The sequence below is a fragment of the Arachis hypogaea genome, chromosome 6, assembly GCF_003086295.3.
Source record: "Arachis hypogaea cultivar Tifrunner chromosome 6, arahy.Tifrunner.gnm2.J5K5, whole genome shotgun sequence".
Lineage (NCBI taxonomy): Eukaryota > Viridiplantae > Streptophyta > Magnoliopsida > Fabales > Fabaceae > Arachis > Arachis hypogaea.
Window position 1 is genome coordinate 3,959,494 of NC_092041.1, and position 69,736 is coordinate 4,029,229.

The window sequence follows — 69,736 nt, forward strand, 5'->3', positions numbered from 1 at the left end:
TTTACCCTCTAAAGTACAAATTTAAAATTTAGAAAATCCAAATTCTTAACAAATATGTTGAAATATAACAATATAAAAATATTTTTTGTTTATTTATTATGTTAAAAATATTTTTTAATAAAAAAATCTTATAAAAAAATAAATTATAATTTTCAAAAAAATATTTTTTTATTTTTCTAATGCTTTTTACTTTGCTACTAAAGTTTTGACAAACATACTAAAAAATAAAAAAGATTTTATAAAAAAATGTTTTTCTAACAACTTGATGATAAATATATAATCACATTAGAAATACAACTAAATGAGTCATAATAAGATCGTCAAAAATATCAAAAATGATGAAACATAGAAGCCAAATACATTATAAAGTACACAAAATAATCTCAGCACATGGATTCAACAATAGTCTAGTACTGAAGCAATCTAGCCAGAAGTACATAAAAAACTGGGGAAAAAAACATTTCATTAATCTTGCAAAAACTATATCTAGGTGTTTGTTGCTCTTGTGTAAATCTGCTGACTTGCGTGGGCAGAGACCAGTCTAATCGAACCTCTAGCCATCAACTCTCTTATAGCCCTCCTTGCAAGCGATCCATTAATCTGTAACAACGAAAGGAAATAATTACTCTTTTGGGAAGGATAAAACATTACTCATAGTCATACAGTGCTTCATGAATTGAGAATCATATATCCTATTGTGCTAAGTGCAAGCAGGAAGTGTGCTGCAAAAGCCACAATTAGAATGCCTCGGATAGAAAACGATAATGAAGTCATGATTGTAACTGTCAGAAAGAGATCATCAAGAAAGAAGGGCCTTCAATTGTACACATTATTGCGAACTTTAAGCTTAGAGGTGAGGGATATGTAACCAAAAACCAATATGGTTTTTCTGGTTTTTCAAAACAAATAAGTGCTGAGGCCTTTACAAACTAGTGGTTCGGCAAATCATATCTACATGACGGGATAACCTTATTAACAATCAACAGAGAAGAAAATAGTTGTAAAATCCACAAATGAAGGCTGAAGTTGGAGACACAAAGTGGAGTATTGACAACCACAAATAGAAGACAAAATCAACAGTGTAGATAATGGATATAATATATAAATTGCAAGCAAGATCATAACAAGTAACACAAGCCACAAAAACAATATAACAGAAAAACTATGTGAACAAAACTATAAACACAAAATAGTGCATGCAAATCCTTTTAGAATTAGCCCCAAATAATGCAGCAACAGAGCAGGACTGCAGGAACATATAGGCAAACAAGATGAAGAGTTTGAATTTGTCCTAAGCTTACAAACTTGGAATGTCAATAGAGTAAAAAACAAATTCAAAGACACTTCAAAAAGCAGTGACTCCAATCCTAATCACAGCCTAAATCTCAGATCCTACTATAAACACACATCAAGAGAAAACAGTAATGCTTGTAGAGTAAGAGAAAGAAGAGTACCCTCAAACGATCAGAGAGAATGGAAGGAGTGATGAGCTTGAATTTGGGAGCTTCAGAGAGGAGCTTGTCATAAGTACCCTGATCAAACAGCACCTGGTTGTTCACCTTTTCCTTTTGCTTTCCCTTGCTCCACTTCTGTTATTCACATTCACAATAACAAAAAAAAATCTAAACTTTAAAATCAAGCATACATTAACAGCATCAATCCCAAAATTACCTAATAGCACAACTAATAATTCATTTAGGGCCGAAAAGAAAAGAAACATTTATTTTAAAAAATCAAAAAAATAAGAGGGGACCTTCTTCTTTTGCTTGCCACCACCAGATTTGGCGGGCTTGGAAGATGGTGGAGGAGCCTTATCCTTCTTTGGAGCCTGCAATCAACAACACAATGAACCATTTAGAGTGATGTAGAGTGAATCGGAAAAGAAATCAAATTTAGGAGATGCACGAAGAGGAAATTCGCACCATGTGATGGGTTGCGAGGGAGGAAGGAGGAACGAGAAGGGAGTTTCGGTGCGGAGGCGGAAGTTCAGGTCTGTTCAAGTCAAGTGGCAAGAAAGTGAATGTGAAACCCTAGGGTTTTCTATCGAGGGGTTAACCTAAACATCTAAACGACGTCGTTGCACTTCTCTTCCGAAAGGATTGGACTAGTTCTGTTTGGGCTTTCTAGCTCCGACCCATTGTTCATATTTGTCGTCTTTTCAGTTTTCAATGTATTTGGTTTGAGATGACTTACGATGTAGTTGGCTGCCTCGATTTTTTTTAATTGCAGATAATGCAAAACTTATTTTTATGATAATAATGAAATTGTTTAACTAATAAGGATAAAATTAAATGTAATTCATGCAAAGAAAAGGAATAAATTTATCTCTCTTTGATCTAAATTTTTTTCTATATAATAGAAGACAATACCTATTTTTCTAAGATAATAATTTAGTTAAATATATTAAATTATTTAAAAAATTTTACTTATAGACTTTAAATAAGAATAACATTTTTTTAAATGTTGAATAGACAAACTTATTTAATAAAAAAGTGACAAATAAATTTGTCATTTTCAAATTTTAAAAGATTATTTTATCTCATTATTTATAAAGATTGATAAAAAATAAAAAACGAATTCTATTGTGTAAATGGAGAATTTCATTTATATGTATAGATGACACATGTATGCTTATAATGAATATAAGGTGTTTTGCATCATAATGGAAGGAGACAAAAAAATAATACAAAAAATGGATGGTTTTAAATAATAGAAAAAATGGACAATTCTAAATAATAGGAAAGATGGACAGAGAGAAAATGGATATTTTAAAATAATAGGAGGAGAGAAACGACAATTTTAACTATCTAACTAATGGGCGACTAGACGTATCACGTAATTTAAAATTGTTCATTTAAAATCAATATATTATTTTCTTAGAAACTAATCCATTTAAACTAATAATAAAAATTTTAGTGTTAATTTATTTTTTTTATGTATTTTTATTAAAACAATATACGTTAAAATTTAACTCCTAAATTAATTACAGAATATTTTTATATATTTATATATATAATAATTAAATTGTCATAATAAAAAAGTTTATAATAAATAGATAATTTAAATTACTTACAATAATATAATATTTTTTTATAAAACATTAAATATTATTGTAATAAATAAGTAATCTAAATTGCTTAAAAAATTATTATATTATTGCAAGCAATTTAGATTATTTATTTATTATAATTTTTTAAATTCTATTATGATAATTTAATTATTATATGTAAAATATTTACAAATTATTCGTAATTAATTTAAGAGTTAAATTTTAACGTATATTTTTTTAATAAAACATACTTAAAAAGGAAGTAAATTAATACTAAAATTTTTTATTATTAGTTTAAATAGGTTGGTTTCTAAGAAAATAATATATTAATTTTAAATGGGCAGTTTTAAATTACGTGATACGTCCAATTGTCCATTAATTAGTTAATTAAAATTATCTCTTTCTTCCTATTATTTTAAAATTCTCTTCGTTCATCTTTCTTATTATTTAAAATTGTCTATTTTTTTCTATTATTTAAAATTATCCATCTTCTATATCATTTAAAACGTTCAATTTTTTAAATTTAGTTCAATTTAAATCAATGCGATGTAAATTGATAAACGAAATAAATCACATATTTATAAGTACACATATCTCATTTACAATATAAACGAAATAAATCAATGCGATGTAAATTGATAAATATGCTATAAATGATATATTTTGATAATTAAATAATTAAATAATTTATTTAAAAAAGATCCCCATAAACCTACCTTTCAGCGGAGCTCATTACTGCAAAAAACTTGTCTCCCTCCATTATAATACAAAACACGTTACATTCATTATAAGCATACACGTGTCATCTATACATGTAGACAGAATTTTCCATCTACACAGTAGAATTCGCCAAAATAAAATTGTCATTGTCAAACAAAATTTTAAGGATTTTTTGTTAATTCAATGTTTCTTTTTTAAAAATTTATTCATTTATCATTACAATTATCTTTTATTAATTATAAAACCAAAAACTCTTCTACTATTATTTATTTGTCCAAAAAATATTATACAATTATGGAAGTTGTAGAAGCAGGGTTGAATTTATGACTTTTTTTACTTTAATGAAATAATCCTTTAATTACAAACTTTCAATCCGAATCTGTTTGAACTTAATAGCGGAAAATTTATGAGATAATTTCGTTTTGTCTTATGAATGTTAGAAAACATAACAGAAAAGGAAAGAGAGAAGCTAACGCCATCATGTATTATGGTTCAGTTGCCTTGTGCAATGCAACCTACATCAAGTCTCCACCACAACAGTGGTGGAATTTCTATTATAGTTAAAGTATTACATACACCAATTCCAAAGGATTGACACAATCCTTTCCCTCTCAAGTTCTAACCTAACTTGACTTGGTTATGCTAATACCTAAATCTTCAATCTAAGTGCTAACCCAACTTAGAAAGGGGTACCTCATTGGTACAAGACACAAGACATTTGAACCAACCTAAAGAAATCTGAAATTACTCTAGACTTTTCTCTTAAGTGTATCACTTAGATTTTTGTCACTCTTTGGATTTTTCTTGAATTTTGTCATTCAGCCTTTTACCACTCTAGAAATTACAGAAAGATATACATTAAATAGAAATTATAATCTGTAAAACTTGAAGAAGATTGATGGTTCAACAGCCTCTTTTGCTATGAGTTGAACCTGGTTGAGTAAACACTAATCAAGTTCTTCATTTTGGCGGAATGTTTCTTTCTTTAGATAACACTGTCCAAAACGTTAAACCTTTTCAGGAAGTTCTCAATAAAACTCTAACTCTGGTTCTTTCTCCTTGTCTTCAGAAGGAAGAAACATTTTGTTTTTGTATCTCATTCCATGTTACTGAGTTACTTTCTTCCAAGTCAACTCCTCGACCTGTGTGCTACTGACTTATCATTTCACTATTTTCAATTAATCTTTGAATTAGGAACCAGAAAAACAATGAAAAAGTTGTTCAATGATAAACTCAGATCTGAACCATTGAACTATAACTTTATCTCCAAGAAATAATTTTGGCCATTGATTCATAGTAGTGATTATCAGAAATCACTTTCTCCATTTGTCCCAAAATAGAGTGACAGAGAGTTGGAGAAGGAGTGAAAAAAGTAAATTACATGCAAATAGAAATAGATCACATTTAATTTTTGACTTAGCATGAAATGGTTTGATTTGGGTGATTAGACATTTGCCTTTTGGATTAAACTTTCTCTTTCTTTCTTCTATGGTGAAACGAGCAAGAAACGAAGCTATCTTTCTCCTTTCCCTGAGTCTGACCGAAGAAAAAAGTGAACGTTAGCTTTGGAGAGTACCATCTTGGAGGGATCAACTTGGGTAAGCAACTCGGGCTTGAGTTGGCTTCTTTCTATTCAGTCCATTTGATTTCTTTGCTTAGATTCATTGGGCTTTATTGGTTAGAGATCTACTAAAAATCTTGTTTTTGTTTTCTTCCAACTGGGCTGCTGATTCTTTAGCCTGCAACATTTAACTAAACATAATCAAAATTAATTGGGTGATTAACCCAATAATATTTGTCATTATCAAATTAAACTTAGTTAATTTCTTAACTCAACAAATTATAATGTTAATTTTCACGTATTATATAGGTCTTAGTCCAGAGGATGAAACCTCAAATGAAAATATCACATGGCATATATATAGAAAAAAGAAAAGTATACAAGCTGCTAATTAATATATTACAAAATTCAGAAGCCGTTAAGTTGGATCAACAACTAGTGATTAAGAATGTTGAGAAGGACAACTCTGATTTTGATTAAGCGCCTGCCTAAACAATGACTCAATTCCTTCTTTAAGATCTTGAATGCTTGACCCCAATCTCAGTAACTTGTTCTGCAAGTCATCGATGTTTTCTATATTGAATGCGAAGAATTGCAATGCATCATCAACTTTTACAAATTCATTATTGTCCTCTGTGTTGGATAACATCCTTTTGTTGTTCATCAGCTTCGAAACCAACTGCCACATTTTAATGTGTAGATCCAGAAATAAAGTTTAAAAGGAATTCGAATATACCAAAACTAGTAACTTGAATTTCTTTCAACAAGTTAACTGTTTGATATTCTTTGTTGATCGTAGAAGGGTTGTATTTATTTATTAATATTGCAAGTGTGAGAAATATATAAAATTAATTCTGCATCAAAGAAAATGACGGAGTTTTGTTTTTTCTCTTTTTCTACGATCAAAGTGATGGAGTTTTGTTTTTCCTCTTCATTGAGTGAAATTATAAGGTGCTGAAACATTATTGCCAAAATAAATATGTTTCTTTTGCCAAAATTTTGAGTTGTGACATTGGTGATGCATTATAGATTATGCTGTGCTATCTTTCTATGAAGTAGAAATATATTATTAAACTACTTTTCTACTTTAATCCATGACAACAATAAAGAAGTTCTGTAACCCATAAATTCATCTCAACAGAATACATAAGTTCAGTTCAATTCAATCAAATCAACAATCAATAAAATTTTTTCATATATTCTTTTCCTATTCTTTCACAATTTTATCATGGTATCAAAGCCTTGGTATCCTCCTTGAAGAGGATACATAAGCTATCATCTTTCCGGTGAAAAATCACCGTACTTCTTTTTCAACCTCCTCCCACAATAAATAATCAATCTTCTAATTTAACTCAGAATTCAACCAATCTCTATTACACCATCCTAGTAAAAATCCAACATCAGTCTTTGTTATCTCTGTTATAACAGAAAACAACTATTATTCATAGAATAGTCACTATGGCCTATCTGCGCCTTCTTCCGGCAGTTTCATCTGCGTCTCCTTCCGGCAGTTCCGTCTGCATCATGTTTCAGCAGATCAATCTGCATTTTATTTTAGCAGTTCCATCTGGACTATTATTGCGCTCTACGCGCCCTCTAAAGATTAATCTTATTGCGCTCCACACGCTTATTTTTCCTTTTTTTTAAATCACTGCTCAAGCACAGCATCTTCTTTTATATTTTTGCCGTTGGCAGCTCAAGCTTCGCACGCATTTTTTGAAGATCGCTGCTATCTCTTTTTATATTTTTGCCACCGACAGCTCAAGTTTTGCTGCACGCATTTTTTGAAGATCGCTCGCTGCATAAGCACAGCATCTCCTTTTATATTTTTTTGCCGTGGCAGCTAGCTCCGCCGCACGCATCTCCCTTTGCGTCACCACGTCAGGCGCGTCTTCCTTAACAATTTCATCAGAGCTTATCCAAGTTGTGGATTATTGACATCTTCCATCCACCAGCTTGAGGGGGCGTATTAAACTACTATTCTACCTTAGTCCATGACAACAATAAAAAAGTCTTGTGTCTCACAAATTCAGCCCAACAAAATACATAAGTTCAGTTCAATTCAATCAAATTAACAATCAATAAAATTTCTTCATCTATTTTTTTCTGTTTTTTCATAATTTTATCATATATATCTATAACTTAAGCAGAATGCATATTGATTTAATTTGTTTATTTATCATTATAATAACAAAACGACAATAATAAAATCATTCATTAGATTCAACATGTGGAATTTAAGCCCATTACTTATAATTGCTAGCAATAATAGAATTTTCATCATTGTTCAACCACCAACTTTGATCAGTTTCAATATTCTTCCAAAATATCATGTGTATTTTACTAACATTAATCAAGTTGAAAATTAAGTAAAATTTTTCTGAACACTTTAACTATGTCTATAAATATAGATTCATTTGAAACAAAACAGCTATAATTGAAGTCTCAAATCAAATAATGTATACTGATTAGCAAATTTTCATGTACAAGTGTATGAATATGATATTATTGTACAAATTTATTTTAAAAAAATAAGACAAATTTAATACGACACTAAAGAATTGCCCAATATATGAGATGATATTAACCCAAGTGTGTTTGAGCAATGAGTATATATTATATGAAATATTTTAAGTGTATCGAAAAGTATCAATGTACCAATTATTTTAACCATTTATTTTAATTAATATATATTATATATATATTTTTTATAATTTAAATCAACGGTTAAAATAATTGGTACACCGATTCTCTTGTTGCGCTTGAAATATTTCATATATTATATAGAAAGGTTATCAGGTGTATTGGGAACACCGGTGTTCCAGTTGTTTTAACCGTTGATCTTAATTATAAAAAATATATATAATATATATTAATTAAAATCAACGGTTAAAACAACTGGAACACCGATGTTTTCCGGTACACCTGATAATTTTCCTTATATTAATAGCGAATAGTATAGTACGGAGGTAGGGGACGATTTTGCAAATTGGACTTTTGCAAAGGTCCGATCAAATCACATCTTGTGCCACATAGGATTCACTATTCACACAAATAAAGTGGAAAATAATTAAAGATGCAAAACCAACAATAACAAAACCTTTTTGGGACTCCTTATTATCTTTAAGGCAGACATGACACTGAGATATGGATATTAAGATACAAAATTGTATTTGGTAGAGAAGATATAAATAGAGATAATGTGTTCAGAGATATTAAATTAATATATTTTGTATCCATTCTGACAAAAAAGATACAGAGACACTAACAAAGGATACAACTTATTTTTTATTTTTTTATTATTTTTTTTAATTTTTCATAATTAAATTTTTTATTATTATATTTTTCATCTCAAATTTTTTGAATGAAAACAAATAAAAATAAATTGGATTTTTATAATTTGTTCTAGTTTATCACCAAATAGAATACAAAAACACAAAATTTTGTGTTTCTGTCCATCAGTGTCTTGTCCTGTCCTATTCTCAGTATCTTGTCCTGTCCTGTTTTCGAAAACAAACACAGCCTAAATGGGTTAGGCCACAAAGGGTAATGAATCATATTCTTTTACAGAAAGTAGAGGAACCAATAGAATATTTGTATAATATATATAATGGAGGTTTAGAGAGTATTAGAGATATAACTATTAATGTTATGTTTTTCCAATTAAAGTTTTTGGGATTAGTGGTATCATGACATGATATTAAAACTCGAGATCCGAAAAATCAAGAGTTCGATCATTGCGGAATCCCAAAATTAGTTTATCTTTTTGGGAATGAGTGATTTCATAACTTGAGATGCTTATTATCCCTTAGTACTCAGATAATTATTTTGGATAATACATTATACACTTAAACCATTAGCTCGTAGCACTACTCATTCTTTTATTATCCTTTATGGGTCGTTGGTAATGAATCATGCCTCCGTAGTCTGTACAAATACAATGGACCATGGACAATATGGTTAACCTATAGATGTGTCCAATACCAAAAATTCAACTGGGTCCCATTTCATAGTTAAAACGGAGGAGATGAAATAAATGGCCTAAAAAGTGAAATAAAAAAACATGAACATTTCCCTGGGAGTCATAGTCACATATAGTCAATAGTCATATACATCCATCCTCGATCGTTACGTACACTATACAGTTGCAAATCAGGAGTGAGGAGTGAGGAGTGAGGAGTGAGTAATAATGGCAGAAGCAGGGAGTGAGAGCGTTTCCATTCCTCGCGTGAACCTTGGTTCCCAAGGCCTTCAAGTTAGCTTCTTTCATTCACTTAATCCATGTAATTATTTTCACCCCCAATTCCTTGAAATTCCTCTTTTTATACGTAGGTTTCAAAGTTGGGGTTTGGGTGTATGGGCCTCACTGGAGCTTACAACGATCCTCTCCCCGAACAAGAAGCCATATCAGTTATTAAGCATGCTTTCACTCAAGGCATCACATTTTTCGATACTGCTGATATCTATGGTTCTAATCATGCTAATGAACTCTTGCTCGCCAAGGTACTAACTACTCACTAATCATCGACATTACTTTTACAAATTGGTGAATTCTTGTAAGTATGGTTCTGCTGCAAATTAATGAAACACAATTTTGAATTTCCTTCTTGGCCACAAACCAGGCTTTGAAGCAATTGCCTAGGAACAAGATACAGCTAGCAACAAAATTTGGCGTTTCAAAACCAAACCCTGATGTGCAGATCAAGGGTACACCAGACTATGTGCGGTCATGTTGTGAAGCCAGCTTGAAACGCCTTGACGTTGATTACATTGATCTCTATTATCAGCATAGAGTCGACACATCAGTGCCTATAGAACAAACAGTAACTCATGCTTTTAGTTTCTTCCTCTTTTATAGACCAATGAAATCATTTTATCTATATCCGCCTTATCTCACTTGATGCATTCTGATATCTGAATAACTTTGGTGTATGCAATAGATGGGTGAACTTAAGAAACTGGTTGAGGAGGGAAAAGTGAAGTACATAGGGTTATCTGAAGCCAGCCCTGATACTATAAGGAGAGCTCATGCTGTTCATCCTATTACAGCAGTTCAATTAGAGTGGTCCCTTTGGACTCGAGACATCGAGGACGAAGTAATCCCTCTTTGCGGGTTAGTTATGGCTGTTTTTCTAGAGTTTCTACTTAAAGAACGTAGTGATTAGATGTCAGCTACTTGAAACTATGTCTCTCTATGTGACTACACTTTTATTTTACCTTTTATCTTTGTGCTTGTTTTAATACAGGGAACTTGGTATTGGAATTGTGCCTTATAGCCCTCTTGGTCGTGGCTTTTTTGGCGGCAAGGGAGTTGTGGAAACTGTGCCTTCTGTTAGCACCTTGGTACCATATTCGATCACTATGGTTGATTTAGTTACATAGCATCAAATTTGTTATTGGGATGTGGCTAATTAATAAACAGCAAGGAATAATTCTTAATCCTAGAAGGATTATTGAACTAGTTTGTGAGTTTAAATTAGACTGTCATCCATGTTCTTTCTCTAAGTTAAAGTTAGTCATCAAAGGTAAGATGATTAGACTTGGTTTTGCTACGATAAACGTGGCAAAGATGAATTCTGATCTGATTGTCTGATTGCTTGTTTATTTCCCATTTTAGAGCGGTCATCCCCGTTTCCAGGCAGAGAACATAGAGAAGAACAAGAAGATATATGAAAGAATAGAAAGCCTTGCAAAGAAGTATGAGTGTACCACTCCTCAGTTGGCATTAGCATGGGTACTCCAACAAGGCAATGATGTTGTGCCTATTCCTGGTATGAACTTTTGTTTTTTCTTAATAGAAACTTGTTCCTGGTATGATCAAATGTGTTGCTTAGCTTGGTTGTAACAATGATGTTGATGGAGCTAGAGTTTTATAGGAACTACTAAAATGAAGAACCTGGATCAAAACATAGGTGCCTTGTTGGTTAAACTTAGTGAGAACGACCTAAAGGAAATTTCGGAAGCAGTTCCGATTGATGATGTAGCAGGAGATAGGCACTACAGTGAAGGGACTGCTAAATTTACTTGGAAGTTTGCTAACACACCTCCAAATGATTCAAGTGTCTCAACTTGAAGCACCTATAATAATAGGGAACACAAAACGATGAGTAAAGGGTAATTCTACACCAACCAATGTATGATCCAGATGTATAATACCTTGTTTTACTGGAAAATGTTTGAATGTGAGTTCCTTGAAAATACAGAAAGATATTAGTCCAAGTGTATTCTAGTTGGTTGGTTGGGTAGATACTACATGATGTCTCAGTTTTATGTGTAATCCAGGTTTGTGTTGTAACAAAACTTATGTATAATAATAGGGTTTCCTTTATTATCCATCCATGTACCTGCTATTCATGAAGTTATTAGAGTAGCATTTTAATTATTCTTATTTATCGAATTATAAATCATGATAAGGCAGAAACAATAAAGCGACACAACACCACAATCCGTCATTCTTATTTACCGGGTTTTTGACTTTTGAATACTTGCTGACATTATCAGTGACGATTAAGATCCAGATCTTTTGGTCAAGATTTCAAATCAAAACACAAAGTAATATCCAATATATGTGGGTACCAAAGTATTAACTTTGATACATCTAAAGAAATCAAGCCTTGAAGTACTTCCTTAATTATTATTCTATCACATTTATGTCTATGTCTACAATTTTTTCTTTCTTTGGTTTTTCTCTCCCTCCACGTCGCTATATTTCTAAATGGCATCACTCTGTTTATTCATCAATAAGTGTTTTGTCTGATGTGAAATAATTATATCAGTGGCTGTTTCCACGGCTTGAACCCGTGACCTTGAGGTCACGTGGAGACAACTCATCCGCTGCTCCGAGGCTCCCCTTCAACTAAAGAAAAAAAATAAATATAAAATAAAAAATATAAATAAAAGAATTTACTATAATATTATTATTTTAATATAATAGAGATAATTTATATAAATAAAAAGATATGAGTTTATTTGTTACATATATAAAAGGAGAGAAAGAATATTGTTTTATATATTCGTAATGGAAAAGTATAGATAGACAATAAAAATACTAAATAATGTGAACAATAGAATATCGGATGTTCATTTCACTAGGTGTACGGATGGTTATTTTAATATTAAGATTTAGGTGGGTAATTTGGAGATGTAGTGTGTTTTTATTTGATTTGTAGTTGTTCATGTTGTTCAATAAAGTCATTGGTTATCTAGCATAACTCATTGGTAATATAGAGAGAGAAAATTATTATTGCTGTATCTATTATTTCTAACGATGCCTTCTATTTATACATGTAAGATGCCCTCATTTTCAACCCTCATTAACTTGAATTCACCTTCAAAAAGTGATTCATTCAATGTTAACCCAAGTCATAAATGGGCATCTATATTTGTTTTTATCACAATACTCCCTCTTAGATGTTCATTTAAAATTATACCTCGTTAAAATTTTACTAAAGAAAAACTTAATGGAAAAAAAAGTAGTGAAGGAAAAAGAGTACAATATTCTTTGTGGTGAGACTGTCTCATTAAAAATTTTGTCAAGAAAAATCCATTAGGGACAAAAACCTGACCAAAGAAAAAAGAGTATAACCTCCCTCTCTTATCGACAGTATTTAATATCTTGGAATCGGCGGATTCCAATCTGCTGTACCAATCTTTCAAAGGAGAATTATGGAAGTGACTTTGTAAATAAATTTGCCAGATTATCGCTTGAGTGGATCTGTTGAATATTAATTGTTCCTTGATTATCGCTTTGTTCTATCACCTTTGATGTATCCACCCTTAAGTTAAGAAATACATTATTTATTATCTTCAAATATAATAGTTGGACTATTTTATGATCAATCAGTCCACATGACGATAAAATACATTGGATTAAACTCTTGAGTCAAAAACACTCACGACTTGCTTCATGTATCGCTAGTATTTCAGCATGATTAGAGAAGGTTGCTGTTATCACCTGTTTCGTAGACCTCCATGATACAGCTGTATTACCATAGGTGAATAGGTATCCTATCTGAGATCTTCCTTTGTGTGGATCAAACAAGTATCATGCATCTGCATAGCCAACTAATTGTGACTTTGATTCATATGGATAAAACAGTCTCATATCAACAGTTCTGTGAAGATATCGAAAGATTTGTTTGATTTCATTCCAACGTCTTCTGGTTGGAGATGAACTATACCTTACTAGTAAATTCACAGCAAATGATATATCGGGTCGTGTATTATTAGCAAGATACATTTAGAGGTGGAAATAGGCAGGACAAGCCAGACTTTACTCTTAACAGGTCAGACATGTAATATAGTATATTGGCCTTAACCTGGCCTGTAGCCTGGTATAGACTTTTTAATGAGTATTGAGTCTGGCCTGTTGTTAAATCTGGCCTGGCCTAAAACCTGTCAATAGGCATTTTTTTTAATAATAATTAAATTTAAGATATAATTTAATTTTTAAAATTATAAAATATAAAATAATAGAATTGGCCAGTATCTATTGTTGGCATTGTTGGTACTGAATGATTAATTTCTTCTCCATTTAAAGAAATAGAATTAGCCAATGGATTATTTGGAGTTACAGATTCAGCCATTTCTAAAGTCTATTGTAATGCCTAAACAAAAATTAATAGACAACATTATCTCATGATTTTTTTTTTTACTTTCATCGTATCAATAGCATAAAGTAAGAACCTTTTCATGAAGAAAAAAAAAAGGATAAAATTTTATATTCGAAAAAATAGAAATAATATCACAACACAAACAAAAAAAAAATCGAACTTAAAAGAAGATCTTTGACAGAATAAAATCCTAATTGATGAAAGAATAACAATAAATATAAAAAATAATAAAATAAAAAATAATGACATGAGAAAAAAGAAGAAATACGTACAGTTAAAGGAAGAGAAGATGAAGATGATGGTAGTCTGGTAGAAGAGCGTATAAGGTGGAGAAGAGAAGAAAAAATGACCGTGTGTATGTTTATTTCTTTATTAATGTGGAGGAAAAGTTTTTAGAATTATTTTATTTGATTGACTTTTGATATTCCAACATCAAAGATTAAAGATATTAAGAAAATAAAAATACACATATATAATTAAAGAGACAAATAGTTTAGTGGATAAAGATATTTTCATATGTTAGAAGACCAAAATTCAAATTTTTCTAATAGACCCAATAGGCTATCTGATATTTTAAAGAATATAGGCTTTTTTAATAGCCTGAGCTTGGACCTATTTTTTATCAGGCCAGATTGCAGGCTGCTTGGCCTATTTCCACCCTTAGATACATTAGTGGCCCAATGACACTGAGATATAGTACTTTAGAACCAAGGATTTCTTCATTTTTTTCTTTAGGGTGGAATTTATCTTTTTCCACATCCAAATACCTTACGATAATTGAGTACTTAATGGATATGACTTATCTATATAAAATCTCTTTAAGATCTTTTTTGTGTATGTTGTTTGATAAATAAAGATCCCATTTTTTGTATGCTTGATCTGTAGGCTGAGACAAAATTTAGTCTTTTCAAGATCTTTCATCTCAAACTCTTTTTTTAGATCTTTTATAATTGTTAGAATCTTTTTAGGAATTCCAATGATATTTAAATCATCAACGTACACACAAAATAATGAGGCCTGCTACACATACAAGTCTTTTTGGCTTACAAGTCTTACAAGTTCAATAAAACACACGCATTACACTTAATTAACGCATTACACACTTCCATATTCAAGAGTAAATAAAACGCACGTTATTCAATAACTTTCTGTTTCCAAAGTGCGCTACTCACCATGCATTATGAATGACTCTTCTTCTTCTTCCTCCATGAAAACAATTTTCTTGCCAAATTTGAAGATAATGGAACTTCAGAAATACATCCAAATGATTACAGAAATACACCCCAACGATTACAGAAATACACCCAAAGGATTACAGAAATACACCCAAACGGTTACAGAAATTCACCCAAACGATTATAGAAATACACCCAAAGGATTACAGAAATACACTCAAAGGATTACAAAAATACACCCAAAAGATTTAAGAAATACACCCAAAATTCGTTGAAGTACACCTTATGCATATTTCAGAACTCTTTCTCTTTCTCCTCCTCATCTTCTGCTGCTTCTTCTTCTTCAAAAATGATTTCAGAGGTTGATGTAAAAAAAATGGAAATCGATAATAACGAAGAAAGAAAACAGAGAGAAAAGCACGTAAATGAAGAAGAAGAACAGAAAGAGGAAGAAGAACGTGCAGCAAGAAGAAGAAGAAGGAGAAAGAGAAGGCAAGAAACAAAAGAAAAGAAGAAGAAGAGGAAGAGGAAGAAGAATGTGCAAGAAGAAGAAGAACGAGAAAGAGAAAGCAAGAAACGAAAGAAAAGAGAAGAAGAAGAGGAAGAGGAAGAAGAACGTGCAGCAAGAAGAAGAAGAAGAAGAAAGAGAAGGCAAGAAACGAAAGAAAAGAAGAAGAAGAAGAGGAAGAGGAAGAAGAAGAAGAACGTAGACCTTGCATCGCATTTTTGGGGTTTATTCGTTAATTAACTTGTAAAGCGTACAAACCCTAATGACTTGTATGCAGAGCTTTTCTCCAAAATAATATCCAATATATGTGGGTACCAAAGTATTAACTTTGATACATCTAAAAAAATTAGGCCTCCAAGTACTTCCTTAATTATTACTCTATCACATCTATGTCTATGTCTACTACAATTTTTTCTTTCTTTCGGTTTTTTTCTTCCCTCCACGTCGTTATATTTTTACGGCCATTGCTACGGTACTGAAAGGGTTTTTTCTTTGCTGGTGCTGAAAGTATGTGGTATGGTAAAGGAGGGGATGCGTGGTTGTGTTGCCTCCAAACTCCCGACAGTTTTTACGCCAAAGTTGATCGTGCTTGGATGGTGATGTATGCTGAAAATTTGGTTAGATGATGGTAATCTTGTCTTAATGATGCTAGTTATGTTATTGGGCCTTTGTTTTATGTTGAATGGTGACTTAGGTTTCTGTTTCTTCATCCTATTTTCAGATCTTGGAGATTCCTTACTATTGTCACTCTCATACGTGGGAGGTAGAGGCTTATAAGCTTCATTCTCAACACTCTCATAAAAATCATATGAAGATGATGATTGTGTCTCTTCTAAAATCCAAAGAATTATCATCAAAAGAATCTATCTCCTCTATAAACTCTTCTTTAGAAACATATTCCACCCTCACATTGTCTCTAGGATTACTAGGCTGATCCATTAGATGCTCAAAGTACAAGAAGAATTCTTTCAGGTTGTGTTTAAGTATAAAATCACACATTTTATTTATTATTTTGTCACCAGCAAGTATTACGTGCAACCCATTCTCAAACACCAGTGCAGTTGAATCATGTTAGAATATGACTTTATACTCCAAATATCCTAACCCTCTGAATAACTCCTCCAAATCTTTTTTATTGACGAAGTTCATATCCATTGGAAAAAAAATTTATCTGCTTTTCTATCTTTATAGCATAACTCACATTTCAAAATTCTTTCGAACTTTTCCATCATAATTATTATTTGAATTACATATTAAATACCTAACAATAATACTTGTTAGGTATTCTTTTTTAAATTACAATCAATCTTTAATTATTATTTGAATCTACTATTAAATACCTAACACATAATGAATAAAAATTTTTAAAAATTATATAAAAAATATAATATTATACATCTAATTTTTTTATTAATTATTCAATTAAATTAATTAAACATAATAAAAATTAATTATAATTAATATTATTATAAATTTTATTATTTAATTTAATTAAATTTAATTCACAAAAAAAATTTGAATATGTAAGACAACATCATTATTCATATAAAAATAAAAACACTTATAATACAATTTTAAGCCATAAAATTTTTCATAGCCCGCGGGTCCACCTTCTAGTTTGTCTATATAGTTCTCCATCATTACATACACTACACACCTACAAATCAGGACCGAGGAGTGAAGCAGCATAATAATGGCAGAAGCAGGGAGTGAGAGCGTTTCCATTCCTCGCGTGAACCTTGGTTCCCAAGGCCTTCAAGTTTAGCTTCTTTCATTCACTTAATGCATGTAATTATTTTCACCCCCAATTCCTTGAAATTCCTCTTTTTATACGTAGGTTTCAAAGTTGGGGTTTGGGTGTATGGGCCTCACTGGAGCTTACAACGATCCTCTCCCAGAAGAAGAAGCCATATCAGTTATTAAGCATGCTTTCACTCAAGGCATCACTTTTTTCGATACTGCTGATGTCTATGGTTCTAATCATGCTAACGAACTCTTGCTCGCCAAGGTATTAACTGTTCACTAATCGTCATCATTACTTTTACAAATTGGTGAATTCTTGTAAGTATGGTTCTGCTGCTACTGCTGCAAATTAATAAAAGACATTTATGAATTTCCTTCTTGACCAGGCTTTGAAGCAATTGCCCAGAGACAAGATACAGCTAGCAACAAAATTTGGCATTTCAAAAACAACCTTCTCTGATAGGCAGATCAAGGGTACACCAGACTATGTGCGGTCATGTTGTGAAGCTAGCTTGAAACGTCTTGATGTTCAATACATTGATCTCTATTATCAACATAGAGTCGACACATCGGTGCCTATAGAGCAAACAGTAAGTGATGATACAGACTAATGAAAGAAATTACTTGATCTATTTATCTGCCTTATCTCGTTTGATACATTCTGATATCTGAATAAATTTGGTGTATGTAATAGATGGGTGAACTTAAGAAACTGGTTGAGGAAGGGAAAGTGAAGTATATAGGGTTATCTGAAGCCAGCCCTGATACTATAAGGAGAGCGCATGCTGTTCATCCTATTACAGCAGTTCAATTAGAGTGGTCTCTTTGGACTCGAGACATCGAGGACGAAGTAATCCCTCTTTGCAGGTTAGTTATGGCTGTTTTTCTAGAGTTTCTACTTAAAGAACATAGTGATTAGACATCAGCTACTTGAAACTATGTCTCTCTGTGACTACACTTTTTTTTACCTTTTATCTTTATGCTTGTTTTAATACAGGGAACTTGGCATTGGAATTGTGCCTTATAGCCCTCTTGGTCGTGGCTTTTTTGGCGGCAAGGGAGTCGTGGAAACTGTGCCTTCTGTTAGCACCTTGGTACTATATTTGATCACTATGCTTGATTTAGTTACATTGCATCAAATTGTTATTAGGACTAATAAACAGCAAGGAATAATTCTTAATCCTGGAAGGATTATTGAACTAATTTGTGAGTTTAAATTAGATTGTCATCCATGTTCTTTCTTTAAGTCCAAGGTAGCCATCAAGAGTAAGAAGATCATTAGACTTGATTTTGCAACAAGAAACATGACAAAGATGAATTCTGATCTGATTGCTTGTTTTTTTTCCATTTTAGAGTGGTCATCCCCGGTACCAAGCAGAGAACATAGAGAAGAACAAAAGGATATATGAGAAAATAGAAAGCCTTGCACAGAAGCATCAGTGCACTACTCCTCAGTTGGCATTAGCATGGGTACTCCAACAAGGCAATGATGTTGTGCCTATTCCTGGTATGATCAATTTTTAAATTTGGATACATACTTGTTCTGGTGATAATAGTGCTGCTTAGCTTGGTTGCAAGTTTGCAACAATTATGTTGATGGAGATAGGGTTTTACAGGAACTACTAAAATCAAGAACCTGGATCAAAACATAGGTGCCTTGTTGGTAAAACTTAGTGAGAACGACCTAAGGGAAATTTCGGAAGCAGTTCCGATTGATGATGTAGCAGGAGTTAGGCACTACGATGAAGGGCATGCTAAATTTTCTTGGAAGTCTGCTAACACACCTCCAAATGATTCAAGTGTCTCAACTTGAAGCACCTATAATAATAGGGAACACAAAATTATGAATAAATGGTAATTCTGCACCTACCAATGTATGATCCAGATGTATAATACCTTGTTTTACTGGAAAATGTTTGAATGTGAGTTCCTTGAAAATATAGAAAGATATTAGTCCAAGTCTATTCTAGTTGATTGGCTGGGTAGATACTACATGATGTCTCAGTTTTATGTGTAATATAGGTTTGTGTTGTAACAAAACTTATGTATAATAATAGGGCTTTCCTTTATTATCCATCCATGTACCTGCTAAAGTATTAATGAAATTATTAGAGTAGGATTTTAATTATTCTAATTTAAGGAATTATAAATCATGATAAGGCAGAAACAATAAAGCGACACCACACACAATCCGTCATTCTTATTTACCGGGTTTTGACTTTTGAATGCTTGGTGACATTATCAGTGACGATTAAGGTCCAGATCTATTGGTCAAGATTTCAAAACACAAAGTAGTATCCAATATATGTGGATACCAAAGTATTAACTTTGATAAATCTAAAAGAATCAGGCTTTGAAATACTTCCTTGATTATTACTCTATCACATCTGTGTCTATGTCTACTACCATTTTTTCTTTCTTTTGGTTTTTCTTTCCTCCACGGCTCTGTATTTCTTTTTTTTTTAGGTTTTTCACTGTATTTTTTAGCCCGGCAAGTCAAAGGCTAATCTGCTGCAGTACTGAATTCCATTTAAGGGTTTGTCGTTGGCCAATGAATTATTGCATGCACAAGGCGGGATTTAAATTTTCGACACTTACTTAAACGGACTAGTAAGCCAACCATTAGACCAATCTATCTTAATTACGTCACTATATTTTTGAATGGCATCATTCTGTTTCTTCGCTTTTTTCATCAGGAAGTGTTTTTCTCTCTTTTTTTTCCCTCTCTTGAAAGGGGAGTGTTAGGGTCAGGTTTTGTAATTTGTAGTTATCATTAGTGTTTTTAAATTTTAATGGTGTGAAATTATATCTAATGGTGTAAGATTACTCACTTTTCTTTGCTAGTTAAGTGCTGACCAAATTTTAATAAAAGTACTGGCCTAAACTTTCTCCTCTTGAAAATAAGAGTTTTTTCTAAGACGTCGTCTAAATAGAGTACTTTATTAAAAAATATAAATCTTATATTAATTAAATATATTGATAAAGTATTAAAAACAAAACCTTTCTATGTTTTTTTACCTAGTCCACTAAGACATTCTTTAGTTAGTTTCCTAAAAATGTTTCAAGGTGTGATATCTATTGCTATTGTATGGTGAAATATATAACGTTTATAAACTAATTAAATTGTTAAAAGTTTAAAAACACTTTAGAGACATAAGTTTTAGCTGTCAGAGCATATATATATATATTTTAAATTGGCCACACAAGTGCAAGAAGCGCATCTGGTGTAGTGGTATCATAGTACCCTCCCACGGTACTGACCGGGGTTCGATTCCCCGGATGCGCATTCTCAAATATTTTTGAACAATATAATTACACAAAGTACTCAAATTATGAAAGAATTGAAAGCAGTGGTAACACCTTAATATCTTAGGTTCACCAACCACATAACACGTGGCATGAGTTCTACTTACAACCATTCACCAACTTTTCAAAACGCAATTGTGGTAGGTAGGTAGTAGGTTCATATTTTGAATAGAGGAGGAAACTTGGAACACAAACACAAAAATGGCAGAAGTTCCTAGAGTCAAGCTTGGACCCCAAGGTCTTGAGGTATCTATGTTGTTTCATTCATTCACTTTCAGTAGTAGTACTCTGAACCTGCTTCACATTTATGCTTACTTTTGATAATGATAGGTTTCTAAGATAGGATTCGGATGTATGGGGTTAACTGGTGTGTACAATGATCCTGTTCCTGAAGAAGTTGGCATCTCAATCATCAAGTATGCATTCAGCAAAGGAATCACTTTTTTTGACACTGCTGATTTCTATGGTGCCCATGCCAATGAAGTTCTTGTCGGAAAGGTTCACATTTCAACTTTAATTCATTGTTTTTGTTAGTGGTTTTTTCATCCTGTGAATAAAACAATGAAAATGGCAGTAGTTATATGATAATTTGCCCTATCTCTTCAGGCTCTTAAGGAGTTACCTCGTGATAAGGTTCAGATTGCCACCAAATTTGGTATTGTCAAAATGGATATGGCTTCTAACACTGTTGTAGTCAATGGTACCCCTGAATATGTTAGATCTTGTTGTGAGGGTAGTCTTCAGCGCCTTGGTGTTGATTACATTGATCTCTATTATCAGCACCGTGTCGACACCACGGTCCCCATTGAGGACACTGTAATTTCCATTGAACTCTACTTTTTTTTTCTTGATTTGGGATAGTTTAGTAGCTGTTTGTATTTCTGATTTTTCTGTTCCTGAATGAGATAGATGGGGGAGCTTAAGAAGCTGGTGGAAGAGGGCAAAGTAAAGCATATAGGGTTATCTGAAGCAAGTCCTGATACTATTAGGAGGGCGCATTCTGTTCATCCTATTACAGCCGTGCAATTGGAGTGGTCGCTTTGGACTCGCGAAATTGAACAAGATATTGTTCCACTTTGCAGGTAAAAATGCTAAGGATTTTTGCATGTTAAGTGTTATGCGATTTTTGGGAGAATATGTTATTCTAATTCCTAGGCTAGTAGCTGATTCCATTTTCCTGGCTTACCTAATTATATGATATGCATAAACTAAGTTGAGTTGGTATGAAATCTAGAGTTTTGTTTTGATGATTTCTTTCTAGTGTTAAGTGCTTTTCCACATCCTACATGAATCTTCATTGAATGTATGACTATGGTGATAACATTTGCAGGGAATTAGGAATTGCGATAGTGCCATACAGCCCGCTTGGCCGTGGATTTTTCGGTGGTAAGGGTGTCACAGAAAGTATACCAGCAAACAGTTTTCTGGTATGGAAAGTAGACACATTTGTTTTTGATCATTTGATGATAATTGGCCTTGTTCCTTGCTCTCTGACTTTTTTTTTTCGATTTTCATCAGGCATACCAGCCAAGGATTCGAGGGGAAAACTTAGACAAGAACAAGATCTTGTATTCTAAGTTGGAAAAACTGGCAAAGAAACATGGATGTAAGCCTTCACAACTTGCTCTTGCATGGATCCTTAATCAAGGGGACGACATTGTACCTATCCCTGGTGAGTGATTTTCTATTTGCAAACATAATTTTGAATGTGTTAGCATCAATCTGTTATGAATAGTACTCATTCAAAAAATATTTATAGAAAGTACTTTCACTTTAAAACAGTTTTGGCCTGCAAAGAACATATTTATTGAACTTGTGATGTATTGTAGGAACAACTAAGACAACAAATCTTGACATTAACATCAGTTCGCTAGAAGTGAAGCTCAAGGAAGACGATTTGAAGGAGATTACAGATGCTGTACCAATATCCGAGGTGGCAGGCGATCGGACCACTGCAGCTTTCGTTAAATGCTCATGGAAGTTTGCTGATACTCCACCAAAACGGAGCTAGATAGATATGTACCGGTTAATGCACAATCTCAGAACTCCTATCTTCCATTTTTCTCAAATTTGATCACACCTCATGAAGACTAGTTCTTGTTACCTTGCAAAATTTTGTGTGTTTTATTAAGTGAGGAGACATAGACAGAGACATGGTTCAATTAATGTTTTCAATTATGCTGAGACATTGGACTACTCATTGGATTTAGTTCAGACTTCAGAGCTCTGATAAAATAAAATAACATCACAGCATTTTGGTTTGACTCCTCCTTGATCATCTCCTTCCAAATACTGATTATGATAAAAGAATGTAATATAAAGGAAATGATCCTTGTATATTATTGATTATTTCATCATACTAATAATGAATATAACTAAAGTATTTTTCAGGATCTTCTTTAAAGATTTTTAAATAAATGTTTCTAATAGATTAAGGGAAATATATCAAAATCTTCAATTTTTGTCTTTCTTTCACAGAGTCAAGTATTGATTGATAACCTTGTGATAGACAAATATAATTGATCATTTTCTATTATACTTATTTCCTCATGAGCATTGTAGGTTTCAATGAATTGGCAATTAAAGATTACAATTAAGCAAATCATATCACATACAAAAGGAAAGCTGCTGCACTTGTTATCAAGTTAAAGAAGGAAAGAATTCCTCTTCAATGCCAACGGCTACAACCAATAAATGGTGCAACGGCTAGCATGATGAAAAGGAAATTATTCCAACATTGAAGAAGAGATTTCAAGCTCTACAAAAGAAGATCTCATCCAAGGAAAAAGGCAACCAGTCAAGCATAATCTGATAATAAACATATTGCTTTTATTCCTTGTTATTTGAGTGAGTTCTTATTTAGTTATTCTTTTTGCCTATAATTAAGCTTACTTTGAGAGATACAGAAAGCAAAGAGAGTAGTGTATACAGAAACAAATTTCTATTTTGTTTGAGTGATTGATTTTGAAAGTGTGCTAGGTTGGAGTACACTTGGTTCCCCTTAACTAAGTTGGGTTAGTACTTAGGAATTATTAAGCTTGGGATAACTTAGGTGAGTTACAAGAGTTTGAGTCTCTTGAAATTATTAATTGTAAATTTGTAATCCTTATTAATTATAGTGAAATTCCACCATTATTGTGATTAAGACTAAATGTAGATCATATTTCACTTTGTGACTGAACCAGGATATATGGTGGTGTCACTCTTCTCCTTTCCTATCCTCTGCAACTTCTATTTGTTCTTTGTTCTGTCACTGCAGACCGAGATAAAATCTAAAATAATCTTCTAAATTCAGTGTATTACACAATCTATTTATTAACCATTAAAAATGATTTCTTGATTCAAAGCCCCTTCTCAATTCACTTTGGAACCTTCACTTCAAAGCACGCATTAGTAAAATTCGATCATAAATTAGTTAAGTTATGCCTAAAGTCCATATAGAAATAGCCAAATACCATAGTCCTCATTATTAGTAAGAAAATGATTGATTGGAAGAATTCATGGTAGTCAACACATCATAGAGACCATGATGAGTGGAGTAGCTCAGACTGAGTCAAATGATATGATAAAACTAGTTGCCTTCAATGACCGCAACCCAATAGATGCTTTAGATTAATCAATTAAATCATAATTTCATTGTTTATGATTAACATTAAAAGCTACTTTAACTATTTTATATCAATTATATAACAAGAGATACTGAAGAAGAAGCAGGATAGTTGGCATTTTGAAGAGAGACACAAAGATGGGACAAGTTCCTAGAGTGAAGCTTGGAAGCCATGGCCTTGAGGTATGTATGTATATCTATGTATCTATGTTTGATTGATATAGTGATTAGTGACTTTATTAATTTAATTTGATTGATGAATGATCGATGATGATAGGTGTCTAAATTGGGATTTGGGTGTATGGGGCTAACCGGAGTATATAATGATCCTGTTCCTGAAGAGGTTGGCATCTCAATAATCAAGTATGCATTCAACAAAGGCATCACCCTCTTTGACACTTCTAATTCTTATGGACCCCATACCAACGAACTTCTTGTCGGAAAGGTTTTCCTCTTTACCTACTTTTTTCTATATTGGTAGTGTTTTTATGATGTGTCTGCTACAAATCTAACATATTTTGGTACCAAACATGTCGTATGCACCCATCTCCAAATGTATTTGATGTGTGATCCTACGTGAAAATAAAAAGCAAAGATGTGGCGACATATTATGTTAAGTAATTTAGTCAAATAAGTTAAATTATCTAATAATTCTAAACTAACATCTTCATGTAAATGGCGAAGTGTATCTGGTTTTATCAACAAAAAAATGTCTTTAAAACTTAAAGGTAAATTCTATCGCATTGCTATAAGACCGGCTATGCTTTATTGATACGGAGTGTTGGGCTATCAAAGGGGAGTACGAACATAAGCTAAGTGTGACAGAAATGAAGATGTTGAGATGGATGAGTGATCATACGCAATTGGATAAAATAAGGAACGAAAATATAAGGGAGAGAGTTGGAGTAGCACCCATTGTGGAAAAGACGGTAGAGCGTCTCAGATGGTTTGGACATGTAAGAAGAAGACCTACAGAACACTCAGTCAGGAGGAGGGTGGATGAGATGGAAGATGGATTAGGAGTGAAAGACAGAGGAAGACCTAAGAAGACCATCAATGAGGTGGTTAAACGAGATCTACACGGTCTCTTTGTAGACATGATACATGACAAAGCTCAATGACATCGTTTGATTCATATATATAGCCGATCCCACCTAGTGGGACAAGGCTTTGTTATTGTTGTTGTATCGTCTTCATGTAAATAAAATGACACACACAAGTTTAATATAAAATTTTATTTGACTATGTATGTATATTTATCAGGCGATTAAGGAGATACCTCGTGATAAAATTCAGATAGCCACCAAATTTGGAATTGTGAAAATGGAATCTAACAATGTCATAGTAAATGGTAGACCTGAATATGTTAGATCATGCTGCGAGGGTAGCCTTCAGAGACTTGGTGTAGATTACATTGATCTCTATTATCAGCACCGTATTGACACCACAGTACCCATTGAGGACACTGTAAGTGCCACTGATTAGACTAACAAACTTTTATGCATACATTTTTCAATTTATTTATGTTTTATTTCTTGATTTGTTTTGCATGCATGAGATGGGAGAGCTGAAGAAGCTGGTGGAAGAGGGAAAAATAAGGTACATTGGTTTATCAGAAGCAAGTGCTAACACAATTAGAAGGGCACATGCTGTTCATCCCATCACTGCTCTTCAATTGGAGTGGTCCCTTTGGACTCGCGAGATTGAACAAGATATCGTTCCACTTTGCAGGTAAATGAAAGAAAAGCCAATTGAATTCAAGTATGAATTACATCAGAATCTCTATTATACAGATAAAATAGTTACAATTATAGCAGAAAACAGTTAAAATAGTAAAATATGGCGAAGACTCAGATGCAGGTGTATTCATGTGAAGTTGATAGCTGAGAATCATTAGATGATCCGACAAGTTTTGACTATATCGTCATCTAAAAATTCTCAACTATCAACTTCATGTGAAAACAACTGCATGTAAGTGTTCACAGTAAATATTTAATTGTTCTGAGACTTGTAGGGAGTTAGGAATTGGGATAGTACCATATAGTCCCCTTGGGCATGGATTCTTTGGTGGCAAGGGTGTCATAGAAAGCATACCTGCACACAGTTTTCTGGTACATATTAATGTATATTCTAAGTGTGTTATGTTTTGTTTGTGATGAAATTTGGCCTTCTTCCTCATTCACTCACCAATATAGTCTCTATTTGAATTTCTCATCAGGCAATTCAGCCAAGGCTACAAGGAGAAAACTTTGACAAGAACAAGATGGTATATTCCAAGATAGAGAATTTGGCAGAGAAACATGGATGCAAAGCTTCACAGCTTGCTCTTGCATGGATTAATCATCAGGGCGATGACGTCGTGCCAATCCCTGGTGAGTGATTTCCCATTTTCTTATTTGTTCATCACCTATAAATATGTGGTATCTTGTACTATACAGCTATCACACAACACAAAGAACATCTTAATATCCAGTTTACTCTTGAGTTATAATCATGAATTCTATCATAAATAAATAAATTACTTGAATGAACTGAACTTTTTGTCATGTGTTATTGTTGCTGTAGGAACAACAAAGACAAAGAATCTTGACATCAATTTGGGTTCCCTTGAAGTGAAGCTCAGCAGAGATGATCTGAATGAGATTGCAGAACTAGTTTCTGAGGTAACAGGGGAACGAACCACTGATGCCCTTGTTAGATGCTCATGGAAGTTTGCTGATACCCCACCAAAGCAAACCTAGCTAGATATGTTTGCATGCATCTAAATAACATTAATTGTTATTGGTCCTTTAAGGATTTATAACAACTCTTGTTACCTATAACTATTGTGAATGTCATGTCATGAATGTATTGCTATTACATAAATAAAGTCAGTTTCAACCAGAATTTGAGGGATCAAAAGTTTTGCATCGGCTTGACATGTCGTCACTTATTGAGTTCATAAATTAATGAAACTATCTGAACACCAGAAAGATTACAATATGATCAAACCTGAATCAAAAGAATAATGGAAAAATCTCCACTCTTGCAATTTATACATAAACCAAAGAATAAATGACCATTTTTTACCATAAAAGATTTGAGCACCAACAATTCTAACTATAAAAGATGTAAAAAAACATTTGATCTTTCATGGTTAAAATTGTCTGCCCTTAAATATTTTATGGTTTCTAAACCAAATCTTTATTATATTATATATCAGAAAGCAAAGTAGTTGGATCCAACTGCAATATAGCTTCATCTTTGATTAATTCAGCAAGCTCTTCATGTGGCAGCATAACTGTCACAGTTCTTGCAAGCCCTTCTTCACAAGAAGGCATCACCATGATCAAACCTTTCCCAGCCACATTCCCTACATGGCATGAAACATGAACCGGCTTCTCATTATCACTAAACTTTGCTTCATATGGCAGAGATTCCATGCAAACACAGGTTAATTCTTCCCCATACATGCAACGATTCGATGATCCTAACCGTTCTATGGCACACCGTATCTCTTCTTCTTCAATCCCTGCCAAGTGCCTATTCACTGCACTAACTACACTTCCAAAATCTTCACCTTCAAGAGAAAGCATTGTGAAATGCAGAGCATTTCCAAAGTAACCAAAAGGGATTGGTTCTTTAAGAAGCTTCTTTCTCAAATCTATGCAAATGGATAGAGAGTGAGTTTGATCATTGTTTTTCAATGGCTTCAAGTGAGAGATTCTAGTCCAAAACAATGCACAAAGAAAATCAAATTGGGTGGCATTGGGGCAAATGTGATGGACATTGGAGAGGCACTGTTGCATTGTTGAACTGGAAAACTTGAAAGTGGCTTTGGCCATGTCTTTTGCTTGCTGCGGCGGTGGCAGCTTAGCATGGCCGTTTGAAAGTGGCGGCGGCGACGGAGGCGAAAAAGGGAGTGGAGTGAAGGAAGGAGGGTTGGTAATGGGTAAGTTTCGGTGAACTAGTGTCCATGATTTGATGAATGAAGCTAAGCAAGTTAGATCAGCAAGCATGTGACTACAACTTATTCCTATTGCAACACCTCCTTCTTTGAAATTGCTTACCTGCAACGTAATCATAATTAAGAACTTTGAATAATTCAATTCTACCTGTTAACTCTTTAATAAATGCCTTTTAAGATAGTACTTAATTAATTGCTAAAAGAGTTTGGTCATCTCATCTGTCTCTCTCATAGAGATAACTACGTTTTTCATAACAATATATTGATTAGTCTTTCGTGAATTATTCTTAGCTTTCGTTTTCATCATAAACAAATTGCATAGCATTACGCCATTACGCTAACATAAGGGAACATATGTAATTAAATTGCTCAAAGACTATCATTAACGCTATTTTTTTTAGGTTTAATTATTATATTAGTTCCTATAGCGAAATTTTTAGTTGGGTCCATATATTTTTTTTAATTGGGTTCTTGTACCAATTTTTTTAATTAAGTCCTTTTTAACAGTAATTGGTTTAATTATATAGGGACCTAATTAAAAAAAAATTGGTACAGAGATCCAAATAAAAGAAAAAAATATAAGAACCTAATTAAAAATAAAATTTAGTGCAAAGACTCAATTAAAAGAAAAAAATTATAAAAACCTAATTAAAAATTTTGTAAAACCATATAAACCAATAGAGTAATTAAATCATTTTTATAAGGACAAGTAATGAAACATGAGTCAGAAATATAAAATTATATTTAACAGAAAAAAATATAAATAAATATATTATATTCAAGATATTGAATTAATATATTTTGTGTTATTTTTACAAAAAAGACATAAAAATACTAAATAAAAATACAATTTATTTTTTATTTATTATTACTATCAAAATTTTATAATTATATTTTTTATTATTTTTTTAATTTTGTGTAAAAAAAATAAATTAGACTTTTATTATTTGTTATATCTTATATTCAATTCACCGTTAAACAAATAACAAAAATATTAATTTTTATGTTTTTATCATTTGTGTTCTGTTTTCAGTATTTTTCATATCTTATTTTATTTTGTTCTCAAAATCAAATGCAATCTAATTGTACAAGTTAGCATGCATAGAAAAAATACATTTCCTTTTGTAACAATATATTTAAAAAAAACCCTTAAGAACCACTAACTATAATTTATATTGGTCAACACCTTTAGCCACTAGTCTAACACTTTTAATCTAATAATCTGGTACTATAGTTTTAACTAATACTTTTAAATATTATTGATTCATTGCAAATCAAAAACAATAAATTATACTAATCCTATAATATTGTCCTCTAACAAAGTATGTGTCTTTTATCTGTATATATATTATGACTGTTAGATTATCGACATAGTTTACTTATTAACTTTCATTAGAATGTTCTCTCCACCTTTAAATATAACAAGTGTGTACAAATGATAATATCATTTCTATTTTGATAATATTATTTTTTTTATAAATTTGTATAAAATATCATGTAAAAAAATTATGCAAAGAATGACATCATCAAAATTAAGAGTGATATTATCTCTTAAATTAATTGTAAATTAAAAGATCATTCAATCAGATTCATACGTTTGATAAATTTTTACGTAATAAATTTAAAAATTAATTATTTTTATTAATACGTAATACACAATTGGTTATTTAGGTAAAACTTTCTTATAATGAGAGTGTTTAAAAATTAAATTCTAAAAAAAAATATATCTAGTTAATATAAGTGATAACAAAAATATTAAAAAATGGATGTTATATGTATTATTTTCTGTATATTTAATTATTTATACCTTCTATTTGTCTTAAAAAAAAGTCAAAGGTTTGTTTTTTTATCTCATAAAAAAATATTTCTTATTGTCATGTATTTAAACTAACACTAAAGCACTAACTCCCTAATATTTTTCTAAAAGAAATATATGGTAAAAAAACAAAAGTGAAAACTCAAGTGTGTTTATATAAAATTGACAATTGATAACGAGTCTTACCTATCAACACAGCACACGAGTTTTAAACAAAAAAAAAAAAGTAATGTAAAGAGAGTTTGCTTTAAAACAAGTACCAAGTTACCAATAAGTTATAACTTATAATTCAAATGGCATAATTTCTTCATAGTTAATTAAGAGGTCACGAATTCGAATTTTTTTAGATGTAAAAAAAAAAAAAAAGTCACAAGTTGATACCTGAATTCGAAAGGGAGACCAGGTGGTAGGATCAACAGGCATATGGTTCCAAGACGCCAGAAGCTTCTCTTGGGAAGCAGTTGCAGAATTAAGCCAGTCACTGAGGGTGCCATCCACGCTGCCCTTAACCACCCTAACACCCGCATCGTTCCACCTAACTTGCCAATTACCATCATGCCCCTGCTCCAACAACAACCTACCCGTCATTGTGGGGTACATGGTAAGAACCGTAGACAATGATTCCCTCCACGAATCCAAGTCATATAACCCAAACAACTCATCCTGGTCCCTATAATAGAAAACCATATGCAGCGTGTGTTGAGCCATGGCACGGTCCAATGCAGAAAGCTCATGATGGGTCTTACCCGACCCGGTTGGTTCACTTGATACTGCTGTGAGCTTGGAGTGCAAGGTCACACTCAAGGATGGAGAATGAGAAGTAGTAATGCTCGCCATATATTAAGAAATTGAAACACTTATGCTTACATGTATTAGTGTGTATATTGATCACAATAAACGGATTGGTGTGTGTCTATATAGAGAAGTGGGAACACATACACATATTAAAGACTTCTAATAAAAGAAAGAGTACAAGTTGGGTTTTGCGAGGACAGTTGAGATTATTAAAGAGATTCGGTGGAGGTTGGTAGTTCATATTTATTCAGGAACACCATGCTTCACTTTAATTAATGGTTTAGGATGTCATTCACATTTCACACGCTTCACTTTACTATATATTGATACATTAGTATTAGCTAATACTAAAAAAATAAGAGGAATGTTAGGAGGCCAGTAACTTTTGGAATTTATAGTCATCAAATAGCCATCAATGAAGTTTTTAATGGTGTGAGATTAATGTGAGATTTCATTCAATGACTCACTCTTCTTTGATGGTTATATGTTGGCCAAAATTTGATAAAATTGCTGGCTCCTAGACTTTTTCAAAAAATAATTATAATATAAGTAACCATATGTTAGCAGAAAGACAAAAAATAATAATAAAAAACGTTATCGGTTCATGTGTATCAAGGCAAACATAACCAAAAAAATCACGATGACACAACATAATGTTTGCACTTTGCACTATTCGTCTATTCACCAATCGATGCATGTTGGCAAATCATAGGTGTTCCTCCATCCCTATCTCGTAAAATTTCAGTTATTGACATTTTGATTATTATCCCTATTCCTTGCACATGTAAATAAATGTCTGCCAACTTCTTGTACGAAATCATCTTTTCGGTCTTCAACAACCTCATACTTGATTTCATCAATGCTCCTTTAGATTTACGTATGTGTTAGGATAATTGCCAAAACAATGTTTTGAAATAGGATTCAATTGTCTTCAAATGAAATTATTAGTTAAAAATGGTTAGATATTTTATCATATTTGACTTAATTATTATTTAACTACTCTCAATTTTTAATTTTAGATCATATGAAAATAAATATAAGTAAATTTTTACCTTTAAATAAAATGGCATAATATAACTTATTTTGTAATTTTTTTTCCGATGTCCTTAAAACTATGCTATGTATTATGCAGTAGTGATCCTTATTTAGTATAAAGTAATATTAAGTAATTAATTTTTAAAAATTATTTTATTTATCTTAAATTTTAAATTAATTAACTAAAATTATTTTTTATATTTTTTCTTAAATATAATATAACCACAGTACACCAGCCAGCTGTTATATATTATCGACAATAATTTATTGATTTTGGTTAAAACTTTAAATCAAGGTCGTCAATTCCAAAGGATACACATCTTATTGACGTTGAACCAACACATATCAAATTAATTCAGGCCAGATCAAGCTGTTTATTATTATTATTATTGTTGTTGTTGTTGTTGAAAGAAGCATTCTGTTAGCGGGCCAAATTTGCACCTCTCTACTTCACATTGCACATGGGGTGGGCCGGGTGGCCCTGGTTGATCCAACTAGTTGATTTAATAGACCAATCCAAAGTAAGATTTCACAAATTTTTTATTTAATATACTAAATCAGAGGAATAAGTATTTTTTGATTTAGAATGTTAAGGGTTAGAATTAAAATTGTTTTCAATGTAATTTTTAATTAAGAATCATTTTTAACGGATTTTTATTAAAATCATCTTTTTTAATAAAATTCTAAATTTTATTCTTAAATTATTCTTACTTTAATAAAAAAATTATAAAATTAAAAAAAAAAAAATAACACGTTGAGGGAGAGAAAGGAAAAAGGTACACGAAAGAGGGAGGGGAGAAAAAGGGAAAAGGGAAGGGGAAGGAAAAGGGGTGAGGGGGACAGCGCCGGCGAAACTTGAAGCTGCTGTCGTCGTGCCGAAAGAAAGAAGAAAAGAGAGAGGGGCTGCAACGGGGGAGAAGAGAAGAGGGAAAGGAGATGTGCCGGCGCTGCTAGGGATCACCGCCGTCGTCGCATTCTCATCGGGAGACCACGCCGATGAGCCGTCGCCGCCGATTTGCCCACGAGCTGTCATCGGGGAAGCGCTAGTGGTTCTGCTTTGACTTCTGCATCTGCTTCTTCTTCTTAATTTGATTTTTCTTCTGCTTCTTCTTCTGCTTCGGCTTCTGCATCTGCTTCTTCTTTTGCATCTACTTTTTCTTCGTGCTTTGACTTCTGCTCCTTGCTTTGGCCTCTGCTTTCTATTTCTGCTTTAGCTTCTGCTTCTGCTTTTTCTGCTTTTGTGATTGCTTCTACTTCTACTTTTATTTCTGATTTTGATTTGTTATTTTCTGATTTTATTGTTGTTATATGTTGATTTGGTTGTTGAATTTGTGTTGATTGTAGGGGTGTGCATCGCCCGGCCCCGTCCCGAACACTTTAGGGACTAATTTGGTGTGATTTCACCGGGTCTAGGGTTGGGTAAGGGTCTCAAAAATAGACCCGATCATTATTTCGGGTCGGGTATGGGTCATATTTCGGGTCACCCGAACTCGACCCGGTGGTCCGGTCATCATACACAATTAATATTTTGTGTTATTAGTGATGGATAATGGTTATTCTTATGTGGAATTTAAATATTGTAAAATTTAATATTTTGTGTTATTAGTCATTATAAGACTATAAGTTAATGTTTTATATTTAAAATGCATAAAATTTTAGACTAATGCATAATATTGTGTTATTTGTATTGATTTAAATATTTGATGCTATTAGATAATATTAGTATTGATTATGGTTATGCTTTAATTATAGAGAATAGTTGGTTCTTGTTATATTTTTCTAAGTGAATTTTACCATGTCAAATAATGGTTGGAGTCTTGAAAATTTGGATATTTTTACATACTAGCTTACAAGAAGGTATGAAGGTAATGTAATATCAACGGCCCAGTTTTTACCTAGTATAATTGTGGTCCGAAAGTGTATAGGTTTCATCGGGTCTATGGTCGGGTTCGCGTCTAACAAATATGCCCGTTATATATTTCGGATCGGGCCTGGATCACAATAAATCCAGTTTCATCCGACCCATGTACACCCCTAATTGATTTCATTGATGTTGTTATTCTTGATGGTGGAGATGCTGGTACTGGTGGTAGTGGAGGTAAAAGTGCTGGTAGTGTTTGGAGAGTATTTTTGTCCGAAAAAAATTAAAAGGACGATTTTAATACGAAAAAAAACGTTAAAGATGATTCTAAATCAAAAATTACATTAGGAACAGTTTCGATTCTGCCCCTTAATATTAAAGACCAAAACAATACTTATCCCATAATTAAACAATCCCTCAGACCATATATATATCTAATATACATGAAGAAGGTAAAGTCATTTTAGTACTTAGATGGCTTAGATCATAACAAAATAAGATACTTAACATAAGATAAAAAAATTCGAAATACAAAAATTAATATTTAATATTTTATTTAATAATAAACTAAACATAAAAAATAAATTATTAAATTTTAATATATTTTTAGAAAAAATGAAAAAATATAATAATACAAAATTTATTATAAAAGTTTAATAAAAAATAAAAAATAAAAAATATTTTTATTAATATTTTTGTAATATACTAATTTAATATCTATAATAATAATATCATTCATATTTCATATAAAAAATATAATTTTATATTTTTGTACATCTATAAACAAATGCAGTTCAAAAAATATTTAATAAAATAAAATCTATAATACGAAATTTTTTATGAAAAGATCAAATTAATGGTAGAGGCATAAATTTAGTTAGTTAGAAGGTGTTGGTCACTCCTAAAAAATTTGGTGGTTGGAGATTCGAAATTCGTTTTGTACTAATGTTATTCTTTTTGGGAAGTTAATTTGGCAATTTTTCATCATCCAAATAAATTATGGATTTAATTATTGGCGGAAAAATACCGTTCATCTTCCGGAGACTATTTCAATTGATCTCGAGACATAAGTTCTTATGTTTGGAAGAGTATATGTAGAATTTGAGATCTCTTGAAGGATGACTTTATTTGGTGTATTGAATATCTAAACCAACACTTTAGATTTTTTAATTGAAAAAAAGAGGGACAACTTTGTCATGAGATGGATTATGTTCACATTTTTTATTCGGAAATTTTACATTTTTGGTTATCTGGACAGTGACACTTTTAGAATATCTATTCTCTTCTAAATCAGTTTTTGCAAGGCAATATTATTTCCTATAATCCAAATGTGCAAGCAGGTTCTGTGGTAGGATAGTTTTGGTCTAATGCAACGTCAAAGATTTACGACTCTTGTAGTTGTTACTTGTGGCTCAGAAAGAAATTTGGTTGGAATTAGCTTTAGTTTTGGCGTCAGCTTGTTTCAAAAAAATATAAATTTTGGGTCTGACTTTGTCTTAGGAAGACTCTGTCCACTGTTGCTTTTCGTTTCAGGAAGGGCATCTCATCGACGAACAACTGTCCACAATGTTTTTCTGGTCAAGAATCGATTGTTCATTGTATTTGAGATTATCCAAAAACTTAGCTAGTTTGGCAGACTTTTGATATTTCTAATCAACCTCTGGATTTGATGAATTGGTTCTTGCTTCATATCAAAGAGCGTCCTTTTAGATTTTTTTTGGTCTATGATAGATTTGACGTTTCAGGAATAATGAGATCTTTCACCCACACGAGTCTTGACCCCTGGATAAGGTGACTAGTATGGCTTTGTCATTGAAAAATGTGCTTCAGAATGTTTGAGTTGCAACAAGTTTCTATTCCCTCTACCTTTAGTGGCTCATGGATTCCTCTCTCAGTGAGTATTTTTAATATTAATTGTGATGCAAGGTATCCTGGTGATCGTATTGGTTTTGTCTGTGTTAGTAAATATTAGAATAGAAGTTGGTAACGAAACTATTTGAAAACGATTGAGAGTCGTAATATTTTGCAATGAGAGTTGTTTGCTATTTGAAGATAATATCTTTTAATATAAAACTTGAGGCAAAGAGATGTTATATGTGAACAGATTGTACGAATATCTTTATTTTTGTCAATAATTTTTAAGATAACTCTGATTTTGTTGATCTTTTAATGCTAAAAATTTGAGACATCATATCTTAAAAATAGCGTATTGATCTACAGTTAATCTTTAAAAATATAAACAAAATGACAAATATCATGATAAAGACGACGATAAAAATTCATACTCACCCAAGAAAACTTCTGTTACTTTGAAAAAAATTTAAAAGTAATATTCAATAAAACTGTTTTATTTCTTAAAAAATTTTTATTCTTTATTTCTCTTTTTTATTTATTCTGTTGTTACTTTTCAATAATAATTAAAAAAAGGCAGCTTGAGGGAAAGGAGAGTGCCACACTGCCAGCACATCTTTTAAACCGCGAAGTCTGATATGGATTGATATAAACATCCATAAAGTGTATGGATGTTGTATGGCTGCAGTATTAGATTCATATTTGGATCAACTGACCTAGTTGTATTTTGGCTGCTATTATCAGATAGTGTCACTAGATTTGTCTTTTTTGGATTAAGACATATTTGTCTCTTTTAATTGAAACTAGTGAGGTGTTAATGATCTGTTAAATTTTTTCCGTTGGACCAATCTCAAAGTGGCTTATCTTTTCTTTTTCCTTCTCTTATTAGGGTAAAAAAAAAAAAAACCTAGGAAACTAAATTCATAGAACTCAAATTTTCACCCTACTCATGCTCATTATTATTTTAGTTGCAAGTTTTTATTCATATATTACATTTGATTTAATATTTTAAAAAATTATGAAGACTTTAAACGTATTTATAATTAATTTGACACCATAATAATGAATGATTTATTAATTTATTTCTAATATATACGGTTGTTTTTAAAAATACTGTTATCGTAACTAAATAGATTTGTTCTATTCACATTTATAGTATAATTCACCTATTATTTAATAAAGTTTGCTTTTAATGTTTTATGAAGTTATCCTATGTATTCCCTTGACAAATCTAATGTATGTCTTATTCTAATTTTCACTGTTTTATGTCACATAAAGTCATATTTGACCTTAAAAAAATTATCTACAGACTACAGTAACATAATATGAATTAAAAAAACATATGAATTAAACAAAACATCAACAGTCTTTCCATGAACAAGATAGTGATATAAAAAAATATTTTTTTCCAAGGAAAGAATTTCCTTTTTTTTTTTGGTGGAGGAAGAAGTGAGCATGTCAGCTTAAACAAATCCATTACTAAAATTTCCGTTGTTCCTGAGACCTGAAGAATTAATTTATTTCCTTTTTATAAATTAGAATAAAGTTGAATAAATTAGAATTATAAAAATCACATTTAAATACATCGTTATTATTTCTACAAATATTAGATTTGGCCCTATGAAAATTTGCAATATTATATGTGTATAATAAAATTTTGTTAGTGAAATAAATACGCATAAGAATTTAATATTATATTTATCTTCCAATGGAAAATGCATAAAAATAAAATAATTTAAATATTAAATCAATTTTAATATATGAGAATAAAAACATTTAACTAAAATAATCATGTGCATGAGCCGGAAAAGACTGGTTCTACAGATTTAGTTTTCTTTAGTTTTTTATATTTTGGTCACAATATAAAAGGAAAACAAAAATGTATCACTATTCACTACCCCACAAATGAAAGAACACAGCTATGAGGCCCAAGTCCAAAAAATGAGCTACTTTGTGACTGGCTCAACAAAAAAACATCACACATAATTCATTTGAATGAAGGGTTATCGCAGTGGAGGCCTAGACCAAGTGACAATTATATTGCCTCTTAAACAAGCTGCACCAAGTTCAAACCCACTGAAACTGGGATGAGATTTGATAAAACCTCAAAGTGTGGGTGCGTGGAATAAGTTTCATTAGTGGAAGCGTATTTACACACTCCAAGTATTGTAAGCTACATATTTCTGTAATGAGACTCATCCATGGGAAATATGGAGTGTTTTGTTCACGAGTGTCACACAAGATGACAACTCAAACATTTTTTCTATTACATTTGATTGTAGAATCCCAGTCAACTAAGTTATGGGAATTTATTTTGAGGAATCTAAGGCGATATATCACCCCATAACAAGGCATACTTATAATCTTTGATTGGTCACAAGCTATTTGTGCCGTCCTTGATACCGAAGAAAATGGATGGTGCCTGCCGAGTGCTTACTATGCATATTACCTCCATCACATGGCATCCAATTTCATTACCAGTTCCAAGTTCTGAGTTCACAGACGCAAATTCGTATCTCATAAATGCGACGTACTCATCAAATCAGGCTGGTTGAAAATGGTACACGAGCACGAGCGCTTTTAGCAGGATGTCTCAGGAGATAGTTGAGTGGATAAATTGTTTTAGAAAAGATATTTGGCTGCAACACAACAATGAAAATCTTATATATGTCATATGATCACCAATTTATCTGAGTATATCAACGCTGTATTGAATGAAATTTAAAAATTATCAATTATGACTATTGTTCAAACTATTTACAAGAAATTATAATAGTTATGGATTCGAAAAGGATCATAAAACACAAGCTCAACTTACCGATAAACAACAATTTTTACATTGTTATGAATGTATGTATTTCATTTTTAATACAGACGAGATACGTATAATACAGGATTCATGTCTTATTCCATTTGTATTAGTGCATTCTTGTTTATGTTATCCTCTCTAGGAATTAAATAGTACATAACAAACTTATCTTTTTTGAGGATAAAATATGTAAAAAATAAAAAAATTGTATTTATATTTATAAATATAATATTTGTTTTATTTATTTAAAAAAAATTCAGAATTTGACGGGAGAAAAACAGAGAAAAATAGAGAGGAGGGGAGACTTGTAGAGGTGAAGGTCAACGACAAAGAATCTTAAACTCAGGCAGTCACCAACAAAAAAAAAATAAACCCCTCAGGAAAGATCAACATTGAGTCTATGCCAAAAATATCATTATTTTATACCAAAAAAATAGTAGCAGTATCAGTTTCGCAGTGAAGAAGAAGAAGAGGAGCATCAATGGTCGCCCGCAAATTCCAGGTGCTCCACAATGATTCCAACTATGATCTTGAGTACGACACGGATGATGGCTTCGAAGTAATTCTTTCTCCCAAAACAATCCCTAAATTCCCTCATTCTTTCTTTCTCTCTGACGATCACGAAAGTCATGATTGCAGGTTTTTCAATTCCAACTCTTCTCTCTCACTTTTGTTCCTCCCGACCAACAGAAGGTTCAATTTTCCACCTATAATTTCAATTTAATTCTATTCATTCATATTCATATATGACATAAATGAAATTATGTGTTTGAATTAATTCTCCTGAAATGCATAGATTTATGTTGATGAAGATGATACCCTAGTCGCCACTGACTCCGATCTCCTTGCCATTTCCGACAAACTCCGACTAATCTCCATCGAAGACGAACCTCAGCCCCAATCGAACACTGATCAATCATTGCAGTCTTTATCCGATGAGAAACTCGCTAAGCTCTTGCAGGTTCTGCTGCGTTCTCAACGCTTTTTGATCATTTTCTGCATTTCCTATAATCTAATTTGATGCTTGTGTGTTGAGAAGGAGGAGGAGGAAGCTCTCATGTTGCAGCAGTTCATGGCTCATGGAGATCCTCAAGAATTTGAGCACCGAATACGCCCTTACGTTAAACAAGTTCTTATGGTATTTTTCAATTTATTGACTTTATTGTATTGTATGAGATTACAAGAGTTTTAGGTTCATGAATTGAAGCTACATTGCATTGTATTTGAAAACAAAGTTTGGTTTTGGGTAAAGTTAACCAACTCTTATCGGTTTTAATCGATTCTAAAGAGAGATATGTATCAGTATGGTCCATATGAATATTATTGCATAGTTGATTCTCTGTGCTGATTGTTCTGGAGTTCTGGTGTGTTGCAGTATGAGGATGCAGTGCGCCAGGAGGCTGCTCGGAAGACTGTTCCGATGGAAGAGCTTGAGGAGAAAGCCTTGGTCTCTTTGGCCAAGGTAAGATGCTGTATTTTTCTCTTTCAAGATAACATATTAGTTCTTTTAGTAATCATGAGTCAAATATATAATATATTGTTGCGGAGGCCCCTGGAATTGTCTGTCTTCCATTTTATCAGCATCTTTGTGTGGATACATCTCTTCCTTTCTTGGTGTTGGTTACATGTTGATTTTGAGCTTGTGATGATGTTTCTATGTCATAGCATCCGTTGTTGTATTCTGCTAAGATTGCTCTGTAATTAATAAGCCTGACAGATTAAACATTTTCCAGGAGGGTAATTTTAATCCTTCAAAAATAGAACGAGATCATGCTTTCCTGCTGCAGCTGCTTTTCTGGTTCAAGAAATCCTTCAGGTGTAAATCATTTGATCTATCTGTTCTGCTTTACTGCACCAAAATGAATCAAATGCATCTATGACCAATAACTCAATAAAGATAAAATAGAATATTTTCACTGGTCTGAACTTTTCATAAAATTGCCAACACAAATAGGATTTATGCAGCATTGCTGGCTGAGTTGCTTGGATCTTGCTTTGTTTCCCATGAAATTGAATAACATTTGTGTCTGTTCTCTTATGCTAAACGTGTCTGATTATTTTTCTCCTTTCTCTTTTGTCTCTTCTAATAGCTGGGTGAATGCACCAGCTTGTCAGGATTGTGGCAACACAACTGTGGGCCAGGGTATGACTGCTCCAGATCCTTCCGAAACTTGTTTTGGAGCTTCCCGGGTTGAACTTTACCGGTATGGCCATGGAATATGGGCCCTTCTTCAATCTCTGATAACCTGTTTTCCTTGTATTGACATCAAGACTGTGGTTTTGCTAATTATCATAGTTGACATAAATCTTAATTTTCTTGAGTACTGAAATATTTCTCCATTACATTTCTATTTGCATTCAAGAGATATGTTAATGACAGGCTAATTTGATTATTGTTTACATAATGGGTTTTGCTTATAAAGCACTTTAGTAGGTTTCTGTTCCTGCCAACCAATTTTTTGCTTCTATTGATCACCTGCTCATTTTATCTTTCCACAACACAGCTGCACTCATTGTTCCCAACTGACCCGATTTCCTCGGTACAATGATCCAATTAAGGTATTTAACTTGTGTCAAATTGTTATAGTTAGCCAACTGCCAAACCTAGCAGATTTATAAATTCTCTTATTCTCTCTTGATCTGCAGCTTGTGGAAACAAGAAAAGGTCGCTGTGGGGAATGGGCAAATTGCTTTACGCACTATTGTCGATCTTTTGGTTATGAGTCACGCTTGGTTTGTCAACATTTCAAATTCTTTTTCTTTTTATGATGATCTTCTTAGTTTATTATGCTGCAATTGAGTAGATAATGCATTGGTGTTCTCTAGGTCTCTACTGCTAGGAAGTATGGTGTAGAACTGTAGATTGAATCTTTGAAGCACTTGATTTGCACAATATAGTTCTGAATTCTGATATTACAAAATACAAATGAAGTGCTTATGTATGAAGCATCGCAATTACGATGTTGTCTTGTTATTTAGTAAATTTTCTAATATCTGTCTGACATGGAACTTTTTGAAGATTTCTGTCACTAATTTTAGTTTATCTCCAGATTGTGGACCTTACGGATCATGCTTGGACAGAGTGCTTCTCTCACTTTTTGGGAAGGTAAAATTGACCAAAAAGCTGCTGCATTTTAACAATATGCTGTAAAATTATTACCGGTTGGACAATATTTGTTTATGAGCTTATGACCTTACAGATGGATGCATCTTGACCCATGTGAAGGAATCTATGACAAGCCATTGTTATATGAAAAAGGGTATATATATATAATTCACTTTTACAGTATGTTTCACGTTTCGGTATTTATTGCTTTCATCCATTTAATTGACTGGGAAAGTAATTGTCCTTGTCATTAGAAGTTATTGTCATGCTTCCTTGTTTTTTTGACATTTTTGTAATATGTGGCATAGGTGGAATAAGAAATTAAATTATGTTATTGCTGTAGCGAAAGATGGAACTTATGATGTCACCAAACGTTACACCAGGAAGTGGCATGAGGTGGGTGTTACAATTTGTTTTCTTGCAATTCTTGTTCTACATGCATATACTGATTTCGGGAATTGATAAGGATTTTTTGTGTCTTTTTTAAAGGTCCTATCTCGACGTATCATGCTTACAGAGTCTTCTTTGTCATCAATACTCACTGTTATAACAAAAGAGTGCCGAAGAGGCTTTGCACCTCAGCAACTTTCAATGATTGAAGCCCGCGATAAGGAGGAAAACCAAGAAATTGAGAGGAGTGTTCATACTGAAGATGATGAGTCACTCTCATTACCTGGAAGGAGAAGTGGGGATGAAGAATGGCGTAAATCCAGATTAGAAATGGGTTCTGATAAGGATGGTATATTGAGTACGTCTGCTTGCCCAGTGCGTTTGTGCATAGATGAGCATGTGACAAGAATTTATAATGGATTTCGCCCTGTCCTTCATCAGTTTGTTGAGGAAGAACTAACAAAGTCTGAAGCTGTCAAAGTACTTGGGATTATTAAAGGAATTATCTTGGATATTTGTAATTCACCTTTTAAAACAAGAAGGACCTCCATTGATTCAGTTCTAAAAGACCCAAAGTGGCAGAAATGTTTGCCATCTTTTGATGACCTACTTGAAGCTCTTTCACTGAAGAAACAGAATACAGATGGGAGGGTTGAAATCTGCTTGGCAGGTAACCCTGTCTTAACTTCTTTAGCACTGCCCGTTGTGCTAAATGCACTGGATGACATGATTTACAATCTTAACAAGTGTGATAGCTATGGGAAAGATTCAATTACCTTGCCCCTTCTTAAGTTAAACAGAATACACTCTGGTTCAGTCATTGCAAGTGCAGAAGAGTTGCCCTTTGGGATTGTGAGTCTGTTATGACTTGTTCATTTTATATGTTTTCCTATTACTTATACCTTATGGTATCCATAATTTTTTGGTTTTATAAAATTTCAGGCAACGTCAGCATTTGATGGAACTTGGATATCAAAATGGGAAGAGCCAAACGGTGCAAGAGGTATCTTAATAACTTATCATTAACAATAAATTCTATATATTGATGAAATTTCATTATAGTTGTAATTTGCTTTTTGTTGTGACTTCATAATAGATTATATAATTCTGCTTATACAGCAAACCACATCCCTAATTGGACTACTTGACTTGGTAGTTTTCTCTGCAATTTAATTTGCTCCTGTCCTTCAATCTTCTCATGTATATTCTTTAACAACTATGAAATTTTATGAATAGTTTGTAAACCACTCACTTAAAATTTATACTTTTGACATACTAATATTCACCAGTTTCTTTGTTAATTGACTATGCCTAGCAGCTTTCCCTCCCTTGATGATTTCATGTTAAATTACTTGACCTTAGGATTTCTGCTTTCTTTGCAATCTCAAGCTTGAAGACATATAAAGAGTAATGAAAAATAACATATAATTATGAAATGGAAAGAGTTAATAAAGAAACCCAAGGTTGGAGAAGGTGCAGCCATTGCTCTCTTTATTTGATATTAAAATACGTAAATTTTTAGGTGGTTGGATTATGTATAAAACATCTGGTAACAAGATGTTTGAGCTTGCGGCATATGAGTTTATGTCAGCCAATGATGCACCAGAAAGAGATCCAATGGACTGGTACGGGATTTGGAATATTTCCTGCTGTTACTCTCTGTTCTGAATTTCTCTTACCATGTATATGCTTCAATTAACGAGCCATGTTTTGATATCCATGTTTTTCTTTGCGGCCTATGTTACGCACTCAGGGTTCTTGAAGGGAGCAACGACAAGGGAATAAGCTGGCGAGTTTTGGATAACCAAACCTCTCAGTTCTTTGAAGAGCGTTTCCAGCGGAGGACATTCTTGATCAACTCAGGAAGTTTTCCAGCCAATTTGTTCAGGTAATTTGCCGCGGAACCTTACGAATGTGTTATGTTCTTGATCTTCCCAACTCACTTAAAAGTTATGGATTCACAGGTTTAGATTTTTGGCAGTCAGAGATGTTCATTCTAATTCCAGGCTACAACTTGGTAGCATTGACCTCTATGCAAAATCAATGTAAAATGTGGGTAAAATTCTCAATTGAATTGATACATCGTAGTTGTCTGTATTATTTTCACAATGTCAATATGTGAAATCAAGTTTCACTCTCTTCATTGTAAAGTCAAGTTCATTGCCTGACTTTGTAAGTTATATGCTAATATGTGATAATCGATAAGTACTTTTAAATGAATATGTTTCACAAAAAAAATAAAAGGACCTATTCAAGATATGTCTTGAGAATAATAAGACTTTGTTCTATCAAGTTTTTGGTTTATGGTTGGTGCTCATGAATTCCGTCTCTCAATTTTGCACTTTGCAAAATTCATGTTAGACGCTATCAATAAATTATAAAACGTTGAGCTACAACCTTTTGAAATAACCTACTGTTTAGAGACACAACACTATGATGATACTGTCTGAAACTATGAAACGAGACCAATACTTATTCATCTAAAGAAGACACCATATTTTGGTAGTTGTTTTTTATCATTTAATGCGAGTGTACTCGCACAAGCAGTTCCTCAGCTCTATTCTCTTTGCCAACAACAAACTTGAAATCACAAAGGTTGCCCTCTTCAACACTTTTAGCCTTCCAGAAACTAGACCACCCTTTTGCAAAATAGCAGCGTCCGCGATCCCCGGTGAGGATCTTCACCGGCCATAGCTTGTCATCCTCGTCTCTCAGCATAATCCCTGATTTTAGGCTGATGTTCAATTCCTTTGTTACTCTTCTAGGAATTTCCTGCATCCCACCAACAAGGCAACAACCAACACCATTTTTGTTATGTATATCATCCAATCTAATCCCAAAGTATTATTGCATGCATTTGAAAACGGAAGAGAGAACCATGCCTTTACTTAGAGAAAAAAATAATACTAATTGTATCTTCAAAAATAGAAGTATTAGCTGGTTTTGTTTCATATAATAAGCACTGCACGTCCTCCATACATAACAAAGTTTACAACGTTGAATTGTTTTCTCCCACAATCCCAGATGTGGTGCTAACTACAGAAACAACTAAATAAGAAACAAAAATTATATTTATTTTGCATCTATTATTAACTTTGTAGAAAAAAAAAACTAACCATTTTCCTCATTCTCCAGTGTGACATAGGTGTCACAAAATGAGGGTTCTTCAGGGGAACGAACTTCACAAGGCCAGATGCCTTGCTCTCACAGTTGCTACCATTTGCCCCATTCTTAACTCTTTTGGATTTCCGTACAGTAGTTCCTTCATATGGCAACAACAAAAGCAAACATTTAATTAGCACATACATTTGACAAGTTGATAACTTTAAAAGACAAGTATTAGTTCTTGTAGTTACCCTTTTTTGAGTGAGATTTCTGGTTTAATTTGAGTGGCGTGATTGGTGAAAGTTTCCTTTTAACGCCACGCTCATGCTTTCTTTTACTATTCTGCAGATCAGAATCTTCATCATCCGAGATCATAACGGGGTTAAATTTCCCACTAATTGCAGCTTCTTTTCTGCATCCACTTTTGGAAAATATCTTCACATGAAACTTGGAGTTGCCATCATACTCAAAGACCAAGAAATCAGCTTGTTCCAAACACTTGTCTCTAACAAACTTTTTCCATCCATTCTTGAGGACCAATAATCCATCATCCATCTTCTTTAACTCAACATCCCAAGAGTTTCCTTCATGATCCACAAGAGCAGTCTTTCTTCCTATATTTCCATTGCTGAACTTGGCACTGAAAGCCTTTGGTATGCGCTAAAAAAAAGGAAAAAGAATAAGTTCCAGCGATATATATACACTGAATGTCACTTTAAATTATAATATGATCAACTTGCATCCATGGTAGTCGCTGGTATACACTGAAAAAACATGGTAGCTCCCAAGAATAAAGTGATACCTAGTAGTGTTGCTCTTATTACGTTGAAAGACATGATCTTTAAGTGCTAGTATAGACAAAGATCATGCCCTTAACGATGCAACTGCATTAAAAGATATACTTTTTTGTTTTTGAATATCACTAGGGGATTTTTTTTAATTTTTTTAAGAGAACAATGAGAATGAAATCCATTTGTTGGGTGGAAATGGGAAAGAAACATTCTTGAAAAAGATCAGAATGAGATACTAGAATGTAGAATATATAGACATACCAAGAGAGTAGAACTCGTTTGGGGCAAGTAAACTTTGAAGAATTCAGCAGGAAGGGTTTTGGTATGATAAGGGGTCTGTGGATGTTCCATGTCAGAAAAGAAGATGATGAAGAAGAAGCAGCAGAGCGAAGGTTATGGAATGGCAGCTGATGAAATGAAAAGGGTGGCTACTCTTATATTATTTGGAGTTTTGAAACTCCATCAAACTTTAGAAAGAAAACTGCATATGTTACTTAGTTTAATCATAAATGTATATTGGTAACATGGTTAAGCAATTAATGTAATCTTCTTGTAAAACTACAAACACATTAATTATAACCTTTAAAATATATTCTTAATAAAATGGCAATTATAATTACTGTTGAGATTTTTTTTTATAATTTACTATTGAAAATTTACCATGTTCTATTGGTATATAAGTTATTAAAATTATTAAATTTATTTATAAATTTTAATTAATTAATAATTTTAAATTTTATTTATTTTAATTATTTATTTGATATTATAATTTACCTCATAAACCTTGTCTTATATACAACTTTTTTTTGTTCATTTATAGCATCATGATTTAAAAAATTAACTATATTATAACATACCATTTAATTAGGATATATATAAATATATATTAGGAACATAATTAATATTTTTTTAAAGTATTATTTTAAATTAATTTGTCAAAAGATACTTCAAAAAAAAAAAGATATTAAAAATAAATTTAGATGCATTGAGGTATTGTATAATTTTTTTTTAAGATTTCATTGAAGATGTTTATTTTAGGTTATTAATCGAATGTAATTTTAGATTTTTATAGTGAAAACTAAAATTAAAAATAATTTTAAATAAGTAGTTACAAATCAAGGAGAAGAATAGTGTTACATTATGGTCAGATTCGTAATTAGAGTTGTTGCTTCTAAACTTCTAATGTTTAATTTATGAAGTTGAGTGTAATTGGATTGGCTTGGGTTGGGTTTGGAAAAAATGAGAACTGAATTAATTAAATTTGAATTGATTAAATTTGATCACTTTAAAATGGATCGGGTAAATATATTTTTGTGACTAAACCTAGACCGATCATATTAGATTGTATTGATTTGAATACCGAATTAGAATTAAATTTAAAAAAATTACAACAAAGAAAAATAAGAATAAAAAAATGTGAATGATGGTTGAAATTTAACTAAGGTTAGATAAAAATTATATAAATTATATATTTTTGTTTTTAAGGTTATTAGGTCAGGTCGGGTTCTAAACTCTAACAAAAAAAAATATTTTGTGAAATTTAATTTTTTTTATTTTTTCAATAAAATTAGTGGTGAATCCTAGATTTAAAAAAAAATGTTAACTCAATCTTGCATCTAGTCCTCGTATTTAATTAAATTATGCATATTAATTACTTAAATCATATTTATTTTTCTTTAAATTTTAATAATAATTTTAAGAATAGTTTTTATTTTTGTGAATAATATTCTCTTTATAATATTTAAATAAATAAATTTTTTATTATATATTTATGTTTATTTTTATGAATTGATGTTTAAATAAAAAGATATAAAACATAGAAAAAAATCACAACATAAATGTGTTTTAGTATGCATAGTATAATAAAAATGAATTTTAAGTGTAATGGAATGAACTAAATATAAATAATTAAAATTAAGATATAAAATACTTAAGATAATTAATTTTTAAAATTAGAAAGAAGAAACAATAATTAAATACATTCTCTTATATGATACAATTAGTATTGAGCTAGCCCAATTAGAAAACTATACTATAAATAGGAGTATAATATAATAATATGGATTGGAAACTCTACTTTCTCTCTTTGACCCTTATTGTAGGGATTTCTCTTCTATTCTGTCTGATTATCCTTAATTCTCTCTAATTCTTGATACAAATCCGTATCAAATGGTAATTTTATTGAACACCATGCCAAATTCCACATTATTATATTATACTCCTATTTATAATATAATTTTCTAATTGGGCTATCCCAATACTTATTGTATCATCATACTACATATTCATTTTACTTATATAATATACATATAAATTTAGATTTTTAAAATTAAAGTTAATTTATAAATATTTTAAGTAATTAATGGCATAGAGTTTTTTTTTCTCTTTCAATATGTTTACACAAAATAAATAGTATTTTGGTCTTTTTGTTTTAATATATTTAAATAATATTAATACTAAAAGAATATTTTTATCTTTTTAATTAAGTAAATTTTAAATTAAAATTAAATAATTTTAATCTAAAAGGGTATTTTTTTAGTCTTTTACAATTAATATTAAAAATACGTTTTGATTTTTTAATTTTTTAAACTTTTTATTTTTGTTTCAAATGTAATGATATAATAGTTTTTTTAAATGTTAAAATAATCTAATATAATAAATATTAATAAAAAAGTAAAATATTAATTCAATCCAAATAAATTTTAAATAAAAAATATAAAATAATCATAAATACTAACTTTTTTTTCTAATTCTTTAAAAGAAATTTTAATATTCCAAAATTTCAAGAAGTATGGCATCACGTCCCATAAGAAAGATACAGTAAAAAAATACACGTAATTTTAATTCATGTTTAGTTTATTAAAATATTTTATCCTTAAAAGTATTTGTTATTTTGTTTTTTCATTTTTGTTAAAAAATAAAAGTAGAATAAGTAAAACTTTAAAGATTTTAACGCATTAATACACTAAAATATATCACTCTTGATTAATAGAATGTGTAAATATGATAATTGTAGGGTTTATTTACCAGAAATAAACAATCAAAGAATAATTAAAATAATAAATATAAAATAATCATAAATACTAACTTTTTCTTTCAACACTTTGAAAGGAGTTTTAATATTTCAAAGTTTCAAGAAGTATAGCATCAGTTCCATAAAAAAGATACAGCAGAAGAGAATACACGCATTACAAAGAGTCAACTAGAACGGTGTAAAGGATAAAACACTTTAATAAACCAGACATATATTAAAAGGATTTGGATCCTCTAAAATTTAAATTTCATTTTAGAAAATAAAATGTGAGCTCTCACCATTAATTTCATAGGTGGAATCAAGAAAAAATATGAAAGAAAGACTATTTAAATGTAGAATATCACACTTTACTCTCTAAATTGAAATTCAAACTTTAGAGGATCCAAATCCGAATTAAAATTAGTGTATCCCCAAATGAAATTATGTTACATTTATGTCCCAAAATTTTCTTTTGTATAAATCGAATTGACTTGGATCAATTTAGAATTGATAGTAGAATTTTTTGTAATTATTATAAATAATTTTATAAAATTTAGAAATGACCTGAAAAGATGTTAGAAATATTATAAAAATTTGAAGAAATAATTTTATTCATTATAGATGTATGAATATATTTCAAATTTTTATAGTACTCATAACATCTTTTTAAGTCAATTTTAAATTTTATAAAATTATTTATTATAATTACAAAAAATGCTTATAATAAAAAATTTGGAAATATTTAAAAATATTTAATTTAAAATTGTTAGTAAAACTTTAATGATACTCGTTACAAAGTAAATAATTACAATGATACGAGTATTTTATATAAAAATTGATGAAAAAAATTCAAATTTCATACAATATTATTTCGTCCATTTTTTATAGCTCATAAATATTTTTGAAAATATCTCATAAATTTTTGGATAATATCTTTTTCAACCCTTATTTATATAGGTTAGAGTCATAGTAAATCAATTTTTCATACAATATTATTTCGATTTACTATTATCAACCATAAATTGATTTAAGTCAATTCGATTTACATAAAAGTAAATCTGAAAACATGGACATAACACAATTTTATTTGAGAGATACACGTAATTTTAATTCATGGTTAGTTTATTAAAATATTTTACCCTTCAAAGTATTTGTTATTTTGTTTTTTCATTTTTGTTAAGAAAAAAAAAAAAGTAGAATAAGTAAAACTTTGAAGATTTTAACGCATTAATACACTAATATATATCACTCTTGATTAATACAATGTGTATATTAGAATTTGTAAATATGATAATTGTACGGCTTATTTACCAAAAATAAACAATCAAAGAATAATTAAAATAATAAATATAAAATAATCCTAATACTAATTTTTTCGTTTAACACTTTAAAAGAAGTTTTAATATTTTATAGTTTCAAGAAGTATGGCATCATGTTCAATAAAAAAGATAGATACAGCAAAAGAGAATACACACATTACAAAGTGTCACCTAGAACGGTGTAAAGAGTAAAACACTTTAATAAACTAGACATGAATTAAAATTAGTGTATCCATAACTAAAATTATGTTACGTGTATGTCCAAAGCTTACTTTTATATAAATCGAATTAACTTGGAACGATTTAGAGTTGATAGTAAAATTTTTTTATAATTATTATAAATAATTTTATAAAATTTAAAAATGACTTGAAATGATGTTAGGAGTAGTATAAAAATTTAAAAAAATAATTTTATTCACTACAGAGGTACGAGTACATTTCAAATTTTTATAGTACTCATAACATTTTTTTAAATTATTTTTAAATTTTATAAAATTATTTACTATAATTACAAAAAAACTTATAATACAAAATTTGGAACTTTATACAAATATTTAATTTAAAGTTGTTAGTAAAATTTTAGTCGTACTCGTTACAAAGTAAATAATTATAATTATATGAATATTTTATATAAAAATTAATGCACAAAAATTCAAATTTCATACAATATTATTTCGTCCATTCTTGATAGCTCATAAATATTTTTAAAAGAATCTCATAAAATTTTAGATAATATTTTTTCAACCCTTATTTACATAGGTTAGAGTCATAGTAAATTAATTTACTACTATTAATCATAAATCAATTTAACTCAACTCGATTTACATAAAAGTAAATCTGAAAACATGGACATAACACAATTTTATTTGGGAGATACACGTAATTTTAATTCATAATTAGTTTATTAAAATATTTTACCTTTAAAAGTATTTGTTATTTTATTTTTTCATTTTTGTTAAGAAAAAAAAAAAGTAGAATAAGTAAAACTTTGAAAATTTTAACGCATTAATACACTAATATATATCACTCTTGATTAATACAATGTGTATATTTAAATTTATAAATGTGATAATTGTATGGCTTATTTACCAGAAATAAACAATCAAAGAATAATTAAAATAATAAATATAAAATAATCGTAATACTAATTTTTTTTAACACTTTAAAAGGAGTTTTAATATTTCATAGTTTCAAGAAGTATGGCATCACGTTCAATAAAAAAGATAGATACAGCAAAAGAGAATATACACATTACAAAGTGTCACCTAAAACAGTGTAAAGGATAAAACACTTTAATAAACCAGACATGAATTAAAATTAGTGTATCCATTAATGAAATTATGTTACATGTATGTCCAAAGATTACTTTTATATAAATCGAATTGACTTGGAACGATTTAGAGTTGATAGTAGATTTTTTTTATAATTATTATAAATAATTTTATAAAATTTAAAAATGACTTGAAAAGATGTTAGGAGTACTATAAAAATTTGAAAAAATAATTTTATTCACTACAAAGGTATGAGTACATTTCAAATTTTTATAATACTCATAACATCTTTTTTAAATTATTTTTAAATTTTATAAAATTATTTACTATAATTACAAAAAAACTTATAACACAAAATTTGGAACTTTATAAAAATATTTAATTTAAAATTGTTAGTAAAATTTTAGTCGTACTCGTTACAAAGTAAATAATTATAGTGATATGAATATTTTATATAAAAATTAATGCACAAAAATTCAAATTTTATACAATATTATTTCGTCCATTCTTAATAGCTCATAAATATTTTTAAAAAAATCTCATAAAATTTTGGATAATATTTTTTTCCACCCTTATTTATATAGGTTAGAGTCATATTAAATTAATTTACTACTAACAACTATAAATCAATTTAACTCAACTCGATTTACATAAAAGTAAATCGGAAAATATGAACATACCACAATTTTATTTGGGAAATACACGTAATTTTAATTTATGCTTAGTTTATTAAAATATTTTACCCTCGAAAGTATTTGTTATTTTGTTTTTTCATTTTTGTTAAAAAAATAGAATAACTAAAACTTTAAAGATTTTAACGCATTAATACACTAATATATATCACTCTTGATTAATACAATGTGTATATTGCAACGTGTAAATATGATAATTGTGAACTTTTATTTTTGTATATTAGATTATGAGTGGTGAAGTCTTTAAAAATGATATAAACTAAGTGTTAAGCATTGTTGTGAGTGTTTATAAAACGTCAGTGACATTTTCTCTTTATATAATAAAAATAATATTTTTTTACAAAACATCAATGACTTTTCTCATTTTATAACTAAAATAATATTTTTTTATAAAACGTCAATGAAATTTTGTCTTTTTATAATTAAAAAATATATTTTTTTACAAAACGTTAGTCACATTTTGTCTTTTTTATATTTAAAAAAATATTTTTTTTTACATAACGTCAGTGATGTTTTGTACTACTATCATAACAGTGTAAAATACCAAAATGAACAAATATTGTCGTATTTCATATTAAAATTATCCATATCTAAAAATTTTAGCAGATAATTGTACCACTTATTTATCGGAAATAAACAATCAAAGAATAATTAAAATAATAAATATAAATTAATCGTAATACTAATTTTTTCTTCTAACACTTTAAAAGAATTTTTAATATTTCAAAGTTTCAAGAAGTATGCATCACGTTCAATAAAAAGGATAGATACAGCAAAAGAAAATATACACATTACAAAGTGTCATCTAAAACGGTGTAAAGGGTAAAACACTTTAATAAATCAGACATGAATTAAAATCAGTGTATCCATAAATGAAATTATGTTACGTGTATATCCCAAAGCTTACTTTTATATAAATCGAATTGACGTGGAACGATTTAGAATTGATAGTAAAATTTTTTATAATTATTATAAATAATTTTATAAAATTAAAAAATGACTTGAAAAGATGTTAGGAGTACTATAAAAATTTGAAGAAATAATTTTATTCACTACAAAGGTCCGAGTACATTTCAAATTTTTATAGTATTCATAACATCTTTTTAAATTATTTTTAAATTTTATAAAATTATTTACTATAATTACAAAAAAACCTTATAAAAAAATTTGGAACTTTAAAAAAACATTTAATTTAAAGTTTTTAGTAAAATTTTAGTCGTACTCGTTACAAAGTAAATAATTATGATGATGAGTATTTTATATAAAAATTAATGAACAAAAATTCAAATTTTGTACAATATTATTTCGTCCATTTTTGATAACTCATAAATATTTTTGAAAAAATCTCATAAATTTTTGGATAATATTTTTTTCGGCCCTTATTTATATAGGTTAGAGTCATAGTAAATCAATTTACTACTATCAATCATAAATCAATTTAACTCAACTCAATTTACATAAAAGTAAATCTGAAAACATAGACATAACATAATTTTATTTGGGAGATACACGTAATTTTAATTCATGGTTAGTTTATTAAAATATTTTACCCTTAAAAATATTTGTTATTTTATTTTTTCGTTTTTGTTAAGAAAAAAAAAAGTAGAATAAGTAAAACTTTGAAGATTTTAACGCATTAATACACTAATATATATCTCTCTTAATTAATACAATGTGTATTGTTCTTGTATGGATACCTGAAGGGAGAGCTCGGTCCCTAGGAGTCAATGCCGAGTTGTTATCTTCGGTGCCGACCTTTGAGCTTTTGTGGAAGTCCGAGCTTTTCTCCAAGGAGATGTCCAATTGCGCAGAGCGTGAGCAAGGAACAAGGGGGGAGTGTACCTGCAAAGACACTCCGAAGATTAAGTCAATATTGAGAATTCAATGTCCCTTTTGAAGATAAAATATCATACCTTTATAGGTGAGATAAAATAGGTCGGTTACGTTTCTATTGATCATCTGAATTGAAGAGCAATTAATAGGTTTTAACAAGTGATAATGTCTGATTGTAACGTATAACGCCGAGTTATAACGTAAAATGCCGAGTTATGGTGCATAATGTCGAATTATGACATGCCAGGGACGGATTTATGTTGAAGGGAGTGGGGGCAAGTGCCCCCAGTGGAATTTAAAAATTTGTTAATTAATATATAGTAAAAAAATTATTTGCCCTCGTTATATAATTAAATTTGATCCCACTATAAGTGAATTTCACTCATTAACATCAATGATAAAAAAATAAATAACAATTCAAAATTCAAATGAATTTGTTACAATAACATTTAAAGAAAAAAGAATAAAATAATTATAGATTTGTTATTTTATAATTGTGACTAATAAATAAATTTAAAATTTGAAAAATATGTTTGTATACTTAGTAAATAGTACTGTTATGCTGTGTATATATATTATATATATTTGATTATTTTTTAAAATAGAGGTAACTACTAATTTGATATCTAAAAGATTTAGATGCAGACAAAATAATCGTTAAATAATTTGAAAATTGTGATAAAAATAACTAATAAATATTATATTTATTAAAAGTGACAAAAAAATCTTTTAATATTTAACAAATGATATATCCATTTAATCTAAATATTTGATAGTCAATAGAATTCAGTCTAATATTTTATTATATTTGATTATAAATATATAAAATTATTCTGTTAAATTTATTTTAAATTAAATAAATTATCTTATTAAACTAATTTTAATATTAAATTAAAAATGACTAATAAAAATATTAATCTTATATTAACTATTAAATAAAAATGGTTAAATAATAATAATAATAATAATAATAATAATAATAATAATAATAATAATAATAATAATAATAATATATAAGAAATCAAAATAATACTGTTTATTCATTAATATTTTTTTTAAGTTAACTTTAATTTTTTCTGGATAACATCAGTTGAAAAATTTTTTTTAAATATGAATATTATAAAGAATCGATTTTGTAATCGTATGAGAGATAAATTTTTAAATGATTATTTAACGACATATATAAAAAGAAAGACATTTGATTGTATTGACAATGAAAAGATTATTTAATCTTTTTAAAATATAAAACCTAAAAAAATAAAATTTTAAATTATATATTATTATTTAAATTATTATTTTAATATTTTAATTTATTGATTAGATAATTTAAAGACTAATTATATTTTATAATAACAAAGTATAATTATAAAAATTATTATCATATTATGTATATTTTGTCCCCACTCACAAAATTTTCTGGATCCGTCACTGATGACATCGGATTTGTAACGGCCGTATCATAGCCCCCAAGCTTAGCCTGGCTATTTTTGATAAAGCAGGTTGAGCTTTTTTTAGTTATAACTCGGCGATTTGAGTTATAGGTATGGAGCCCCCAGGTCAACTTACTTTATTAAAATAATGAATAATTTGAATTTTCAGACGTAATTTGAAGTTAAGGTGCATTGGAAAGTGTAGTAGTCTTGTCATTGATTGTGCCTTTGATTTTTCCAATAAAATTTTGAAACGTTGATTTTAATAGATGCAACTGTTAGGTTTTTTCATGGAACCTAGTAGTTAATTTGAATAATTGCTGAGAAGATGTTGATAAAAGTGAATTGGTTGGGCGAGAATATTGAGTTAGCTCACTGTTGTTGGGTGATTTGATTGAGTTTGATTGCGCATGTGTAAACGATGCGACTTTGAATTGAAGAGTTGTCGCCAATGGATAAGTATTTTTACTTGTATGATATGTGATTGAGTTTGTTGACTGTTTATAGTCATAGTTCGGAATTGAAGACTGAGTTTGATTGCGCATGTGTAAACGATGCGACTTTGAATTGAAGAATTATCACGAATAGATAATTGATCGAAGATTGTGTTTGATTGCGCATGTGTAAACGATGCGACTTTGAATTGAAGAATTATCACGAATGGATAATTGATCGAAGATTGTGTTTGATTGCGCATGTGTAAACGATGCGACTTTGAATTGAAGAATTATCACGAATGGATAATTGATCGAAGATTGTGTTTGATTGCGCATGTGTAAACGATGCGACTTTGAATTGAAGATTTATCGCGAATGGATAATTGATTGAAGATCGTTGATAGTCATAGTTCGGAAGATAGTTGATATAGATCTGATGATAGTTGATATAGATTTGACAAAGAGTGATAATGATTGATATAGAGACAATAATGATTGATACAGCTCGGATAATTATTGATATAAATCTGAAAACAAAGATAATAGATATAGATTTGAAAATAGAAAAATAGATATAGTTCAGCAAGTAGGGATAACAGATATAGGTCGGCAAATAGAGATGACAAATATAGATCGGCAAATAGAGATAATAGATATAGATCTGCAAATAGAGATGATAGATATGGATCGAAAAATAGATATAACAGATATAGATTGGCAAATAGAGATGACAGATATAGATCGGTAAACAGATATAACAGATATAGATCAAAAAATCAGATTTAGATCGGTAAATAGAGATATCAGATATAATTTGGCAAATAGAAATATCAGATATAAATTGACAATTAGAGATAACTGTTAAAGATCGGCAAATAGAGATAACAGATATAAATCAAAAAGTAGAGATGACATAAATAGATTGGCAAATAGATATAACAGATGTAGATCGGAAAATCAGATATAGATAGAGAGATCAGATATAAATTGGCAAATAGATATAAGAGATGTAGATCAGAAAATCAGATATAGATCGGCAAATAGAGAGATCGGATATAAATGGGCAACTAGAGATAGCTAATAAAGATTGGCAAATACAGATAATAGATATAAATTGAAAAGTAGAGATGACATATAGATCAGCAAACCAGATAATAGATATAGATCGGCAAATAGGGATAACGGATTTAAATCGAAAAATAGAGATGACATGTAGATCAGAAAAATAGAGATAACAGATATAGATCGGCAAACAGATATATCAGATACAAATTGAAAAATAGCGACGACAGATAAAAAATAGAGATAACAGATATAAGTTAAAAAATAGAGATGACAGATATATATTAGAAAAACAGATATAGATCGACCAATAGATATAACAGATATAAATGGGCAAATAGGGATAACAGATATAAATCGAAAAATAGAGATGATTGATATAAATCGGAAAATACAGATGACTAATATAAATCGAATAACAGAGTGACTGTTATAGATCGGCAAATAGAGATTTTTGATATAAATCGGCAATTAGAGATGATTGATATAAATCGGACAATAGATATAACATAAGTTGACAAATAGGGATAACAGATATAAATTGGAATATATAGATGATTGATATAAATCAGAAAATAGAGTGACTGTTATAGATCGCAAATAGAGATTTTTGATATAAATCAGGAATTAGAGATGATTGATATAAATCGGACAATAGATATAACATATATAAGTTGGCCAATAGGGATAACAGATATAAATCGGAATATAGAGATGATTGATATAAATCAGAAAATAGAGTGATTGTTATAGATCGCAAATAGAGATTTTTGATATAAATAGGCAAATAAAGATGATTGATATAAATCAGACAATAGATATAGATCGACAAATGGAGATGACTGATATATAAATTGAAAAATAGAGATGACTAATATAAATCGGCAAATAGAGATGACTGATATAAATTAGAAAATAGAGATGACAGATATAGATCAGAAAACAGATATAGATCGAAAAAACAGATAAAGATCGACAAAACAGATATAAATCGACAAAATAAATATAGATCGGAAAAGCAGATATAGATCGGCAAAAAGATATACCATAGATGAATTGAAAAATAAAGATGACAGATATTGATCGAAAAAGGAGATACATATTGGTAAATAAATATACCAGATGATTTGAAAAATACAGAAATGACAAATAATGATCGAAAAAGCAGATATAGATCGGAAAAATAGATATAAATCGGCAAAACAGATATAGATCGGTAAAACAGATATACCAGAGATGAATTGAAAAATAGAGAGATGACAGATAATGATCAGAAAATTAGATATAGATCGAAAAAATAGATATAGATCGGCAAATAGATATACCATAGATGAATTGAAAAATAAAGATGACAGATATTGATCGGAAAAGCAGATATAGATCGGCAAATAAATATATCAGATGATTTGAAAAATACATAGATGATAGATAATGATCGAAAAAGTATATATAGATTGGAAAAATAGACATAAATCGGCAAAACAGATATAGATCGGCAAATAGATAAATCATAGATGAATCAAAAAATAGAGAGATGACAGATAATGATCGAAAAAACAGATATAGATCGGCAAAACAGATATAGATCGGCAAATAGATAAACCAGAGATGAATTAAAAAATAGAGAGATGATAGATAATAATCGGAAAAATAGATATAGATCGTAAAAACAGATAAAGATCGGCAAATAGATATACCATAGATGAATCAAAAAATAAGGATGACAGATATTGATCGAAAAAGCAGATATAAATCGGCAAATAAATATATCAGATGATTTGAAAAATACAGAAATGATAGATAATGATCGAAAAAGCAGATATAGATCGGCAAAACAGATATAGATCAACAAAACAAATATAGATCGGTAAATAGATAAACCAGAGATGAATTGAAAAATAGAGAGATGACAGATAATGATCGAAAAAACAGATATAGACCGAAAAAACAGATATAGATCGGCAAATAGATATACCATAGATGAATTGAAAAATAAAAGATGACAGATATTGATCGGAAAAGCAAATATAGATCGGCAAATAAATATATCAGATGATTTGAAAAATACAGAGATGACAAATAATGATCGAAAAAGCAGATATAGATCAGAAAAACAGATATAGATCGACAAAACAGATATAGATCGACAAATAGATAAACCAGAGATGAATTGAAAAATAGAGAGATGACAGATAATGATCGAAAAAAACAGATATAGATCGGCCTTTTTCGGGCCTTAATGATTTACTATATGACCTTTGTTTACAAAGGTGCAGGTAAGTTTGAAGCCATTGGAAGGAAATGGGGCCTATAGAAAGAAGGGTGTTTATTTCGAGGCCCCACGGTGGGCGCCAATTGTTCTTGTATGGATACCTGAAGGGAGAGCTCGGTCCCTGGGAGTCAACGCCGAGTTGTTATCTTCGGTGCCGACCTTTGAGCTTTTGTGGAAGTCCGAACTTTTCTCCAAGGAGATGTCCAATTGCGCAGAGCGTGAGCAAGGAACAAGGGGGGAGTGTACATGCAAAGACACTCCGAAGATTAAGTCAGTATTGAGAATTCAATGTCCCTTTTGAAGATAAAATATCATACCTTTATAGGTGAGATAAAATAGGTCGGTTACGTTTCTATTGATCATCTGAATTGAAGAGCAATTAATAGGTTTTAACAAGTGATAATGTCTGATTGTAACGTATAACGCCGAGTTATAACGTAAAATGCCGAGTTATGGTGCATAATGTCGAATTATGACATCGGATTTGTAACGGCCGTATAATGTATATTGCAATTTGTAAATATGATAATTGTACGGCTTATTTACCAAAATAAACAATCAAAGAATAATTAAAATAATAAATATAAAATAATCCTAATACTAATTTTTTCTTTTAACACTTTAAAAGAAGTTTTAATATTTCATAGTTTCAAGAAGTATGGCATCACGTTGAATAAAAAAGATAGATACAGCAAAAGAGAATACACACATTACAAAGTGTCACCTAGAACGGTGTAAAGAATAAAACACTTTAATAAATCAGACATGAATTAAAATTAGTGTATCCATAAATGAAATTATGTTACGTGTATGTCCAAAGCTTACTTTTATATAAATCGAATTGACTTGAAATGATTTAGAGTTGATAGTAGAATTTTTTATAATTATTATAAATAGTTTTATAAAATTTAAAAATAACTTAAAAAGATGTTAGGAGTATTATAAAAATTTGAAGAAATAATTTTATTCACTAAAGTGGTACGAATACATTTCAAATTTTTATAGTACTCATAACATCTTTTTAAATTATTTTTAAATTTTATAACATTATTTACGATAATTACAAAAAAAACTTAAAATAAAAAATTTGGAACTTTATAAAATATTTAATTTAATATTTCTAGTAAAATTTTAGTCGTACTCGTTACAAAGTAAATAATTATAATGATGAGTATTTTATATAAAAATTAATGCACAAAAATTCAAATTTCATACAATATTATTTCGTCCATTTTTTATAGTTCATAAATATTTTTAAAAAAATCTCATAAATTTTTGGATAATATTTTTTTTGACCCTTATTTATATAGGTTAGAGTAATAGTAAATCGATTTACTACTGTCAACCATAAATCAATTTAACTCAACTCGATTTACATATAAGTAAATCTGAAAACATGTACATAACACAATTTTATTTGGGAGATACACGCAATTTTAATTAATGTTTAGTTTATTAAAATATTTTACCTTAGAAGTATTTGTTATTTTGTTTTTTTATTTTTGTTAAAAAAAATAGAATAAGTAAAACTTTAAAGATTTTAACGCATTAATATACTAATATATATCACTCTTGATTAATACAATGTGTATATTGCAATGTATAAATATGATAATTGTGAACTTTTATTTTTGTATATTAGATTATGAGTGGTGAGGTCTTTAAAGACGATCTAAACTAGGTGTTAAACATTGTCATGGGTGTTTACAAAAGGTCAGTGACGTTTTCTCTTTATATAATAAAAAATAAGGTGAATGCTATCCAATCCCTCTAAAATAATATGTAAGTTACCCTTCATTATGTGTCATATTGTAATTGATCCTTATCTTAACCATAATTGGGTTATTTTATAATTTATTATTCTTAAAATATCAAAGTTCCACTCCCGTTAATTGAAGCACATTCCACTCCTCCATTTTTTGTTCATCACTTCATCACCTAGATTTGGTCCTTCCAAGCACCGTTGCTTTCGTGACAAGAAGCACCAACGTCATCGCCATCTACTGCCTTTCCACACAACCTCTATTTCTTTAGTGCATCATCCCTTAGTCACGTCATTGAATTCCGTCGCCCATAACTTGTCCTTCCTAGTATAGCCAGCGCTTCTTTTTGCCATGTATCACTACTTATCCATATAATTAATGGTTAATTTTAGTTATTAAATTTTTTTATTAAAAAAATATATCTTTGTTTAATTACGGAACATATATTTATATGTAAAATATAATATAATAAAATAAATCTATTTAAAGTATTTAAAAGTATAATTAAAATTATGAATATACAAATATAATAATAAAATTTGTACTCCAAACAAATAAACATATTTTTTTATCATACATATATTATTTAAAAAATAAATATATTATTAAAATTAATAACAGAAATTTAAAATAATAAAATTTAACTTTCTTACCGTATTTTTTATAGTATTTTTATTTTTTTAATTTTTAATTTATTAGTACTTTATTATTTAATTAAAAATTAAACAAATTATTTTTATGAAAAATTATTTTTTGTATTATATTAGAGAAGAGACCAATATAACAGTTTAAAAAATAAATTGTATAAATATCTAAGAGATAAATATGAAATACATATCTAAAATAAATAAAACAGACAAAATGGGAGTACTATTGAGAAATGGAGAATTATTTTTGTCTGTTTTATTTATTTTAGGCATGTATTTCATATTTATCTCTTAAATATCTATCTATATAATTTACTTTTGTATTTAAAAATTTTAATATTATCTATTTTTTATTTAAAAATCATTTTTACATTATTTTTTAGACTGTTATATTGGTCTCTTCTTTAAAATAATACAAAAAATAATTTATCATGAAGATAATTTATTTAATCATTAATTAAATAATAAAGTACGAATAAATTAAAAATTAAAAGAATAAAAATACTATAAAAAATACTTGTAAGAAAGTTAGATTTTATCATTTTAAACTTGTGTTATTAATTTTAACAATTTATTATTTTTTAAAATAATTTATGTACAATAAAAAATATATTTTTTCTGATTTTAATTATACTTTTAAGTACTCTAAATAGAGTTATTATATTATATTTTACATATGAATATATGTTCTATCGTGTAATTAAATTAAGATTTACTTTAATAAAAAAATTTAATAACAAAACTAAACCTTAGGTATGTATTTCATATTTATCTCTTAAATATTTATACAATTTATTTTTTAAACTGTTATATTAGTCTCTTCTCTAATATAATATAAAAAATAATTTTTCATAAAAATAATTTGTTTAATTATTAATTAAATAATAAAGTATTAATAAATTAAAAATTAAAAAATAAAAATACTATAAAAAATACGGTAAAAAAGTTGAATTTTATCATTTTAAATTTCTGTTATTAATTTTAATAATATATTTATTTTTAAATAATATATGTATGATAAAAAATATGTTTATTTTTTTGGAGTACAAATTTTATTATTATATTTGTATGTTCATTATTTTAATTATATTTTTAAATACTTTGAATAGATTTATTTTATTATATTATATTTTACATATAAATATATGTTCCATCACGTAATTAAATAAATATATGCATTTTTAATAAAAAAATTTAATAACCAAATTAACCATTAATTATGTGGGTAAGCAGTGATTCACGCCAAAAAGAGACACTGGTTATACTATACTGGGAAGAGAGGCTGTGTGGAAGGACATGGCGACGACGTTAGCGCTTCTTGTCACGAACGCGACGGTGCTTGGAAGGACCAAATCTAGGTGATGAAGTGATAAACAAAGAATGGATGAGTGGAATGTGTTTCAATTAACGGTAGTATAAAATAACCCAACTATGGTTAAGATAAGGACCAATTACAATGTGACACATAATGAAGGGTAACTTACATGTTATTTTAGAGGGGGTTGGGTAGCATTCACCTAAAAATAATATTTTTTTCAAAACATCAATGACATATTATCATTTTAAAACTAAAATAATATTTTTTATAAAACATCAGTGACGTTTTGTACTACTATCATAACAATGTAAAATACCAAAATAAACAAATATTGTCGTATTTTAAAATAAAATTATCCATATCTAAAAATTTTAGCCGATAATTGTACGACTTATTTATCTGAAATAAACAATCAAAGAATAATTAAAATAATAAATATAAATTAATTGTAATACTAATTTTTTCTTTTAACACTTTAAAAGGATTTTAATATTTCAAAGTTTCAAGAAATATAGCATCACGATTCAATAAAAAGGATAGACACAGTAAAAGAGAATACACACATTACAAAGCGTCACCTAAAACGGTATAAAGGGTAAAACACTTTAATAAACCAGACATGAATTAAAATTAGTGTATCCATAAATAAAATTATGTTACGTGTATGTCTCAAAACTTACTTTTATATAAATCAAATTGACTTGGAACATTTAGAATTGATAGTAAAATTTTTTATAATTATTATAAATAATTTTATAAAATTTAAAAATGACTTGAAAAGATGTTAGGAGTACTATAAAAATTTGAAAAAATAATTTTATTCACTACAAAGGTACGAGTACATTTCAAATTTTTATAGTACTCATAACATCTTTTTAAATTATTTTTAAATTTTATAAAATTATTTATAAAAATTTAAAGTTAGTATTAATACTTGCTTGACTTTTGGCCGAGGTATAACTTATCTTCCGCCGAGTATAAGAGAGCCTTTCCAGCAAAAAGGGAAACACGTCGGCTGCCCGAGAAAATGAAGAGGTCGATACCTGCAAAAGGCACTCCGACGCTCAAGTAAATATATTGTATAATAAGTTCTTTTCAGAATGTAATCTGGGTCTGAATTTCTTACCATTCCCCTTTTATTAAGAGGTTCGGATCGGGAGTTACAATTCCGAGCAATTATATTCGGATTAAAGAGTAACGTCGTACCTGTCGTTATTGGTCGGCATTCAATAAAAAAGAGGTAACGTTTGTGGACGAGTTTATGATCATAATGGCCGAGTTATAACCTTGTAACCAATGAATAACGGTTATATCGCAGCCCCAAATTTGACCTGGTGACTTTTTGATGAAACAGGTTAAGTTTTTTTTTACTGAGTTATAACTCGGCCTTTTGTCGAAGAGCAGGAGCCCCAAGTCAACTTGTTTTATCAAAAAATAAAATTGAAAAGGAAATAAATGTGATATTATTTTTTAAAGAATGAAATAAATGAAATAAATGAAGTGGCACTTTATTAATGCTACGGTCAGGTGTTATTTCCTAGGTGAGTTAGTGACCGTGGATTAATATCTTAAGGTAACGATCCAGAAGCATTGGTTTGAAATTATAAAATAATAGAACTATTAAATATTTTAGAAATTTGGGAGTCTTGAATTAAACTTCTGGTGGCCAATTGGAGTTGTAGAACCGAAGAGACAGGGATGAATAAAAGAGGTTAGTCTTCATTTTATCTCTGTGTAACTTTCTGTTTCGGTTTTGTATCGTCTCTTTGTAACAATGGGAGACAAGAAAGGAAAGGGTATTTCAAAGGTCCCAGATGATGATTCATATGAATGGGTTAATGAGGATGTCAAGCTTCGTGGCTCCTTGTTCATTGACCAGGCCAGTGTTGGTGAGATTAGTTTATCTAATATAGTGAGGGTTGGTTGTCGTGTGGAGTTGCTGCCATGCACGAAGTCTGAACGGGTGTTTCACAGAAAAAAAGATTTTGAGTATTTTTTTGTATATAGCTGTCTCCTTGAAGAGTTGCATGTGAAGTTGCCTTTTACAGGCTTTGAATGTAATGTTCTGAAACAGCTTAACTGTGCCCCTTCTCAACTTCATCCGAATGGGTGGGCATTCTTAAGGAGTTTTGAAATATTAATGGAGTATTTGGAGATTGAACCAACATTGGAGTTGTTCTTTTCTCTGTTTCAAGCGAAGGCAGTTTGGAAGGGAGTGTGGGTAAATCTAAATAGTTCTCCTGGATTTGGTATTTTTAAACTTTATAAATCTTCCTTTAAGGATTTTAAAGAGTTGTTTCTCAAGGTAAAGGCTTTTGAGGAAGATTTTCCCTTCTATATTGATGAGAATTTTGGTGAGAAATTTCCCCTGTATTGGTGTTGTCAGCCACAACAAATTTTAGGTCCCGAATACATATCTCCTCGGGATGAGTGTATAATTGCGTTTCTGGTTGAATTGGTTAACAGAGGAGAATTGATATCTGTATACAAATTGCTTCCATGGGAGCAGGATAGGACATCTGTGATTAATTATCTTGGTGAGGGTTTGTTTTACTATGTTATCAGCTAATTGTTACTTTTTTTATTGATGTGTGTTGTTTGTTTGCAGGCGGTAAATATCCTGGAGTTTCGGCCTCAAACCTAAGGGCTCGACTGAAAACAAAAAATTTAGATAAAGAGGGATCGTCTTCAAATCCAACAAAGGTTGACGGTGATGGAGTAGTTGATCAACCTGTGCCAGTGAAGAAGAATTATGTTTTCAAGAAAAGAAAAACTGATGTTGTTAATCTTGATAGTGATGTTGTGGAAAAGAATGAGGTAATTCCTCTGGATGAACTCTCGAATTTTGTGAAGAATCTAGAAAAATTGCATGGATTTCTTATGGATGATAACAGTTCTTCTCTTTGGGATAAGAAGTTTCCATTTATTGTAGTGGCCGATGAGGTGCTTCAGTCTGCTTCTGATCGAGCTCTTGTGGATGAGGTTGGGGATGTGGGTTCTGGGCTTACAGCTTGCTAGCATAGGGCGTAGCTGGGAAATTTCTCACAAAATGGCATTGAATCAAAGTGAGGAGTTGCTAAAACGAAAGAGTAGGTTAACTTAAAGGAAATTGCAATAGAGAATTTGAAAACTAATTTGGCTGCTAAGGAAAAGATTTTGAAAACGGAAAAGGATGAGCACAGTAAAGTGTTGGAGTCTCTTCAGAAGAAGGATGAGGAAATTTCGTTGGTGAAAAAACAAGTTATAGAGGTGACTGTCAAAATCAAGGAGCTGGAAAACAACAAAGAAAATGAGATCCTTGACGCCTTTGCTGAAGGTTTCGAGCGGGCTGTGACACAAGCCAAGTTTATTGCTCCAGGGGTTGATTTTTCGCCAATGGAGCCTGGTAAGGTGGTTCGAGATGGGGCATTAGTGGATGACGATGAAGTCGCGGAAGAGGAGGGTGATAATCTGAAATGATGGTAGCTTGAAAGTTTTAATTTGTGTAATAGACAATATTGTCGCATAGTCTTACTTTATTTCTATGCCTTTTTTGATAAAAAAAACTGGTTTGTAGTTTTTGTATAAAGATGGTTCGCCGATTTGTATTTCGGACGAAGGTATTTTGCACTTGAAATGCATAACGAGGTGTATTTGCCTTATTTGATTTTTAAGGTTTGTGGTGGGCAATTGTATCTACTTGCTTGCAATAAGTCCCCATTGTCGAGTCTTGGGGTCAGTAGTGTCGAGTTTAACTCGGCAGGTCACCATTGTAGGCGTTTTGATTATTAGTTTTGTTGCGTATTTGATGATAATACGACTTATAGTTAATTGTGGAAGATGATCGATATAGTCGGGTTTTTCAGTACTATGTTATGCCCATAATTAGAAAAGATTCCAATAATAATAATAAATTAATGAATGTAAAAAAAAAATCGGTAAAAATATGACTGAGTCAACCTTTCATTTATAAAGGTGCAGGTAGGCTAGCCTCGTTAAAACCTCTCCAATCAAAACCCAAAATGGGAAAAATCTTGTGAGTAGGAAAAAGAGTACAAGCCTGTCCCTGTCTTTTATCTGTAATAACGCTTTAAGGATGTAATATTCCAAGAGTTGGGTAATGTAGTACCATTTATAGTTTCGAGCTTATAAGCCCCCTGGCCGATGACTTTTGCAATTTTGAATGGTCCTTCCCACTTGGCTGCAAGCTTTCCGTGTGATGGAGGTCATCTTGCTTGTTCGGTTTTTCTGAGCACTAGGTCCCCGATCTGTAAGGAGCGTGGGTGAACTTTCTGGTTATACTGCCGAGCAATTTTCTGTTGCATTGCCCGTTGCTGGATAGATTTAATATCCCTGATTTCTTCAATTAGGTCAAGCTCTACTCGCCGCATTGCATCTGGTTGGGTTGCCTGTGTTCTGAGTGAGCTTTGAGACACCTCCAACGGAATCATGGCTTCGGAACCATAAATTAGGCGGAAAGGAGTTTCCTTTGTTGTAGAATGGATGGTAGTATTGTATCCCCATAGTATCTCTGGTATTAGCTCGGCCCAGAGTCCTTTGGCGTCATCCAGCTTTTTCCTTAAGGCATGTAGAATGACTTTATTGGCAGTCTCGGCTAGTTCGTTCGTCTGTGGATGTTCTACCGAGGAAAAGTGTTGTTTAATTTTGAGGTTCTGCAAAAACATTCTAAAATTTTGGTCAACAAACTGGCGACCATTGTCAGTAATAATATGTGCAGGAATTCCAAATCGGCATATGATGTGCTTCCATATAAATGTAATCATGTGTTTTGAAGTGATTTTTGCTAATGGTTGTGCCTCAATCCATTTTGAAAAGTAGTCAATTGCTACGACTAAGAATTTTACCTGCCCGGGTGCCATTGGGAAAGGTCCCAGGATATCGACCCCCCATTGATAAAATGGCCAGCATACCTCTGAACTATGTAATAGTTCGGCTGGTGTATGTATGATCGGAGCGTGCTGCTGGCAATTCTTGCAGGTCTTTACTTTCTGTTGGCAGTCCGTATTTAAAGCCGGCCAAAAGAATCCAGCTCGGAGGATTTTGGTAGACAAGCTTCTTGCTCCAATGTGTGTTCCACAAATTCCCTCGTAAACCTCGGCCAGAGCAAGGTCGGCTTCCTGTGTGCTAAGACATTTCAAAAGAGGTCAAGTGTACCCTCGCCTATATAGATTATTGTTTAGTAAAGTAAAGAAGGATAATTGCCTCCGGAATTTCCTCGGATTGGTGATCTCCAGGGGAATATTTCCGGTTTTCAGATAATGAATGTAAGGCTACCGCCAATCATCCTTATCAAGATTTAAGCAAATAGTATTGATGCTTGGTGTAGATAAAGTTGACTGAAGTAAGGTGGTGTTGTGTGACTGTGTGCTGGCGAGCTTGGACAAGATGTCTGCTCGGTGGTTTTGTTCTCTCGAAATGTGATGTATTTCAAACTTTGAAAAATGAGCTACTAATTCTTTGACAATACATAGGTATTTTGACAGAAGAGGATCTTTTAGCTGAAAAGTTTCATTGACTTGTTGGACTACAAGTTGAGAGTCGCAATGTACCTTGACTACTGTGATATTTAGTTCAATGCATAACCTTAGTCCTGTGATAAGTGCCTCGTACTCGGCCTGATTGTTACTGGCCTTGAAGGAGAAGCGTAAAGAATGCTCTAGGACGATACCATTCTGGTCTTCCAATAAGATACTGGCCCCAGACCCTTGAGTGTTAGAAGAGCCATCAACATACAGAGTCCATTCTGTTTGGTTTTCAACAGGCTGAGGGCCAGTAAATTCTGCTATAAAGTCTGCCAGGTACTGTGACTTAATTGGTCCTCTCGACTGATACTTGATGTCGAATTCGGAAAGTTCGATGGACCACTTAATTAGCCGACCTGCGAGCTCTGGCTTGGTAAGCACTTGTCTCAGTGGTTGATCGGTTCGGACAGTGATAGTGTGGCTTTGGAAATAAGGTCGGAGGCGTCTAGCCGAGAATACGAGTGCGAGTGCGAGCTTTTCGATGGTTGGGTAGCGAAGCTCGGCATCCTACAAAGATTTGCTAGTAAAGTACACAGGTTGTTGAATCCTGTTTCTTTCTATGACAAGAACGGAACTTACAGCCCAGTTAGTTACAGATAAATAAAGAAAAAGTTGTTCTCCCAAATCAGGTTTTTGTAAAATAGGTGGTTTTGAAAGTGTATTTTTCAACTCTGAAAAAGCTTTTTCACAATCGTCGTCCCAGCTGAATTTGTTTTGTCTTTTAAGCAATCGAAAGAAGTAAATAGATTTAGAAGCTAAACAAGGTAAAAATCTGGATAAAGCTGCGAGCCTTCCTGTGAGTCTTTGAACTTCTTTGACTGTTTGTGGTGTTTACATGTCTAAAATAGCTCGGCATTTCTCGGGGTTTGCCTCAATTCCTCGGCTAGTCAGCAGAAACCCGAGGAACTTCCCTCCTTGGACACCAAAGGCGCATTTGTCAGGGTTTAGTCGCATATTATACTTCCGGATCTGGTTAAAAATTTCGGTCAGGTCATCTACATGGGACTTTCCTGTTGTTGTTTTAATGACCATGTCATCAACATACACTTCAACATTTCTGCCGATTTGTTTTGCAAAGATCTTGTCCATCAGTCTTTGGTACGTAGCCCCTGCATTCTTAAGGCCAAAAGGCATTACTTTGTAGCAATAATTTCCAAATTCTATTATGAAGGCTGTTTTTTCTTGGTCTGATGGATGCATAAGAATCTGGTTATAACCAGAGTATGCATCCATAAAACTTAATATGCCAAAGCCAGAAGAGTTATCAACTAAAGCATCAATAGAAGGTAAAGGGTATGCGTCTTTAGGGCATGCTTTATTTAAATCAGTAAAGTCGACGCACATGCGCCATTTACCGTTATGCTTTTTTAC

At 30.8% G+C, this 69,736-nt stretch overlaps 9 protein-coding genes and 1 non-coding gene across 13 annotated transcripts; 7 read left to right on the forward strand and 3 right to left on the reverse strand.

Moving 5' to 3' along the window:
* Positions 1-266: 266 nt before the first annotated feature.
* Positions 267-2,170, reverse strand: LOC112695433 (small ribosomal subunit protein eS25y). The gene is made up of 4 exons (XM_025747775.3): positions 1,923-2,170; positions 1,754-1,828; positions 1,455-1,589; positions 267-600 (listed from the first exon to the last, which is right to left on the reverse strand). Exons 1-4 carry the CDS (start codon positions 1,923-1,925, stop codon positions 487-489), a joined length of 327 nt encoding a protein of 108 aa, XP_025603560.1. The 5' UTR covers positions 1,926-2,170; the 3' UTR covers positions 267-486.
* Positions 2,171-9,398: 7,228 nt separating this feature from the next.
* Positions 9,399-11,663, forward strand: LOC112695435 (probable aldo-keto reductase 1). The gene is made up of 7 exons (XM_025747777.3): positions 9,399-9,585; positions 9,663-9,833; positions 9,953-10,153; positions 10,271-10,443; positions 10,577-10,673; positions 10,948-11,101; positions 11,207-11,663. The coding sequence occupies exons 1-7, from the start codon at positions 9,520-9,522 to the stop codon at positions 11,401-11,403; spliced, it is 1,059 nt and encodes a 352-aa protein (XP_025603562.1). The 5' UTR covers positions 9,399-9,519; the 3' UTR covers positions 11,404-11,663.
* Positions 11,664-17,206: 5,543 nt separating this feature from the next.
* LOC112695434 (probable aldo-keto reductase 1) lies at positions 17,207-19,502 on the forward strand. The gene is made up of 7 exons (XM_025747776.3): positions 17,207-17,384; positions 17,463-17,633; positions 17,755-17,958; positions 18,063-18,235; positions 18,366-18,462; positions 18,722-18,875; positions 18,985-19,502. Exons 1-7 carry the CDS (start codon positions 17,319-17,321, stop codon positions 19,179-19,181), a joined length of 1,062 nt encoding a protein of 353 aa, XP_025603561.1. The 5' UTR covers positions 17,207-17,318; the 3' UTR covers positions 19,182-19,502.
* Positions 19,503-20,583: 1,081 nt separating this feature from the next.
* Positions 20,584-20,654, forward strand: TRNAG-CCC (transfer RNA glycine (anticodon CCC)). Its single transcript has one exon. It is a non-coding gene; the product is annotated as a tRNA-Gly (tRNA).
* Positions 20,655-20,704: 50 nt separating this feature from the next.
* LOC112695436 (probable aldo-keto reductase 1) lies at positions 20,705-22,944 on the forward strand. 2 transcript variants are annotated; one of them, XM_025747779.3, is made up of 7 exons: positions 20,705-20,920; positions 21,005-21,172; positions 21,281-21,490; positions 21,584-21,756; positions 22,005-22,101; positions 22,193-22,346; positions 22,504-22,944. In XM_025747779.3, exons 1-7 carry the CDS (start codon positions 20,876-20,878, stop codon positions 22,683-22,685), a joined length of 1,029 nt encoding a protein of 342 aa, XP_025603564.1. In that variant the 5' UTR covers positions 20,705-20,875; the 3' UTR covers positions 22,686-22,944. The 2 variants fall into 2 exon arrangements, with proteins under 2 accessions (XP_025603564.1, XP_072054002.1); XM_072197901.1 differs by having other exon boundaries at positions 20,734-20,912.
* A 1,282-nt stretch (positions 22,945-24,226) lies between these two features.
* Positions 24,227-27,182, forward strand: LOC112695438 (probable aldo-keto reductase 1). Of its 2 annotated transcripts, none has more exons than XM_025747781.3 (7): positions 24,227-24,464; positions 24,559-24,726; positions 25,545-25,748; positions 25,840-26,012; positions 26,296-26,392; positions 26,500-26,653; positions 26,847-27,182. In XM_025747781.3, the coding sequence occupies exons 1-7, from the start codon at positions 24,420-24,422 to the stop codon at positions 27,020-27,022; spliced, it is 1,017 nt and encodes a 338-aa protein (XP_025603566.1). In that variant the 5' UTR covers positions 24,227-24,419; the 3' UTR covers positions 27,023-27,182. The 2 variants fall into 2 exon arrangements, with proteins under 2 accessions (XP_025603566.1, XP_072054003.1); XM_072197902.1 differs by having other exon boundaries at positions 24,328-24,468.
* Positions 27,168-31,132, reverse strand: LOC112695437 (rosmarinate synthase). The gene is made up of 2 exons (XM_025747780.3): positions 30,425-31,132; positions 27,168-28,330 (listed from the first exon to the last, which is right to left on the reverse strand). The coding sequence occupies exons 1-2, from the start codon at positions 30,878-30,880 to the stop codon at positions 27,473-27,475; spliced, it is 1,314 nt and encodes a 437-aa protein (XP_025603565.1). The 5' UTR covers positions 30,881-31,132; the 3' UTR covers positions 27,168-27,472.
* Positions 31,133-38,637: 7,505 nt separating this feature from the next.
* On the forward strand, positions 38,638-44,110 carry LOC112695439 (peptide-N(4)-(N-acetyl-beta-glucosaminyl)asparagine amidase). Its single transcript, XM_025747782.3, has 17 exons — positions 38,638-38,953; positions 39,034-39,087; positions 39,191-39,355; positions 39,434-39,532; positions 39,770-39,856; positions 40,128-40,210; positions 40,485-40,598; positions 40,899-40,953; positions 41,041-41,127; positions 41,445-41,500; positions 41,595-41,654; positions 41,809-41,896; positions 41,990-42,742; positions 42,833-42,893; positions 43,413-43,515; positions 43,644-43,778; positions 43,855-44,110. The coding sequence occupies exons 1-17, from the start codon at positions 38,876-38,878 to the stop codon at positions 43,937-43,939; spliced, it is 2,163 nt and encodes a 720-aa protein (XP_025603567.1). The 5' UTR covers positions 38,638-38,875; the 3' UTR covers positions 43,940-44,110.
* Positions 44,111-44,158: 48 nt separating this feature from the next.
* LOC112695440 (putative B3 domain-containing protein At5g66980) lies at positions 44,159-46,179 on the reverse strand. Its single transcript, XM_025747784.3, has 4 exons — positions 46,048-46,179; positions 45,247-45,655; positions 45,007-45,152; positions 44,159-44,662 (listed from the first exon to the last, which is right to left on the reverse strand). The coding sequence occupies exons 1-4, from the start codon at positions 46,135-46,137 to the stop codon at positions 44,411-44,413; spliced, it is 897 nt and encodes a 298-aa protein (XP_025603569.1). The 5' UTR covers positions 46,138-46,179; the 3' UTR covers positions 44,159-44,410.
* Positions 46,180-64,480: 18,301 nt separating this feature from the next.
* On the forward strand, positions 64,481-66,496 carry LOC112695441 (uncharacterized). 2 transcript variants are annotated; one of them, XM_025747787.3, is made up of 3 exons: positions 64,483-65,380; positions 65,452-65,660; positions 65,776-66,496. In XM_025747787.3, the coding sequence occupies exons 1-3, from the start codon at positions 64,618-64,620 to the stop codon at positions 65,944-65,946; spliced, it is 1,143 nt and encodes a 380-aa protein (XP_025603572.1). In that variant the 5' UTR covers positions 64,483-64,617; the 3' UTR covers positions 65,947-66,496. The 2 variants fall into 2 exon arrangements, with proteins under 2 accessions (XP_025603570.1, XP_025603572.1); XM_025747785.3 differs by having other exon boundaries at positions 64,481-65,380; positions 65,452-66,496.
* The last annotated feature ends 3,240 nt before the right edge of the window (positions 66,497-69,736 follow it).

What these genes read in the sequence shown, in the direction of transcription:
- LOC112695433 (XM_025747775.3), bottom strand. An exon ending in GTGGCAAGCAAAAGAAGAAG is followed by an intron (nt 1,590 to 1,753) that starts GTCCCCTCTTAT and finishes TGTGAATAACAG; the next exon opens with AAGTGGAGCAAGGGAAAGCA. An exon ending in TTCTCTCTGATCGTTTGAGG is followed by an intron (nt 601 to 1,454) that starts GTACTCTTCTTT and finishes TCGTTGTTACAG; the next exon opens with ATTAATGGATCGCTTGCAAG.
- LOC112695435 (XM_025747777.3), top strand. Translation starts at nt 9,520, where the DNA reads ATGGCAGAAGCAGGGAGTGAGAGCGTTTCCATTCCTCGCGTGAACCTT. An exon ending in ATGAACTCTTGCTCGCCAAG is followed by an intron (nt 9,834 to 9,952) that starts GTACTAACTACT and finishes GCCACAAACCAG; the next exon opens with GCTTTGAAGCAATTGCCTAG. An exon ending in TGATGTTGTGCCTATTCCTG is followed by an intron (nt 11,102 to 11,206) that starts GTATGAACTTTT and finishes AGAGTTTTATAG; the next exon opens with GAACTACTAAAATGAAGAAC.
- LOC112695434 (XM_025747776.3), top strand. Translation starts at nt 17,319, where the DNA reads ATGGCAGAAGCAGGGAGTGAGAGCGTTTCCATTCCTCGCGTGAACCTT. An exon ending in TTGGTTCCCAAGGCCTTCAA is followed by an intron (nt 17,385 to 17,462) that starts GTTTAGCTTCTT and finishes TTTTATACGTAG; the next exon opens with GTTTCAAAGTTGGGGTTTGG. An exon ending in CGGTGCCTATAGAGCAAACA is followed by an intron (nt 17,959 to 18,062) that starts GTAAGTGATGAT and finishes TGTATGTAATAG; the next exon opens with ATGGGTGAACTTAAGAAACT.
- LOC112695436 (XM_025747779.3), top strand. Translation starts at nt 20,876, where the DNA reads ATGGCAGAAGTTCCTAGAGTCAAGCTTGGACCCCAAGGTCTTGAG. An exon ending in TTGGACCCCAAGGTCTTGAG is followed by an intron (nt 20,921 to 21,004) that starts GTATCTATGTTG and finishes TGATAATGATAG; the next exon opens with GTTTCTAAGATAGGATTCGG. An exon ending in TACCAGCAAACAGTTTTCTG is followed by an intron (nt 22,102 to 22,192) that starts GTATGGAAAGTA and finishes GATTTTCATCAG; the next exon opens with GCATACCAGCCAAGGATTCG.
- LOC112695438 (XM_025747781.3), top strand. Translation starts at nt 24,420, where the DNA reads ATGGGACAAGTTCCTAGAGTGAAGCTTGGAAGCCATGGCCTTGAG. An exon ending in ACGAACTTCTTGTCGGAAAG is followed by an intron (nt 24,727 to 25,544) that starts GTTTTCCTCTTT and finishes TATATTTATCAG; the next exon opens with GCGATTAAGGAGATACCTCG. An exon ending in TGACGTCGTGCCAATCCCTG is followed by an intron (nt 26,654 to 26,846) that starts GTGAGTGATTTC and finishes TTGTTGCTGTAG; the next exon opens with GAACAACAAAGACAAAGAAT.
- LOC112695437 (XM_025747780.3), bottom strand. Translation starts at nt 30,880, where the DNA reads ATGGCGAGCATTACTACTTCTCATTCTCCATCCTTGAGTGTGACCTTG. An exon ending in GGTCTCCCTTTCGAATTCAG is followed by an intron (nt 28,331 to 30,424) that starts GTATCAACTTGT and finishes ATTACGTTGCAG; the next exon opens with GTAAGCAATTTCAAAGAAGG.
- LOC112695439 (XM_025747782.3), top strand. Translation starts at nt 38,876, where the DNA reads ATGGTCGCCCGCAAATTCCAGGTGCTCCACAATGATTCCAACTATGAT. An exon ending in ACACGGATGATGGCTTCGAA is followed by an intron (nt 38,954 to 39,033) that starts GTAATTCTTTCT and finishes TCATGATTGCAG; the next exon opens with GTTTTTCAATTCCAACTCTT. An exon ending in TTTCCAGCCAATTTGTTCAG is followed by an intron (nt 43,779 to 43,854) that starts GTAATTTGCCGC and finishes ATGGATTCACAG; the next exon opens with GTTTAGATTTTTGGCAGTCA.
- LOC112695440 (XM_025747784.3), bottom strand. Translation starts at nt 46,137, where the DNA reads ATGGAACATCCACAGACCCCTTATCATACCAAAACCCTTCCTGCTGAA. An exon ending in AAACGAGTTCTACTCTCTTG is followed by an intron (nt 45,656 to 46,047) that starts GTATGTCTATAT and finishes CCTTTTTTTTAG; the next exon opens with CGCATACCAAAGGCTTTCAG. An exon ending in GAAATCTCACTCAAAAAAGG is followed by an intron (nt 45,153 to 45,246) that starts GTAACTACAAGA and finishes TGCCATATGAAG; the next exon opens with GAACTACTGTACGGAAATCC.
- LOC112695441 (XM_025747785.3), top strand. Translation starts at nt 64,618, where the DNA reads ATGGGAGACAAGAAAGGAAAGGGTATTTCAAAGGTCCCAGATGATGAT. An exon ending in ATCTGTGATTAATTATCTTG is followed by an intron (nt 65,381 to 65,451) that starts GTGAGGGTTTGT and finishes GTTTGTTTGCAG; the next exon opens with GCGGTAAATATCCTGGAGTT.